Source organism: Dasypus novemcinctus, chromosome 27, assembly GCF_030445035.2.
Source record: "Dasypus novemcinctus isolate mDasNov1 chromosome 27, mDasNov1.1.hap2, whole genome shotgun sequence".
Lineage (NCBI taxonomy): Eukaryota > Metazoa > Chordata > Mammalia > Cingulata > Dasypodidae > Dasypus > Dasypus novemcinctus.
Window position 1 is genome coordinate 50,907,447 of NC_080699.1, and position 72,089 is coordinate 50,979,535.

Sequence of the window (72,089 nt, forward strand, 5' to 3'; positions counted from 1 at the left end):
TTCATACATCTCAGTGTCCTCTTCCTCTGTTAACTGTTTACATGTTGATGTTCCACAAGGTTCAATCTTCTTCTCACTTTCCTTCTCATTCACCATAGTCTATTTCAGTGGCCACACCCAAACCTATTGTTTCAAGCAGGATGCCAAGGACTCTTAACTTTTCATATCCAGCCCAGATCTCGTTCCTGAGTCACACATGTGAATTTCACACTAGTCTTTCATAGATCCCTCAAACTAAGGTTGTTACCCCACTCTACGGCATTTTCTTTTTCAGTATGAATGTCACCACCCCCTGCCCAATTCTCTAAGACAGAAACTGGATGATTTCCTTTATATTTCCCACTCTATCATTCTTAAATACAATTAATCTGAAGATGTGTCAATACTACTTCCTAAATATATCTTCTCAATTCCACCCCAGTTCCCCATTTCTCACTGTAGACTTAGTCCATTATTGCATCACTGATAGCCTGGATTATTGTCACAAGCTTCCAAATATTTTTTCCACTTCTGGTCCAGCCTCCTTCAAATTTATCTTCTACACTGTGGCTATGACATGTATAAAATGCAAAATATTTCTTATCTAAAACCATTCAATTATTTATATAATTTGCATAATAAAAATGAAATCCATCCAGCATTTTAGAACAGAAATCTCCAAACTGGCCATGATCCACCTCTACAACTCATCTGTGAACCACCCAACAGAATTCTCTTACACTAAAGGTCAGCATATTCTAAAGTGTTCCAAGGAGCACTTCTTCCAGATATTAATAAAATTCTGGTCTAATAAGTTTGTGAACATGGGGAAATGGACTTAAAAACAGTGATGGACAGAGAGTGTAAACTACAATGTAAACTATAATACACATTAATGGCAATGCTCCAAAATGTGTTCATCAATTGTAACAAATATACCATACTAATGGAGGATGTTGTTAATGTGGGAAAATGTGGAAAGGGTTGGAAGTGGGACATATCAGAATCCCCCCTATAATTTTTGTAACATTTATGTAGTCTAAGTATCTTTTTTTAAATTTAAAAGTATATTTAAAAAAATAAACACAGTAATGGGCATTGGGGATATCCAAATAAGGAACAGAGAAGATAAAGTTTGAGTACTGAACTCCTGTTTTTCATCGAATAGCTACTAACATCTGAAGGCATTCAGTTTAGGAAATGTTACTGAAAGCATTTGGAAAAACCTAAAGTTCCAACAATATGCTCTACTCTCCTATTTCTTCACCTCTGCCTGGTGAGCCACCCATTCATTCAGTCATTCATTTGTTCATACACTCCAAAACAATCATTGGAAATCAACTAGTATATTCTCTACATTCAGGGGGAGAACATGCTCTCGGTGAGCCAAACTTTGTAGACATATGATTAAAACAGTCAGGGTAAGTGCTCTGAATTTTGGAGCATAGTGCAAGGACCTGAGTTTGGGAGATCAATCAACAGCAAGCTTTCCCCCTCCTCCTTGACAGGGCTATCCCTCAGATAGGAATCCATTTTTTTTTTTTTAACTTTAGGTATTAAATTGAATCTTAGGTGTTAAATGAGCATATATTTACAGGTGTCATATCTTTCCCTTAGGTTGATCCTTTTATTGTTATGAAATCTCCCTCTCTGTTTGTAGAGGTATAGGTAAAGTATATGTACATGTCATGAAAGTTAAGTTAGTATCAAATGAAATATGATTTTATTATTTAGGATGTTGCATTTTTAACCCCATGGAAAACACAGGAAAAGGAAATGACAGTATATCCATATGGGAAAAGGAAAGCAATCAATGTGGTACAATTCAAACATCCAATACATATAATAATAGGAAAAAAGGGCTGTGTTTAAAATGAATTGTTACATTAGGAAAAACTTTCTGGATAGAGTTAAGAAATTTATAATAATAATAATTTGTAAGAGTGGCAGAGTAAACCAGGCTGAAGGGACAGAAGTGATTGTGAGATTATCCTAGATAGATATTTTTCATTATGTTCATGTACCTAATCAAGAAAACTAATATATTTTAATAAAATGCAGATTTCTGGTTCTCCACACCAAATCACAGATAAAAATATCTGGGTATAAGTTGTAGAAAATAGTATTTTAAATCTGTTTCCTACAAGATTTTCATGTACAATAAAGATCGACACTTTCTGTTGGGAGACTATAATGAATTCAATAATTGAAAGGTGCAGAATCCCTGACATAAGTCATATATATTGGCTTCTTCATTTTCCACTGACCACTAAAATATTACATACTTGGACCACAGCTTAACCTCCTGCCAAAATGTCTTTATCAAGTGATACTTTATAATTATACTTTTGTTTTTTATTTACCAAGAAAGGGTTCTTATTTGCTAAAAAAAATTTCTTTTTTATTATTGTTCTTTTTTATTCATTGTCTCTAATAACAGTTATATGTTATTTAATTACCCCTGTAAAAGCTACTACTTTCAGCATTCTTGCATCAGGAAAACTTTTTCTTAAGAATGGTATGTTTTCTTCCCTGTGAAAAACAAATACGTAATTGCTTTTTGGCCTGAGAAACTATTTAACAAAAATGAGAAAAGCAGGGCTACCATGATGGAAGGGGCCGAGGGTCAGAACTGTGTACTCTCAGTTTGCTCCGTGACTCCTGTGTTAATTTCCTACCTGCTCTAACAGATTCCATATAATGGGTTGGCTTAGCAACAGGGATTTACAGACTCAAGGTTTCGGAGGCTAGAAGGCTTGCTTCCTCCCAGAGTCAGTACTTAGAACTCACCAGCAATCTTGGTGCTCCCTGGCTTTTCTGTCATGTGCTGATGCAGATGGCTGCATCTTCTTTCTCTTCTGGGTTCCCTTGTCTTCCAGCTTTGGCTGCTCCCACAGCTTCCTTTCCACATCCAATTTCCTTTGCTTATAAGGACTTCAGCCACACTGGATTAAGGCTCATATATTCAAAGGTCCTATTTACAAAAGTGTTCACATCCACAGAACAGGGGTTGGAACCTGAACATACCTTTTGTGGGGGACATTATGCAATCCCCAACACCAATGATACCCTCTGACCACTCACCTTTCCAATGGGATGCATAAAGCAATTCAAAAAATCATTAAGTGAAAAATCACTTTAGAAATCAGTATTTCAAATGTCCACAATTCTCGCTTTGCTCTGAAAACTAAGAAATTCAGTCAAATTTAATACAATATTGTATTAACTCTCTTTGTGAGAATGTTTACTTTTGTCTTCTTTATGGCTTTAAATTCTTTAGTACTTTAGTTTCAAGACAATTTCTTAATTATTTCTATAAACATGTATTTTGTTCCTATACTAAAAAATGATTATGGAAAGATGGGGTAGAAATAGCCTGAATACATATGCATTATTATTATCTTTATTAAAATCTTGTGAACTCAAATGGCTTCCATTACTTTACAATGATTCTTCTGGGAAGATGGCAGATTAGCAAGAGAGAGGACTCTCTTTTCTTCCAGAAAAATAGCTACAGGACAGGCAGAAATGGCCTGGAAAGAAACTTCTAGGGTTCAGGACCCCAGCGGAAGGCTGGACACCACCCAGCAGAGAGAGGGGCAATGGAAAAGAACTATGATGTCAAAACTGTGAGTACATGCTGCAGCTGCCAGTATCTACCCCCCACCATAAGACACTTTGAATTCTCAGGCCTCAGGGCCACTGGCTACAAAGGGGGACCCACCTCCCAGGAGAAGTGAGGAGAGAGCACCACAGCCTAAGGATGACTCTGCTTTTGACTGACACCTTTGTTCTGCTGTGCCCTTGAGCTCCGGCCATTGTTTTCCTGGGGAGCCAGCAGGGGACTAAAGAGATCCAGGACTGAGGGGATCTGACCCTCTCAATGGCTGTCTCTATTGACCAGGACTGATTTGTTAGAATTAGGAGGCTCTTAGCCTCCAGGCAGGATTCTCTATCACAAGTGATCTGGTCTGATGCATGCAAACACACTCTGACCAGGCTTTGAACTGAAGGGCTGACAAAGAGTGCCATCTGCTGGTGGACCAAGGAAAAGCATGTGGGGAACACAGACATAAATAAGCAAGAGAGGCATTTTCTGGTCTTTACAGTCTCCCTCCCCAAGGCGCTAGGAAGCAGGTCTGCAACACATTACTCTGCTCAGGGCCCAGATCTGAGCAAATAACAGGGACAATCCTAAAGACCCAGAACAATTTGAAACAAGAATCAAGGACACCAGTAACACACAGCCTCCTGCCACTAAATCCCTATGAAAGGAAAGTGAGCATCTGAGTAAAATCACCATCCAAATCAGATGCCTAGACATCAGCAAAAGTTACAAGTCACTCTGAGAAAAGAGAAGAAATGTCCCAAGAAAAGGAATGTATCAAAGTCCCCAGAAGAGACACAGGATTTCAGACAACTAACCAAGGAGATGCACACAAACTTCCAAAATCAAATTAATGAACTGAAAGATGATATGGATCAAAAAATAAAAGATATCAAGAAGACACCAAGTGAGCACAAAGAAGAATTTGAAAACCTGAATAGAAAAGTAACAGAACTCATGGGAATGAAAGACACAATAGTGGGATAAAAAACAAATTAGAGGGCAGCAGTTGTAGCTCAAGTGGTTGAGGATCTACTTCCCATGTACAAGGTCCCAGGTTTGATCCCTGGCACCTTCTAAAAACAACAAATGAAAAAATAAGCTCTCACTGTGGAGCAGATGTAGCTCAGGGGTTGGGCACCTGCTTACACTACACAAGGTCCTGGGTTCAATTGCCAGTACCTCCTAAATAGGAAACAATCAAAAACAAACAAAAAAAACATTAGAAGCATACAACAGCAAGTTTGAAATGATAGAAGAAACAATAAGTGATGCAGAAGACAGAACAGCAGAAATGGAAGAGAGAAGAGAACAGAAAGAGAAAAGAATGTGAAAAATTGAGCAAGGGCTCAGGGAGTTGAGTGATAGCAGAAAACACAACCACATGCATGTCATGTGAGCTCCAGAAGGGGAAGAGAAGGGAAAGGGGCAGAAAGAGTATCTGGGGCAATAAGAGCTGAAAATTTCCCAACCCTCATGAAAGTAATGACCTTGCATGTTCAGGAAGCAGAGTGCACCCCAATCAGAATAAATGTGAATAGACCTACTCCAATAGGCCTATTCATATTCATAGTAGATCTAATAGGACTACTCCAACTGCCAAATGTCAAAGATAAAGAGAAAATTCTGACAGCAGCAAGGGAGAAGCAAACTATCACATACAATAGATGCCCAGAAAGATTTATTGTGGATTTCTTACCATCAGAACTTGGAGAAGAGAAGACAGTGGCATGATATAAATAGGATACTAAAGAGAAAAACTGCCAGCTGAGAATTCTTTAGCCAGCAAAATTGGCCTTCAAATATCAAGGTGGTTTAAAATGCAAAGAAAACAGAAATTAAGAGAATTCATAAAAATGATTCCATTTTGCAGGAAATATTAAAGGAAGCCTTACAACCTGACAGAAAAAGACAGGAGACAGAGGCTTGGAGGAGATTATAGAATAAAGAATAGCAGAAAGGATAATCAAAAGAGCAAAAATACAGACAGAAATAAGATAGGACATATGAAAACCAAAGAATAAAGTGATAGAAGTAAATAATGCATTTACTGTAATATCATTGAATGTGAATGGATTAAACTCCCCAATCAAAAGATATAGGCTGGGAAACAGACATGGCTCAACTGTAGAGCATCTGTCTACCACAGGGAGGGTCCAGGGTTCAATCCCAAGGGCCTCCTGGCCTGTGTGGTAAGCTGGCCCATGCGCAGTGCTGCCGTACTCAAGGAGTGCCCTGCCATGCAGTGATGCCCCCACATAGGGGTGCCCCATGTGCAAGGAGTGCACCCCACAAGGAGAGCCGCCCCATGTGAAAAAATTGCAGCTCACCCAGGAGTGGTGCCGCACACAGAGAGCTGACTCAGCAAGAGGATGCAACAAAAAAAGAGACAGTTTCCCAGTGCCACCAGATAATGCAAGCAGACGCAGAAGAATGCACAGGAAATGGACGCAGAGAGCAGACAATAGAGGGGGAAGGGGATAGAAATAAAATCCTAAAAAAAAAGGTATTGGCTGACACAATGGATGGAAAAACATGAGCCATCCATGTGCTGCCTACAAGAGACTCACCTTAGATCCAGGGATTAAAAACTGCCTGAAAGTGAAATCTTTGAAAAAGATACTCTATGCAAACACTAACCAAAAAAGATCATGTCCTCTACACAAGTAAAAGAAAAAACTTGCACATTTTGATGAATGATTCTGCAGTTCTTTGGGATTAGAGGGTTCTATGACAAAGGAAATGAGGCCACTGCCTCTTGTGGTTTAGAAAAGCCTAAGAGAGAGAAGGAGGAGGAAGAGGAGGAGGGGGAGGAGGAACTGGAGGGAGGAGGGGAGAAATGGGACATAAAGAATGGCAGGGGAGGTTCATGTGGTTAGGGAGGACCCTGCAAAGGCACTAATAGAAGAGGGGAAGCTTAAGGGAGCTAGGAGAAAAACCCTCTGACCAGGTTCTGTACTAGAGCAGGGAAAAAAAATGATTTAATTTGTTCTAGTAATGAAGATGAGCAAGAGACTTGCTCAATTGCAAAAATCCATTTTCCTCCTAATTCACTCTTGAGTATGTCTGTGTTGATAATACTGGTTTAACTTAACACCCTAGCTTTTAGCCATTTTTAGAACTAGAGAAACCTATTCCTTGAACAGGAACCAGTCGGGATTTTTGTGACTCCTTTCCAATGTAGGCACACCTTGTCCTTTTGGATGGCATGGAACCCTACCTTCAGCAGGTGACAACACAGAACTATGCAAGTGAGATATACAGTAGAAAGTGTTCCTTTCAAGCACCAAAGAGCATTATGATTATGAGAGTTTCTTTTTCCTCCACTTCACATTAGCTATATATTTTTTTGTTAGGTGTAAGTGACATAAAATTAACAATTTTAACAGTACATTCTGTGGCATTTAGTAATTCATTATGCTGTGCATCAAATTTATCTAATTTCAGAACATTTTTATCCACTCCGAAGGAATGGACCGAAAAAGAGTTACTCCACCTTCCCCACGCCCCTCAAACCCTGCCAACCATTAATCATCGTTCTGTCTCTCTTTATTTGCATAGTATGGTGGGGGTGGGGGGTGCAGGAACCTCATATTTTTTAATGTAACATTTTTTGTCATCAAGGTAGCTTTAAAAAAGGCAATTATATAAAACTTTTTTTAAAAGTTTCCATTTATATGATAGTTTTTTGACATTACAGGAATAACGTGTTTGGGGTGATTACACAAGTCCTAAAAGATGAATTATTGACAGTTTCTCCCAAGTATTGCTCTAAAATATTCCAAGTGTTGATTCACTTATAACCATAGCATTTCATAGATTTTAATTTCCCTTTAAGATTTTCTGCTTTAAAATTCCTGTGTATCTTGAGAAACTACAACAATTCTGCCCATTTTAACTATTTTTATTATCTTGGGTCCTGGAATCATGACCTGTTGTAAAGGAGTCGGTAACCATCTGCTTACAATGAAACTCCCGGCTCACCCCAGGAGCACACCTCCTGCTGCCCTTCATTGCGCTGCACCCTGAGCTTCAGTCTTCTATGACCTAGAAGAACGTTTAACTCACAACAGGGGGCGCCGGCAGCTCTTCCCAGGAGGCGTCCCCACTCCTGGCCAGGGGGGCGCCGCGTGGTCGCCAGGCGCAGGTGGGGTCTCGGAGGTGGGGAGACGCTCCGCCCGGAGGACGCAGGTAGGGGTCCCCGAAGCCGCGTGGGACGGGAGCGCGCAGGCGCCCCAAGTACGCGCGGGTCCGCCTCGGGCCGTGGCGGGGGCGGGGCTCCTGGCAAGGGCGTGGCCGGGCGCTCAGCCCCGCTGCCGGCCGCGCAGCCGCTTTCCCCACCGCTCAGCCCCGCCCCTGGCTGCTCAGCCCCGCCCCTGAGGCCCCGCCCCCTGAAGCCCCGCCCAGCACGCGGCGCGGCGGCGGCACCTTTCGGAGTCTCCGGTGTTCGTTTCTGGCCTGACCTGGTGCTCAGGGCCAGGCTGAGGCGCCGAACGGCGGTCCCCGTGTGTGGGCCTTCCCCATATGCGGGGGACCCCGTGTGCGGGGAGGGGCGTGTCTGGCCCGCGGGCGGGCGGGCAGCGAGCGCCGGGCGCGGAACCCTCAGGCGGGGCGCGCGGCCCCTCCTCAACCGCCGCCTGCGCGCGGCTCTAGGCGGTACGTGTGCGGGCCCCACCTGACGGCGCGGGGCGGGCGGCGGGGAGCGCCCGCGGGCCTGTGGCGGGGCGGGCGCGGGGCTGCGGGGGCCGCCGGCAGCGCGGAAAAGCGGGCGAGCGGCGTCCCCGCCCTGCGCAGCGGGAGCGCCCCGCCCGCGCGGCCGCCGAAGCTCCTGCTCGCTGGACGGTTGTGCGCGGCGCCCCCGCCGGTCCTGCGCTCTCTCTGCGGTTTGGGGCCCAGGGGGGTGGGGGGCTGCGTGGGCGAGGGCCTCGGGGCCTGCTTCAGTCTTAGCATTTTTCCAGACGCGGACAACTTGTTTATTCTGTGAGAATTAGTTGAATGAAATTACCTAGTGTACCACCTTCTCTTATCCAAGCTCTGGTTGATAGATATTTGTATTTTTTTCCAGTTTTGGTGTCCATGAACTTGCTGTGGGAATCATGGTACAGCAAGTTGTCTTGGATAGATACCTCAGAGTGGAACTAGGAACACTGATGTAAGTTTATATTTTTAAGAAACTGAGAAAATGTTTCCCAAAGTGGCAGCACCGTTTGGCATTCTCACTGGAAATATAATAAGGGCTCCAGGTTTTCCACATCTTTTTTAACAGTTGGTGTTATCTTTCTTGATTTTAGCCATTTTACTATGTCTATATAAGTCATAGCAGATTTTAATTTGTGTTTCCCTAGTGATGAAAAGAATGTTTCTTCTCTGGTGAAAGTGTTATTTACATAGTTTCCCATTTTTAAGTGCTGTTTGTCATTTTTTTAAACAAATCATTTTTATTGATACATATCAACAAACAAAGCATACAGTTCACGGCACAATCAGTGGTGTTTGGCACCATCACATAGTTGTGCATTCATCACCTCAATCTTATTAGAGCATTTTTAAATTTCAATAATAAAAGAAGTAAATCCGTCACTTCTCCATCTGTGCTTCCCCTACGGTTCACAGCTCCCATTTTTGGCTATTCTTCCAGAAATACTTTTTTTCCCCTTATAAATTGACTTATATTTACATTTTATATAAATGGAATCATACAATATGTTATACAATATATTTAGTTCACAGTAATGCTGTATTTATGGTATTGTTCTTTTGTGTTTGGCTTGCTTCACTCAATATAATTGTTCTCCAGGTTCATTGACATTGTCAAGTGTTTTTTTACTTCATTTCTTCTTCTTTTTTAAAGATTTATTTTTTATTTATTTCTTCCCCCTTCCCCACCCCAACACCAGTTGTCTGCTCTCTGTGTCCATTCACTGTATGTTCTTCTTGTGTGTGCTTATATTTTTGTCAGCGACACCCGGAATCTGTGTCTTGTTTTGTTGCGTCATCTTGCTGTGTGGGCTCTCCGTGTGTGTGGTGCCATTCCTGGGCAGGCTGTGCTTTTTTCACACTGGGTGGCTCTCCTTATGGGGTGCACTCCTTGCGCATGGGGTTCCCCTATGCGGGGGTCACCCCTGCATGGCATGGCACTTCTTGCAAAAATCAGCACTGTGCGTGGGCCAGCTCATCACATGCATCAGGAGGCCCTGGGTTTGAACCTTGGACCTCCCATGAAGTAGGCGGACACCCTATCTGTTGGGCCAAATCCATTTGACCATTTCTTCTTAAGAGCTACATAATATTCCATCGTGGGAATAAAGCACTGTTTGTTTATCCATTTGTTAGTTGATGGACATCTGGGTTGTTTCCAGCTTTTGACATCATGACTAGCACTGCTATGAACATAGGTGTGCAGATGTGTATTTGTTTCACTGCTTTCATTTCTAGGTGTAGACCCAATAGTGATAGTGCTGGGTCACTGGCAAATCTATATTCAACTTCTTTAGGAACTGCCCAACAATCCTCCACAGTGGCTGTACCATTTGCACTCCCACCAATTGTGAGTAAGAGTTCCTATCTCTCCACATCCTCTCCAACATTTGTAGTTCTCTGACTTTTTAATAGTGGCCATTCTGATAGGTGTGAAATGATATCTCTTAGTTATGATTTATATTTCCCTAATCATTACTCATATTGAACATTTTTTCGTGTGTTTTCTTGCCATTTGTATTTCTTCTTTGGACAAATGTCTATTCATGTCTTTTGCCCATTTTTAAATTCAGTCTTTTTTTTTATTATTATTATTGAGTTGTAACATCTTTTTACATATCATGGATATTAAACCCTTATTGGCCATGTGATTTCCAAGCATTTCCTCCCACTGAGGCAGCTGCTTTTTCACCCATTTGACAAAGTCCTGTGAGGTGCACACATGTTTAATTCTGAGGAGGTCCCATTTATCTATTTTTTCTTTTTTTTCATGTGCTTTGGGTGTAAGGTCCAAAAAATCACCATGTAGCACAAGGTCTTTAAGATGTTTCCCTACATTTTCTTCAAGCAGTTTTATGGTCCTCACTTTTATATTTAGGTCTCTGATTCATTTTGAGTTGATTCTTGTATAGGATGTAAGATAGGGGTTCCATTCCATTCTTTTGGTTATAGATATCCAGATCTCCCAGCATCATTTATTGAAGGGACTTTTTCCCCATTAACATGGACTTGATAGGTGTCTGAAACACTAGTTGACCATGGAGGTAAGGGTTTATTTCTGGACTCTCAATTCTATTATACTGATCGAAGAGTCTCTCTTTATGCCAGTGCCATGCTGTTTTGACCACTGTAGCTTTGTAATATGTTTCAGGGTCTGGCAGTGAAATTCCTCCCATGTTGCTCTTTTTTAGAATGCTTTTGGTTACTTGGGTGCATTTTCCCTTCCAAATGAATGTGGTAATTGCCTTTTCTATTTCTGTCAAGTAGGCCGTTGGAATTTTGATTGGTATTACATGTGAGTCTATAAATCAGTTTAGGTTGGATTGACATCTTCACGGTATTTAGTCTTCGAGTATGTGAACACGGAGTGTCATTCCATTTGTTTAGGTCATTTTACATTTCTTTTACCACTGTTTTGTAGTTTTCTGCGTATAGGTCCTGTACTTCTTTGACTAAGTTGATCCCTACATATTGAGTCTTTTTGTTGCTATTATAAATGGAATCTTCCCCCGATTTCTCCTCAGATTGTGCAGTACTACTGTACAAGAACACTGATTTCTGCATGTGGATCTTGTATTCTGCCACTTTGCTGAACTCATTTATTAGCTCATGTAGCTTTGTTATAGACATTTCAGAATTTTCTAAATATAGGATCATGTCATCTGCAAATAGTGCAAGTTTTATGTCCCCTCTTCCTATTTGGATGCCTTTATTTATTTATTTTTCTTCTCTAATTGCTCTAGCTAGAACTTGTAGTACCATGTTGAATAGCAATGGTGATAGTGGGCATCCTTGTCTTGTTCCTGATCTTAGATGGAAAGCTTTCAACATTTCCCCACTGAGTACCATGTTGGCTGTGGGTTTTTCACATATGCCTTTTATCGTATTGTGGCATTTTCCTTTTATTCATACCTTTTGAAGTGTTTTTTACTAAGAAAGAATGCTGGATTCTGTCAAATACCTTTTCTGTGTGTATTGTGATCATCATGTGTTTTTTCCCTTCAATTTTTTTAATGTGGTGTATTATGTTGATAGTTTTTTTTATGTTGAGCTAGTGTTGCATACCAGGAACAAATCCCCCTTGGTCGTGATGTGTTAAGTCTTCGATAATGCTGCTGGATTCAATTTGTCAATATTTTGTTGAGAATTTTTGCATCTCTGTGTTCATCGAAGAGATGCGTCTGTACTTTTCTTTCCTTGTAGTGTCTTTATCTGGCTTTGGTGTTATGGTGATGTTGGCTTCATAAAAAGAGTGGGGTAATTTTCCCTCCTCTTCATCATGTTGGAAGAGTTTAAACAGGATTGTTGTTAATTCTTTTTGAAATGCTTCGTAGAATTCATCTCTGAAGTCATCTGGTCCTGAGATTTTCCTTGTTGGGAGGTGTTTGATGATGGATCCAGTCTCTTTAATTGTGGTTGGTTTGTTAATTCTTGTATTTCTTGTAGTGTCAGTGTAGGTTGGTTGTGCCTTTCTAGGAATTTACCCATTTCTAGGTTGTCATTGTTGGCATACAGTTTCTCATAATATCGTCTTTTGATTCTTTTTATTTCTGTGGGGTCAGTCATTACTTCCCTCCTTTCATTTCTGATTGTATTTATTTGCCTGTTTTTCTCCTTTGCTAATCTTGCTAGCGATTTGTCAGTTTTACAGATCTTCTCAAAGAACCAGCTTTTGGTTTTGATTTTCTCAATTTTCTTTTTGTTGTTCTCAATTTCATTTATTTCTGCTCTAATCTTTATTATTTCTTTCCTTCTGCTTGCTTTGAGGATTGGTTTGCTGTTCTTTTTCCAATTTGTCTAGGTGTTCAGTTAAGTCTTTGAGTTTAGCTCTTTCTACTTTTTAAATATAGGCTTTTAGGGTTATAAATTTCCCTCTCAAGACTGGCTTTGCTGTACCCCTTAAGTTTTGGTAATTTGTGTTCTCATTTTCATTTGTCTCAATACATTTACTGATTTCACTTGCAATTTCTTCTTTGATCCACTGATCATTTAAGAGTGTGTTGTTTAGACTCCACACAGTTGCAAAGTTACCTTTTTCCTGTCTTTTTTTTTTTTAAAGATTTATTTATTTATTTAATTCCCCCCCCTCCCCTGGTTGTCTGTTCTTGGTGTCTATTTGCTGCATCTTGTTTCTTTGTCTGCTTCTGTTGTCGTCAGCGGCACGGGAAGTGTGGGCGGTGCCATTCCTGGGCAGGCTGCTCTTTCTTTTCATGCTGGGCGGCTTTTCCTCACGGGCACACTCCTTGCGCGTGGGGCTCCCCCACGCGGGGGACACCCTTGCGTGGCACGGCACTCCTTGCGCGCATCAGCACTGCGCATGGCCAGCTCCACACGGGTCAAGGAGGCCCGGGGTTTGAACCGCGGACCTCCCATGTGGTAGACGGACGCCCTAACCACTGGGCCAAAGTCCGTTTCCCTTTCCTGTCTATTCTTGATTTCCAATTTCATTCCATTATGATCTAAGAAGGTGCTTTGTATAACTTCAGTCTTTTCATATGTATTGAGACCTGCAGTGTGCCCTACATGTGGTGTATCCTGGTGAAGGATCCATGGGCATGTGAGAAGAATGTATAACCTGCTGCGTTTGGATACAGCATTCTTTGTGTCTTTTAGGTCTAACTCATTTATTATTCTTTAAGTTCTCTGTTTCCTTGTTGATCTTCTGTCCAGTTGTTCTGTCTCACAATGTGAGTGGTGTATTACAGCCTCCAGTGATTATTGTTGAGATGCCTGTTTCTCCCTTCAGTTTTGACAGCGTTTGTCTTATGTATTTTGGGGCACCCTTGTTAGGTGCATAAATATATCTTCCTGGTGGGTTGTCCTTTTTATTAATATATAATAGCCTTCTCTGACTTGTAACTTTTTTTCACTTCAAGTCTGTTTTGTCCAATAAGAGTATAGCTGTCCCTGCTCTTTTTTGGTTACTATTTGCATGGAGTATCTTTTTCCAACCTTTTACTTATAGCTGGTTTGTATCCATGAGTCAAAGGTGGGTCTCTTGTAAGCAGCATATGGATGGCTCATGTGTTTATTATCCATTACACCTCCACTGAGGCTCAGGGCCCAGTTGACACACAAACTGTCCAGAGATTCAAGTCTTATGGATGTACACCTACCAATTCCAGCATCAACTATAGGTTCAAATAAAAGAGATAGAAGAGACATGTGTAGAGAAGTCACATTTGAGTCCAACTCTGTCACACTCAGGAGCACAAACTCCAAAGGAGAATCCAATGGCCAGGCCTCAATCTCTGGAGCTATCTGCCCTGACCTTATGAGCTGGGTGTCTCTGGATCTCTCAGGTGTCCCACTATTCGTGGTAGCATCTGCTTTGGCAGTCTATGAGATCCTGTGGATATTTTTATCAGTGTAACTCTCTGATGGCCTCTTGGCTTACTTTGAAGTCTCTTAGCCATATCGACTCATGTATCTTTACATTTTCCCCATTTAGTTCAATGTCCTTTTCCAGTTGCATCATCAGCTGGTGCTTGATAGTAATCCCTCAGTGTCAGGGAGTCTCATTCCTGGGAGTCATGTCCCACATTGGGGGAGAAGGTAATGCATTTATATGCTGAGTTTGGCTTAGGGAGAGGCCACATTTGAGTAACATGAAGGCTCTCAGGAAGTAACTCTTAGGTATCCTACATCACTAGGCTAAGTTGCAAATTTAAGAGCAAAAAGCACATAAGCATAGTCATCAATCTCAAGGGTTTATCAATGGATCATCCTTTTTCACTAGTCATTGCTCCTTGGGGGATTGTTGCTGTAGCATTAGAGAATGGGGCAGAGCTCCCAAGGATAGGACTTCAGTATTCTTTCAGTTATTGTGTGAATCTCTACCCACTGTGGCAATGCCCCATGAACATTTGAACATATTTATATACCTTGTATATATCCCCAGGTGAACTTCCTCCCATATATCCCCCATCACAGACACCCCACACCAATGATCCTCCCCTACCATAATTGTAACCCTTCTGTGATCTAAAACTTCTTCAAAAATTAAGCCAAGAATATTTTCAAATTCACTTAATAGGGAAATGAAGTCATAAAAAAAGGTTTAAACATAAATAAAATACATAATTTAAGAAAACTAATACTAAAATAAGGTTAAAAAGGGTATTTAAAAAATGAAAAATACTTAAAAAATTGTTTAAGTTTTGCCTTTCATCACTGTAATATGTTTTCCTCTATGTAATATGTCTTCCATTACTTCCCCAGTATTTTACCTTTTTCATTTTGTCTTCAAAGAAGTCTTAGGTCACAGTAAAGTCACATATAGAATATACGGGACTCCCATATATACCCAACATCCTCCCCTTTTTCCCCTTTCCTTGTTAAGAACCTTTTTTACACATGGATGGTACATTTGTTAGAACTGATGTACAAATATTAAAACATAGCTGCAAACTATGGTCAGTGGTTTCTATTATGGTTTACATTTTAGACCAGATACTTTTATACATTTCTGATGAAATTTAACACTTCCTTTGCCCCCTAAATACCTACTCTTCCATTGATCCCTTTCCTCCCTCACCCTCCCCTCAGAACCCACTGTGACCACCAGGCTTCACTCCTTGAAGGACAACATTCATTATTCTTGCAACAATGCTGATGGCTTGACATAGTAATCTGTCGTCCCTTATTAGGAACCACCCATACTCTCCAGAGACTCCCTCCCCTGTGTTTGAGAACATATCAAGACTCCCCTGTATGGGAGTTCAACTCCTTTCCACTCATTATGTGGTTCTACCTCCACTGATCCAACACATTATGCCAACATCATCACTTGCACCTTCTCTAGAAGACTGCCCCAGGTATGCCCTGTCCCAAATGTACCCCCATCCAACACCCTAAACCAGTAGCCCTTCCTTGTCATATTGCCAAAACAATTTTCTCAGCATCGTAGTTTCAACCACATACCTGCCAATCCCCAGTGTTCACCTATTACCTTCCGCAACCCTTCCTCCATTTCCATGGACCAACCAAACCATCCTCCATACCTTAACTCCCTGTTAAGCTTGCACCACCCAACCCAATAGTATACCTACACCCCTGTCATATCCCTTCACTGCACAAGTACTCACACCTTATAGATTTCACCCCTATGGGCATTGGGTCACAACCTTCTTCTCCCTTTCTATTTCCTGTAAACCTATCTTCTAGACTCTAGCTCCCTGAGTTGGCTCACTTAGCTTAATTCTTGTCAAAGAGGTCATGTAATATTTGTCTTTCAATGCCTGGCTTGCTTCACTCAACATAAGGCCCTTCAGATTCATTCATGTTATCCCATGTGTTGTACTGTATTCCTTCTTACAGTTGAATAATATTCCATTGTATGTATAGACTATATTTTGATTATCCATTCATCTCTTAATGGGCATTTATGTTGATTCCAGTTTTGGCAATAGTGAATAATGCTGCTGTGAACACTGTTGTGCATAATCGGTTCTTTTTTTTTTTTTTTTTTTTTTTTTTTTGTTTTTTGTTTTTTGTTTTTTTTTTTATAATTTTTTTATTTTTTATTGACTTTGTAATAATATTACATTAAAAATATATATGTGAGGTCCCATTCAACCCCACCCCCCCACCCCCCTCTCTCCCCCCCCCCCCCAACAACACTCGTTCCCATCATCATGACACATCCATTGGATTTGGTAAGTACATCTTTGGGCACCTCTGCACCTCATATACATTGGTTCACATCATGGCCCATACTCTCCTCTATTCCATCATGTAGGCCCTGTGAGGATTTACAATGTCCGGTGATTACCTCTGAAGCACCATCCAGGGCAGCTCCATGTCCCGAAGACGCCTCCACCTCTCATCTCTTCCTGCCTTTCCCCATACCCTTTGTCCATTATGTCCACTTTTCCCAATCCAATGCCACCTCTTCTATGTGGACACTGGATTGGTTGTGTCCATTGCACCTTTATGTCAAGAGGAGGCTCAGATTCCACCTGGATGCTGGATGCAATCCTCCCATTTTCAGTTGTAATCACTCTAGGCTCCATGGTGTGGTGGTTGTCCTTCTTCACCTCCATCTTAGCTGAGTATGGTAAGTCCAATAAATCAGATTGTAGGTGCTGGAGTCTGTTGAGGCTCAGGATCTGGCTATCACATTGTCAGTCCAGAGATTCAAATCCCCTAAATATATCTTAAACCCCAACATTAACTGCACCTCCAGCACATTAGCATGAAAGTCTTATGAAGGGAGATCCCATCTGAGTCCAGATTCATCACACATAAACACCATTTCCAAAGAGGGGCCATCTGCCCTGGTAGTTAACCCCATCGGCCATGACCATAACTCCCATGGGTCTCTTTAGCCCTCAAAGGAACCAATATCTGGGGGTTGTATCTGCTTTATCTGTCTCTTTGACTCTGCTCAGTTGTGCATGAGAGCAAACCTTCTGCCAGCCTCCAGACTCTTTTTTAGAAACTCGTAGCCATATAAACTCATTTCTCCTTTCCATTTCCCCCTTACTTTAGGTCAAACAGCATTTTAAAGTCATGGTATTTTATGTAGACATGGATATTCTGCTGATCCGCATTGAACCTTCCGTATAAGGTCATTTTCCAGTTGCATCATCAGTTGGTAGTTGATAGTGGTCCCTCGTTGCCAGGGAGGCTCATCCCCGGGTGTCATGTCCCACGCTGGGGGGAAGGCATTGCATTTACATGCTGAGTTTGGCTTCGAGACTGGCCACATTTGAGTAACATGAAGGCTGACAGAAGCATAATCGGTTCTTGTCCTCGTTTTCAGTTCTTCTGAGTATATACCCAGCAGTGGAATTGATGGATCATATGGCAGAACTACAGTTAGTTTTTTGAGGAAATCCCAAACTGTCACCCACAATGGCTGGGCCATTCTACATTCCCACCAGCAGTAGATGAGGGTGTCCATTACTCCACATCCTCTCCAACACCTTAGTCCTCTGATTTTTTTAATGTGCACCAGTCTAATGGAAATAAGATAGTATCTCATTGTAGTTTTGATTTGCATTTCCCTAATAGCTAGCAATGTTGAGCATCTTTTCATATGCTTTTTAGCCTTTTGTATTTCTTCTTTGGAGAAATGTCTGTTCAAATCACTTGTCCATTTTTTAAGTTGGTTGTTTGTCCTTTTATTTTTAGGTACAGGATTTCTTTACATATGCTGGATATTAGGCTCCTATCAGATATTTGGTTACCAAATACTTTCTACCGTTGTTGAGGCTGTCTTTTCACTTTTATCACAAACTCCTTTCAGGTGCAAATGGTTTTAATTTTGAGGAGGCCCCATTTATCTATTTTTTTCTTTTGCTTCTCATGCTTTGGGTTTGAAGTTCATGAAGACATTTCCTATTACAAGGTCTTATAGAAGCTTCCCTACTTACCTTCCAAGGTCTTTATGGTCTTGGCTCTTATAATTAGATCTTTGATCCATCTTTAGTTTTTGTATAAGGTGTGAGATAGATATTCTTTTGGATATTCATATCCAGATTGAAGCACCATTTGTTGAAGAGGCCATTCGCTCCCAGTTGAGTGGGCTTGGTGGCTTTACTGAGGATCAAATGACTGTATATGCCATGATCTATATCAGAACTCTCAGTTCAGTTCCATTAGTTATTAAGTCTGTTCTTTTGCCAGTACCATGCAGTTTTGACCACTGTAGCTTTGTAGTATGCTTTAAAGTCAAGTAGTGTGATTCCTCGAATTTCATTGTACTTTGACAATATGTCTTTGAATATGCAGGGACTGTTGCCCTTCCAAATAAATTACATAGTAAGTATTTCTGATTCATTAAAAAATGCTGTGTTGGTTTTTATTGGGATTGCATATAAATCTGTAGATTAGTTTGGGTAGGATAGACATCTCAATGATATTTAGTCTTCTTATCCATGAGCAGGGAATATTCTTCCATTTATTTAAGTCTTCTTTGATTTCCTTTAGTCAGTTCTTTGTAGTTGTCTGCATATGTCATTTACTTCTTTAGTTAAATTATTCCTGGGTATTTGATTTTTTAGTTTCTATTGTAAGTGGTATTTTTTTCTTGATTTCCTCATCAGATTGCTTGTTATTGGTGTAGAGGAATGCAACTGATTTTTTCCTATTGCTCTTATAACCTTTGACTTTACTGAACTCATAATTTCTAGAAGCTTTGCTTCTGAGGGCTTTCTATGTATAGGATCATGTCGTCTGTAAATAGTTAAAAACTTTTACTTCTTCCTTTCCAATTTTGATGCCTTTTACATCTTTTTCTGGCCTCAGTGCTCATGCAAGTACTTGTAACACAATGTTAAATAAGAGCAGTGACAGTGGGCATCCTTCTCTTGTGTCCAATCTTAGATGGAAAGCTTTTAGGATTTCACCATTATCTATGATTTAGCTGTGGGTTTTTCCTGTATAGCTTATATTATGTTGAGGAAGTTTCCTTCTATTCCTATCTTTTGGAGTGTTTTAATCAGGAAAGGGTGTGTTTTGTCCAATGCTTTTCCTACATCTGTAGAGATGATCATGTGTTTTTTTTCTTTGATATCTTTATGTGGTGTATTTTATTGATTGATTTTCTTATGTTTAATGTTCCTTGTATACCCAGGATGAAAGCCATTTAGTCTTGGTATGTAATTTGCTTGATGTGCTGTTGAATATGATTAGCAAGTACTTTGTTGAAGATTTTAGCATCCAGGTTCATTAGAGAGATTGGTGTGTAATTTTCCTTTCTTGTAGCATCTTTGTTTGGGTTTGGTATTAGGGTAATGTTGGCATCCTAGACTAAGGTAGGTGATGTTCCTTCTATTTTTTCACAGAGTTTAAGCAGGATTGGTGTTAGTTCTTTCTGGAATGTTTGGTAGAATTCACATGTGAAACTGTCAGGTCCTGGGCTCTTCTTAGTTTGGAGGTTTTTGATGACTGATTCTATCCTTTACCTGTGATTGGTCTGTTGAGTTCATTTTTCTTCTTTCACCAGTGTAGGCTACTTGTGTGTTTCTAGGAATTTGCTCATTTCCTCTAAATTATTCTTTTTGCATATAATTTTTCAAAGTATCCTCTTATGATACACTTTGTTTCTGTGGGGTCAGTGGTGATTTCCCTTTCCTCATTTCTTATTTTATGTATTTGCATCTTCTTTTGTTTTCTTTGTTAGTGTAGCTAAGGGTTTGTCAATTTTATTGATCTCTAAGAACCAGGTTTTGGTTTTATTTTTTGTAATCCTTTCTTATTTTCAATTTCATTTAGTTCTGCATTAATCTTTGTTATGTTCTCCATTGTAATTCCTTTGGGGTTAGCTTGTTCTTTTTCTAGTTCCTCCAGGTGTGCAGTTAGGTGTTTGATTTTAGCACTTCTTTTTAATATCAGCATTTATGGGTATGAGCTTTCCTCTCAGTACAATTTTTGCTGCATCCCATAGATTATGCTATGTTGTGTTATTTCATTCATTTCAAGGTAGCTACTGATTTCTTTACAATTTTCTCTTCGATCCACTGATTGTCTAAGAGTGTATTGTTTAACTTCCATGTCTTTGTGCCTAATCTGCTTCTGTGCCCCTTGCTGATTTCCAGCTTCAAGTGTCATTGTGGTCAGATAAGTTACTTTGTATAATTTAAATCTTTCTGAATTCATTGAGAGCTTCTGTGGCCTAGCATGTGGTCTATCCTGGAGAATGATCCATGTGCTCTTAGAAAGATTGTATATCGCACAGTATTTGAGTATAATGTTATGTGTATGTCAATTAGGTCTAGATCCTCTAATGTATTATTTAGGGTCTTTGCTTCTTTATTGATTCTCATTGAGATGTTCTGCCTAATGGTGATAATGGCGTATTAAAGTTCCCCAGAGTAATTGTAGGGGCATATATTTCCCCACTTACTTATTTCCCTTGTTTGTCTCATGTATTTTGAGGTTCCCTGGTTCAGTGCATAAATGTTTATGATTGTTCTTTCTTCTTGATAGATTTCTTTTTTAATATATAGTGTCATTTTTTTTTGTCTCTTATAACAGTTTTGCATGCAAAGTGTATTTTGTATGGTTTTTGTATAGCTACTGTCACCCTCTTCTGATTATTGTTTGCATGTAAAATTGTTTTCCATCCATTTACTTACTATCTCCTTGCATCCCTGGGTCCTTGATGAGTTTATTGTAGGCAGCATATGGATGGTTCATATTTACTTATCCATTCCACCAATCTATGTGTCTTGACTGAAGACTTTAAACCTTTAACATTCAATGTTATTACTGTCAGGGAGTTGCTTATATTAGCCATATTTTTTAGACTTATATATGCCATAAGTTTTTATTTCTCTTCTTATCTTTTTATTCTTATACCCTCCTCCACCTCTCTTCTTTTTTCCATTTTATCCTAAAGAACTCCCTTTAGTTTTTTTTCAAAGATTTATTTTTTATTTTATTTCTCTACCCTTTCCCCCCAACCACCCCGTTGTCTGCTCTCTGTGTCCATTTGCTGCGTGTTCTTCTTTGTCCACTTCTGCTGTTGTCAACAGCATGGGAATCTGTGTTTCTTTTTGCTGCGTCATCTTGTTGTGTCAGCTCTCCGTGTGTGTGGTGCCATTCCTGGGCAGGCTGCACACTCTTTTGCACTGGGTGGCTCTCCTTACGGGGCACACTACTTGCACCTAGGGCTCCCCTACGTGGGGGGCACTCCAGTGTGGCACAGCACTCCTTGTGCACATCAGCACTGCATGTGGGCCAGCTCCACATGGGTCAAGGAGGCCTGGGGTTTGAATCGCAGACCTCCCATGTGGTAGATGAGCTCCCTATCCACTGGGCCAAGTCCACTTCCCTCCCTTTAGTATTTCTTGAATGGCAGGTTTCTTATTGACAATGCTGTTAATTTCTCTTCATCTGTTAATACATTTCAGTTTCCTTCATTTTTTGAATGCCATATTTGCTGGATAGAGATTTTTTGGCAGGAAGTTTTTTCTTTTAGCACCTTAATTCTGTCATACCACTGCCTTCTTGTCTGTATGGTTTCAGATGGGAAATCAGCACTTAGTCTTTTTGCACTTCCCTTGTATGTGATGGATCTCTTTTGCTACTTTCAGTATTCTCTCTTTGTCATGAGCATTGGACAATTTGACAAGTATATGTCTAGGGTAGAGCTGTTCGGATTTATACTTTTTGGGTTGTTTTGTACTTCTTGGACATGTACATCCCTCTCCCTCAGTAGGGTTGGGAAGTTTTCAGCCATCATTTCCTCCAGCACTGCTTCTGTCCTCTTTTTTCCTTCTCTTTTCCCTCTGGCATGCCTATAGTGCATATGTTTCTGCGATTCAAATCCTTAAGTCCCTGCTGGATTTTTTCTATCTTTTTATCCCTCTGTTTTGCTATCTGATTTCAGATGTACTGCCTTCCTCATCACTGCTTCTTTCCTCTGTCTGTTCATATGTTTTGTGCTTTCAGTGTATTTTTGATTTCCTGCACTGTGCCATTAATCACCATCATATCCATTATCCTTTTATGTATGTATATTTTCAGTTTCTTCAGTATGTTCTCCCAGTGTCTTTTTTTAAGATTTATTTTTCTCCCCTTCCTCCCCTCCCCCCAGTTGTCTCTTCTCTGTGTCCATTTGCTGTGTGTTTTCCTGTGTCTGCTTGTATTCTTGTCAGTGGCATGGGCAATCTGTGTCTTTTTGTTGCATCATCTTGCCACATCACCTCTCTGTGTGTGTGGCGATGCCCTGGGCATGCTATACTTTTTCATGCTGGACAATTCTCCTTAACGGGCACACTCCTTGCACATGGGGCTCCTCTACACAGGGGACATCCCTGCATGGCATAGCACTCATTGTGCACATCAGCACTGCACGTGGGCCAGCTCATCCCATGGGTCAGGAGGCCCTGGGTTTGAAATTTGGACCTCCTATGTGGTAGGCAGACACTCTATCCATTAAGCCAAATCCACTTCCCCCTGTGTCTTTTTAATATCCTCAATCTCTTCCTTCACTTCATTAAGTTGACTCATGATATTTGGACATCTTCGATTAGTTCCATGTTCTGTATTTCCTCCTTTTTTTCAATTTGTTCATTAGACTGGGCCATGTCTTCCTGTTTCTTAGTATGGGTCATAATTTTTTGTTGGTGTCTAAGCATCTGTTTATCTTGATGGGTTTATTCAGTTGGTTAGCTTCTCTTTCTGCTCTAGTGTTTTATTTTATTTTTGTGTGTTGTAGTTTTTAACTTTGACTCTTCCTTTCTCTTATTGTATTTCCTTGTCCGTGTTGTCTTGAAAAAAATATGACCAGAGGAAAGGAAAGAGATAAGAAGAGGAAAAGAATAATAATAACAATAATAATAATAAAAGGTAGACTTTATAAGAGTTATACAAGACCTAGGAAAATAAATACTCCACATGAGTAAAAAATCTTAAGAAGGACAATGGAATAAGGTTTAAAAAGTGGAATAAAAAAAATGAAGTGAGAAAAATAGAGAAAAATAATGAATTAAAAACCTGGAATGATGAGTAGAGAGGTGAAAAGAAAAGAAAAATGTAAAAAAAATAAGGAAAGAAAACAGAAAAACAGAGTGAGAAAAAGAAATAAAAATTTTTAAAAACTGAAGACCAAGCAAAATAAGCAAGGTGCATGAAAAAGAACAGAAAACAGAAGATAGATAAATGAAGGAAAGAAAATTATGTAGGTAGAAAAAAATCATTAAAAGTATAAAATTGGGGGGACAAATAGAGGGGAAACTCCGCAGAAGAAATGAAACAGCAGCAGCAACAGCAACAAGCCTTCTCTTTAGGCCCCTAAGGAGCTTCTCAGGCTGCTGGTGTCCATCATTCACCCTGCAGCCTATCTTCTGCAGGCAGGTGATGTACCCAGGCTTAGTGATTAAAATTTAAAAAGTTAAAATAAAAAAGGGGGCCTTTTTTTAAAGCAAGAAATAACAGGTCCAAGAGCACCTAAATCAAAAAGAGTGCCTGTACGTTCCTTGTCATAAACTACAAGCTGATGCCTGATAACCAGTTGGGTCACCTTAGACCAGGGGCCTCATATATGCAAGACAGGACTCCTTCCACTGAGCTAAATTGTCTCCTTAGATTAATGGGTCTTTAGAGAGCTAGGTGCCACCTTCTCCAGGTGTTTGTAGACTTCTGTACCTGCTAGAGTTCTGCTGATTAGGTGGTTGTGCCCAGCCCCTCTCTAGTCTAATGGCTTTTTCTCCTCAGGAGGGCATCTGAGTGTGACAGCCTGCTTGAGGGGATCCCACCTCCCCTCTCCCAGGCAGGTCTGGGTCTCTTCCAAGATTCAAAGGGGCCTGAGCTGGCCAAACTAACCACAAAGAAACCACTGTCCAGTATCTGCCAGACCCCTCTTCCTCCCAGGGAACACCCTGTCCCAGTCCCTTGGCAGTAGCAAGCCAGGGGCCATGTGGCTCCTTGCAGGGATTGTGGGGTACATGTGTGATTTCCAGCCACAGGGGTGAGCAACTCCTGGTTTTCTTCTTTATCTTTCTTGTACCTTCCAGATGACTCAGAGCACCTTCCTATTATTTTATCCAGGGCCCCTCCTTTAGATAGGTACCTGCCTTCTGGGTGCTTTTTTTTGTAGGCATGTCAGTCTCTACCTACCTTCTTCATCACTTTTCCTGGCAGTCCTCAAGTTTGTTTTTTTGGTGGAAGCAGGCTTGGTCCAATGAATAGAGCATCCTCCTATCACATGGGAGGTCGGTGGTTCAAACCCTGGGCCTCCTTGCCCCGTGTGCATCTGGCCCATGCACAGTGCTGATGCATGCAGGGAGTGTTGTGTCATGCAGGGGTGTCTCCCAAGTAGGGGAGCCCCATGTGCAGGGAGTGTGCCCTGTAGGTAGAATTGCCCAGCTTGAAGGAAAGCACAATCTGCCCAAGAATGGCACCACACACATGGAGAGCTGACATAACAAGATGATGCAACAAAAAAGAAACACAGATTCCCAATGCTGCTGATAAGGATAGAAGCGGACACAGAAGAACACACAGAGAATGGACACAGAGCAGACAATGGGGGGGGGGGAAGGAAGAGGAGAGAAATAAAAATAAATCTTTAAATTTAAAGAAGTTGTTTTTTGATGTTTGGTCCTCTAGAATATCCTCCCAGTTGTCTCTGTTCCCTTAAAAAAAATGCTAGACCCATAGGAAAGGAAAGAGAGAAGAAGAATAATAGTAATAATAATGCAAAAAAGGTAAAGAGGAACTGTGTAAGAGCTAGGAAACTAATGAATATAAGTAAAAAACCATAAAAGAATACAAAGGAATAAGAATAAAAAGTGTTGGAATAGAAAAAATTATACAAGAATGAAAATAGAAAAAAAATAGAATGAATTAAAATGCCAAGCACATCAGAAGAACGTAGAAGGAAAGAAAAAGGAAAAAGAGAAAATGAAAAAATGAAGAACAAAGAAGAACTGGTAGAATGAAAGAAAAGCAACAGAAGTCAGAAGGCAGAAAAACAAAAGGAAGAGAAATAAAATAGATTGGAAAAATAAGTTTAAAAAAAAGGAACAAAGAAAGGGAAAAGAACAAATAAAACAAAAGAGTAACAAAGAAGCCACTCTGGAAGAGCAGCCTCCCCTTTTAGGCCCCCAGAGACCTCATAGGCTGCTGGTGTTCATCAGTCAGTCACCTACAGCCTGCCTTCCACACGTGATGCATCCAGTTTTACCAAGTAAAATAAAGGAAAAAGAAAAATCCAAGAAACCCTTAAAAAAACAATAGAATCTCAGCCTATGTCCCTATCATGAGGTGCTCATGGTGTGCCTGCTCTCTCTGGATCCCTTCACTCAGGAGGTACCAGGTCTCCAACCAGGCACCTACATGCAAGGCAGGGGCTTCCCTCTTGTGCTGCAGCAGCTCTGTGAGCTAAACAGGCTTTTGAAAGCTTGTTTGTTTCTTCCTGGCTCTGTTTCCTTTAAGAGTTGGACTTTCTAACAGTTTTCAGGGGCTGGGCTTGTTGGGTACCTGTCCCTGCCCCTCCTTGATCAAGTTCCTGTCTCCCAGGGTGGCTGGGTGTGACAGCCTGCCTGAGCAGATTCCCTCTCTGCTCTCCCCAGGGCCACCCCAGCACTGTCTGGTGTCCTCCCTGAGATTCAAAGGGGGCTGAGGTTTCCAAATCCACAGAAGGGAAACCATTCCCCACCCTGCACCAGACCCCCTTCCTCCAGGGAATGTTCCCTCCCCCTCAGCTGGCCTTTTGAAAGCCAGGGGATCCATGGAGGCTGTTTGCCTTGATGGCAGGGCTTGCCTCATGGTTTTCCCTTGGGCTCTTTATTTCTTTGTCCAGCTCCCTCCTGAATGATGCCTGCAGCCTCCTGCTCCTTGGATTCCCAAAACAGCTCACTCAAATTAGGCCCCTGCCCCCTCTCTGCCATTTTTTTTCAAAAGAGCTGAGCAGTGCCCACTTCCATCGACACCATTTTCCAGATTAGTGTATCTACAAATTTTTAATGTGCTCAATGAGTGAAAGGAAAACATGAGAATGATGTCTCCCAAGTAGAGAATATTAATAAAGGGCTAGAAAGTATAAATTTAGTGGAAATAGAAATTCGAGAGTTGAAAAGTAGAATGATATGAGAACTTCTCTAGAGGTGGTCAACAACAGGTGTTTCCCTGACTAAAGATCTAAACAACTCCCTCAGCAGCCTGGAGTGTGCACCTTCCTATTTCAGTCCTTCCTCTCCCAGATCATGTGCACTCCAAAAGATGTAGCAGTGAGACCTAGTTTTCTTATTAATTTTACTGGTCACTAGTGATGTTGAATGAATTTTCATACCCTTGCTCATGCTTAACTCACTGCAGATCTTGTGATTTAGGGTATAAAGAGGAGGGGACTTGGTCAATTATTGTGTTTTCAGAGACCTCTGCTTCGTTCTGAGAACCAAAAACTGCACCCAGCCTGAATGAAAATCCATCAATGGAGAAACAGCTCTGTGCTCAGAGATATTCTGCATCCTGGCCTCTGAGTCCCCATGAGATTTACAGGAAAATATTGCCCTCCATTAACAGGGAGAATTACAACTCAAATTTCTGCGAACCCCAATATCCCTCAGAGAATCCCACATATTCCTACCCAAGTCAACCAGATCTCAATGAAAGCCCTCCTCATGTTATATAAATTAGTCTGTCCCAGTCTCACAAGGGAGAAAGGTGATTGTTTTCTCTATTAAAGACACTTATTGAAGCCATTTAAATTGGAGAATTGGTTTTTCCATTTTTGCAAACAAAAATGGCTGCTGGGATTTTTATAACTATTATATTGAATCTGTAGTTCCCTGTGGGTAGTATTGATATTAGAACAATACAGTCTTATCATCGTTCAACAATGGATGTGTTGCCATATGTTTAGGTCTTCTTTAGTTTCATTCAGTTTAGTGTTCATGTGTTTTATCCTTTCATTAAATTCATTTTAGCTATTTTATTTGTTAGCAGCTAATTGGACTTTTTTTTTTTGCTGTGCTGTATAAATGAAACTGACTTGTGCATTTATCTCCTGTTCAAGTTTGCTTAATGCCTTTATTGTTGCATTAGTATTGTTGTGGCTTCTTTAGAATTATGTATTTAAAGGAGTATGTCATCTATAGGGATAGCTTTCCTTCTTCCATTCCAATATGAATGATTTTATTTCTTTTTCTTACCCAATTGTTCTGGCTAGAACTTCTAGTACAGTGTTGAAAAGCAGTGATGAAAGTGTGTTAACTTATCTTGTTCATGAACTCTTGGGAAAGATCTTCAGTATTTCACTATTGAGTGTAATGTTAGCTGTGGGTTTTTTAAATGCAAGATAGAATGACTTCCACAAATGACCATCCACACAGTGAGCAGCAGAAAGCCCCCAGATTATAGGCATCCTGTGAATGCATTTCTGAAATCCTGGAATGTGAGTTATTTGTAGGATACCTATGTTTTTGTGGTTTTGAAGAACTTAATTCTTGGTAATGTCCATATGTTCAAGGTTTAATAATAAGATCATGATAGACTATGCCTGAAATATTTTGATGTGTTCTTAAACTTTAAAAATTCAATAAACCCTATTAAATGATTTTTTCTTTCTACAGGTTATTTATAAAATAGTATTTTAACTGGAGTAAGAACAAGTGTTAGTGAGAATCCTTGAGAACCATGTGTGTGTCTGATGATAGGTATCAAGCCATATGGTGGTAATATTGTAGTCCAGATATAAATGATGCTGAACCTATTTGATTATGAATCTAAAGCAATAAAAAATTTTCAAAATTTGCTGAATATGAACCATGATTGCTAACACCAAATGTATATGAAAATAGATTGATTTAAAACTAAATAGGAAATAACTGTAGTCATAAAGTATAAGAAACTAAAATCTAATGATTGTAGGAATACAATACATTAAATATACAAAAACAAGATAATTCAGAAATGAAATATAGTATAACTTATTGAAATAACATACATATTGCTTTTGAATATATGTAGACTTTTATAGATCATTGATTTTGAAAATCTACAGACATATAGAGAATGGCTAGATTTTGGCAATGTGGTAATTTTCTCAAGAGAGGAGTAGATGTAAAAGGAACATTCAGTAGTCAGATGGAGAAAGAAAATAGACAAGAAAAGGTGCGGTAGAGGCAATGAACTGAGTGAAGACCCTTCTTGGAAGAGTGGTGGAAGTATAAAGTCTGAAAATATCAGGAAGAAAGCTTTCATACTTTAAAATATTTCATAAAGCAAGTAGAAAGAGAAACAGAGCTGTCTTGTTAGAAAGCTCTTTTCAGTCTCACTTCTGTCTATAAAATTTTTTTAATATTATGAAAACCAAGAGAAAAAACATTATTTTCAAGTATCAAAGTAATATAGGGAGAAAAGGAGTAGGTGCAGAGTAATCCACAATGAATGAATGAAAGCCCCTTGTGATCTATATTATCTACTGAAATATACTTTCTGAAAAGTAGAGAACAGGCATTAAGAAAATGAAATAATACATGATAAGATATCATAAATTAAAAAACTCAAAAAGTGAATGAGAAGAAATAAGAAAAATGGAAATACAACTCAAAATTGAAGTATAATCTCTAAGAAATAGGGTGACATAATAATGCTTAAGTAGATAGAAAAAGTGAAAAGCTGAAAGGGCTGAAAAATTAAATGGAGAATGTTAAAGATTAAAGAAAAAGAGTCAAAAGTTGAGAAATGGTTCAGATGATCCACTAGCTGAACCCTGGGTGCCTGAAGCAGGAAGTGGGTGGGGCTATCCCCTGTCTGGAGGCCTTGGGGGGGTGCCCTGTGGTCTGGGTGGGGCCTGCACATGGGCAGTGCTGGAAGCTGCCCCATCCCTCCCTCCCATGATGCTCAGCTCCAGGCTGCAGGCGTTGGCAGGTGGTGTCCAGTCTCCTTCAGCCTGGCTTTTGGTGATCGCTGTGGCTCCTCAGGTGCTATGTTGCCTTGAGCTCTGTACCCTGGGGCATTTGTGGGAGGTATTACTCCTGTGCACTGGGGAGGGTGCAGACCTGTGCTGAGTCTCATCCTTTAATACTGGACCTCCTGCTGCTGAAGCAGGAGGTGGTGCAATGGTCTGGGTGGACCTGGGGGACTCCAGATCACTGATTTGTCAATTAAAGTAAGTCCATGAACTGGATTTCCACAAAGCTGTTAAACAGATGGATGAGCTCCAGGATGACTGTGTGCTCCCCCTTGTTGAGGGCAGTCCTGGTTTATATCCATTGTCCTGCCTTTTCATGTTACCCCCTCTCACTAAGAGTATCCTGATATGACTTTATGTTACATGGTCAGGCTATTAGGTCTATTGTGGACATTTCTTTAAGAAAGTTGACTTAACAACTGAATAACTTAAGTTAAAAAACTTGTAAGACATAGGGTGTACAATGAGACACAGGCATATATATACTTGTGTCCAGATGGTCTATCCAGCAAGGAGGTGTGTGAAATTGGTAAGTGGGTGTCTAGGCGGAGGTAGGACTGAGGGAACAGGGGCTGGATGAGAGGGAGGCTTACCTTCCATTGTGTAGCTTTTTTCAACATTTGATTTTTATTAAAGTGTTTTTCCTACAAAATACACAATAATAAGATTCTGGGAAGGGATCATTATAGGCATTTGAAATATGTCCTGTTATGTGAATTTTCCTTCTAGGAGACCCCTAGTCAGCTGGACAATCCCAGGCAATGGGACAAAATTTTTTTTTATGTTCATGAGAAATATTGGTATGTGGTTTTCCATTCTTTTAATATCTTTTTCTGGTTTTGCCATTGGGGTAATGTTGGTCTCATCTCATGAGTTAGGAAATGTTCCCTTTGCATTGTTTCTGAAAGAGATTGTGGGGAATTGGTTTCATTTTTCCTTAAACGTTTGGTACAATTTGCTATTGAACTCTCTGAACCAGGTCCTTTGTTTTTTGGAATGTTATTAATTATTGATTCAAATTTTAATGCCTATAGGGCTAGTCTGATGATCTATTCTTGTGTGTTTTGATAATTTGCATCTCTCAAGAACTTTTTAGTCATTACATCTAAGTTATCAAATTATTGGACATAAGGATGTTCATAGTCTTGTTTGATTATCCTTTTAATGTCTGTGGAAGCAGTAGTGATGGCCCCTCTTCCATTCCTGGTATTGGTAATTTTTATCTTCTCTATTTTATGTTTCGTTAGCCTCACTAGAGATTTATCAGTTTGATTAGATCATTTCAAACAACAAACTAAGGCTTTAGTTTGGGCATATGTTTTCATTTCTATGTGATTAATGTGCAGGAGTGCACTTGTTGGGCCATATGATAAGTTTGTGTTTAGTTTTATAAGAAATTGCTAACTAGTTTTCAGAATGACTGTACCATTTTACGTTCCCTTATGCAATGTATGAGTGATTCAGTTTTTCTGCATCCTCACCAGCATTTGGTATTGTCACCTTATGTTTTAGTTGTTTTAATAGTGTGTAGTTACAAATAATGATGGTATAGTTTGCATTTCCCTAATGGCTAATTATATCCAGCATCTCTTTCTGTACTTATTCCCCATCCATTCATCTACTACAGTGAAATGTTTGCACATACATAGTGCCCATATTCTAATCAGATTTTTTAAAAAATAATTTCCCCTCCCCCCTTGTTGGCTTGCTTGCTGTGTCCATTCTCTGCACATTCTTCTTTGTTTTTTTTTTTTGCTTGTCTCCCTCCTTTATTGGGTGACCTGGCTGAGTTGGCTCTCTGCAGTGCCTGTGGGCCAGGCAGTGATCTGCAGCCTGTGGGCAAGCCTGCCTTCACAAGGAGGCCCTGGGATGTGAATCCAGGGCCTCCCATATGATAGACGGGAGCCCAAGTGATTGAGCCACAGCTGCTTCCCAGGATTTTTTCATGGTTGAATTTGAGAATTTTGGAAATTCTTTTGATTTATTCTAGATATCTTGTATGTTTTTTTGTGGGTTTTTTTGGTATTAGGCCCAGGGGTTGAACCCAGGACCTCATTAGTGGGAAGCCAGTCCTCTACCACCAAGCCACATGGACTCTCCTGAAATTTTTTTGTTTGCTTTTTTGTTTTAGTTTATTTTAGAAGTACTTGGATCTGAACCCACAACCTTTTGTGGGAAGCAGGCATTTAAGTGCTTGAGCCACATCCACTCCCAATATTGTAGATATCAGTTTCAGATAGTCTAGGTATGTGTTCTTTCTTTGTCATAGTTAAGTTTGCAAATATTATTCCCTGTCTGTAGTTTGCCTTTATAGTTTCTTTTTTTCAGATCTGTAGTTTTAAAATTTGGTGAAGAGCCATGTATCATTTTTATTTTTTATGGATCTCATTCAATGCACTCTCTCTTCAGAATCTGTTTCCATATTTTCAAATATCAACTAGTTTCAATGACACCCCAGTCTTTCCCTTGCCTAACATCACAACTCCATTATACTTCTGCTTCAATGTCACAATTTAAAAAAACATTTTGTTTTCATTATTTTTAAAGGAGCTTTAGTTGCCATAGATGGTCCTTAAAAAATATAGGGGGTTCCCATATACCCTACTCTTTCCCCCTAACACCCTTTTCCCCATGAACATTATCCTTCATTAATGTGGTCCATTTGTTTCAGGGATGAACACATATTGAAGCATTGCTGTTAAGCATGGTCTGTAGTTTGCATTATGTTTCACACTTTGCACAGCACATTTTTATAAGTTTTGAGAAAATGTGTAATGACTTGTATCTGTTATTGCAGTATCATGCAAAATTATTCCGGTGTTTGAAAAATGCCCCATGTTACACCTATTCTTCCCTCTCCCTTCCCTCAGAACTTCTTGTGTCCACTGTTTTTATATCAATGTTACAAGTTCTTCCATTATGAGAATAATAATAGTCTACTTAATCCATAGTTGCATTCCTCCTATTTGTTCATTCTTCTGTCTTTTAGAGTTGGGACTGTGTCACTTTCTTACCCCACAGTAATCCAGCAACAGCTACTTCAAATACATGTAGAACCCAACCACCTGGTTTCCCTAACTGCTACTGCTCTGTCTAATCCACCATATCACTTGCCTGGACTACTGTGATAGCTCCCTAACTGGTCTGCCTTTTGACCTACTTGCCACTGTGGTCCATTCTTACCTAGCAGCCAGAGTGATCCTGTTAAAATCTAAGGCAAGCCTTGGTCCTTGTTTTTCTTTACTGAAACCCCCACGCCTTCCCAGCTTACAGTAAAATGCAAGGGTATTATAGTGGACTAAAAGAACCTCCACAATGTGTGCCCCAAGTTTTAAAAGCAGTTTTATTGAGATATAGTTACATACCATATAATCTATCCTAAGTGTACTTTAGTAAAATTACAGATTTGTGCATTCCTCACTGCAATCAGGTTTAGGACATTTTCATCTCTCCTAGAGGGAAAGCCCTATACTCCTTAGAAGGCACCTCTCAATCCCTCTATCATTCCCCAGCCCTACATATAAATTTATTTATAAATTTACATTTTATATTAATGAAAATCATGGAATATGTGGTACTTTGCATCTAGTTTCTTTCACTTAGCATAATGCTTTCTTAAATTACAATTTTTTTAAATGATGGAAGTTGTATGTTTACAGAAAATTCATGTAAAAAATACAATGTTCCTATGTATCCTTCTACTGTTTACTCTTTGCATTAGTGTGTCAGCTTTGTGAGGATTGATGAAAGAATATAAGATATTACTGATAACTATAATCCTTAGTTTACATTAGGTGTATTTTTTCCATCTACCTTCCTATCATTAACAATGTGTAATAGTGTCATCCATTTGTTATAATTCATGAAAGAGCAATCTTATATTTGTTAACCTCAGTCCATCATCCATAACAGGTTCACTTAGTTAAACAATCCCATCTTTAGACTTCTAGCTTTCCTTCTAATAACGTACATGACCTTAAACAAAGTCTCTTAACCACAGTCACAAACATATAATTCACAGTAAGGTCCTGCCATCACCACTATCCTTCTCAAACATTTACAATCAACCTAAATAGAAATTCTGTACAATTTAAATATCAGCTTTCCATTCTCTACCCTATTCTATCCCTTGGTAACTTACATTCTAGATTCTAAATCTGTGAGTTTGCTCCTTATACTTATTTCATATCAGTGAGATCATACAATATTTGTCCTTTTGTGTCTGGCTTATTTTACCAAATGTAATTTCCTGATGGTTCATCCATGTTGACGCATGCATCAGGACTTCATTCTTTCTTAGAGCTGAATAATGTTCAATCATATGTATTCACCACATTTTGTTTATCCATTCATCTCCTGGTAGTTATTTGGCTTCTACCTTTTTTTTTTTTAAGACTTATTTATTTATTCCCCCACCCCCACCCCAATTGTCTGTTCTGTGTCTATTTGCTGCATCTTGTTTCTTTGTCCACTTCTGTTGTCAGCGGCACGGGAATCTGTGTCTCTTTTTGCTGCATCATCTTGTGTCAGCTCTCCCTGTGTGTGGCACCATTCCTGGGCAGGCTGCACTTTCACGCTGGGCAGCTCTTCTTATGGGGTGCACTCCTTGCTTGTGGGGCTCCCCTATGTGGGGGACACCCCTGTGTGGCACGGGATTCCTTGCACACATCAGCACTGCGCATGAACCAGCTCCACACGGGTCTAGGAGGCCTGGGGTTTGAACCGTGGACCTCCTATGTGGTAGAGGGATGCCCTAACCACTGGGCCAAGTCTGTTTCCCTACCTTTTCTTTATTGTGCTCTGAACATTGGCATACAAATACCTGTCTGAATCCTTGCTTTCAGTTCTTTTGGATATACATCCAGAAGTGGGATTGCCAGTTCATATGGTAATTTTAGTTTAACTTTTTGAGTCACTGCCAAGCTGTTTTCCACAGCCAATGCATTAATTTATATTCCTACCAACGGTGTACAAGGTTTCCTATTTCTATGCATCCTTACCAGCACTTTGCTATTTTCCAATTTTAAAAATAATAGCCTTTTGAATGGGTGTGAAGGATAGCTCATCATACTTTGATGTGCCTTTCCCTAATGGCTAATGGACTTGAACATCTTTTCATATGCTTATTTACCATTGGTATATCTTCTTTGTGGAAATGTCTATTTAAATACTTTGCACATTTTTAATGGGTTTATTGCCATGCCCCCCTCCTTTGGAGGTAATGCAGTGATCAAGCTCTGTCTTCCTTCTCCACTTGTCACTGGCTATTTCCTTGATGTGGAAATAGCCCCTCGCCACTTGGCTGCTTCCTCCTCCTCCTTTGATCTGCAGCTCCAGTCTTGTCTTCTCTGACTTAGGTAACTTTTTTTTTTTTGAGATACCAGGACTGGGCATTGAACCTGGGACCTTGTATGTGGGAAGCTGGCACTGAACCACTGAGCCACATAGGCTCCCTTGAGTAGGCTTATTCATTTGTTTTTTTTTGTTTTTAGGAGGCACCAGGAACCAAACCTGGGACATCCTATGTGGACAGCAGGTTGAACTTCATCCACTCGCAGCATCTTTCTTACCTGCTCTGTTATCCTACCACTGACCCCTCTTGTTCAGCTTGTATTTGCTGATTCATCTCTTGCTCACTGGATTGTAAATCACTCCCTTAAGGTTTACGTTCATCTCTCCCTGCCCTGTGCCTAGCACAGAGTCACATAAACAGTCACCATGCACTCACTTTATTTAATAGAGTGTAAAGAGTGGAGGCGATGGCCCTTTCCACCATCTCTATGATGACTCTTCTGGCTGGGGAGGTGGTTTCAGACCATCATATTTGCAGCCCTTGGATGTAGTTGAGGCTCACCATGGGCTTTGAGGGTGGCCCAACTTGGATGGAATTGTGACTCTTGTGAAGTCATTTCCACATGGTTTACCTTAAGTCAGACTTCCCTGTATTTAGATCCTGACATGTACTTGGTGGGTCACTTCAGGGAAAGTACTTTGAGATCTTTGTACCTATCCCTCATCTGTAAAATGGTGATTAAAAAAACATACCTAATTTTTAGACATTGTTTTATAATTGAAATCTAATTTTAGCTTGCCTGACTCCCCAAATAGTCTCCTTCCAGCCCTGTTCCCCAGAAAGGAGAGTGATGGGCTCTGTGTCCCATGCTTTAAAATTAAAAAAAAAAAAATTTATTAAAGTATACCACTCATACATAAGCATACATAGACATTAAGTGTATAATAATAGTTGTGAATTTACAAAATAAATATATATAACATCATACAGGACTCTCATACCTCACCCTATCACCAATGCCTTGAATTGTTAAACATTTTTAACTAATGATTAAAGAGCATTGTCACAATATTACTGCTAACCAAAGTATTTTCCCCCAACCCACCCTATTATCTTTATATCATTTATAAATGATCATTCATAAATAATAAGTATGGTAACAATTGTGAAGTTAGAAAGCAAACATATGTAACATCATTTAGGGGTCCCATACATCACCCCTCCACCAACACCTTGCATTTTCATGAGATGTTTCTTACAAATTATGAAAGATTATTGTCAAAATCTTATTGTCCTTATCTTACATTTTGTGTATTTTTCCCTCAACCCACCCTATTATTATTTTTGAAGTATATTTTTATGGCAGAAGTTGTAAACTTATAACACAATCTTGCACATGTACAGAATTTCCAAACAACACCCCTCTATCTGAACATTTGTTACAGACAAGATAATATCATCTGATTGTTACCATGACCATAGTGTACATTTGGTACACATTTTCCATACTGCCCCATTATCAACACAGTACATCTTTGGCATAGATGCAGTAATATATTATTACTGCTAACCAGAGTCCATAGGTCACTCCAGTTGTATTTTCCCCATGCTTCTCCACATTCCCACCACCTTGCAGTAGTGATGTACATTTGCTTTGCTAACACAGTTTGTACCTGTACCATCTTGCATCTGTACCATCAAACAGTTCTCATCTACTTCTTGGTTTACCATACTATTCAGTTCCTAGATTATTCTTTAGCATTCTGTCAATTGGCATTTCATATCTAGACTACCATTTTCAGCCACATCCCCATTTATAAACTAGCTTTTACTCACTATGTGTTACCATCCACTCTATACATTTCCACACTTTCCTGGCAAAGCTAATTAAAATTTCCATGTACATTAACCATCAGTAGTCCATCTCAGTCCTCCTCTTATCTCCTTTAAGAATCCACCATGTACCACCAAGTCTTGAAGATACTTTCCTACAATTTCTTCTAGAAGTTTTATGATTCTTGCTTTTATTTTTAGGTTTTTGGTACATTTTGAGTTAATTTGGGATAAGGTGTGAGATAGGGGTCCTCTTTCCTTCTTTTGGCTATGGATATTGAGTTCTTTCAGCACCTTTTGTTGAATGGACTATTTTTTTTACCCAAGCTGTGTGGGGTTGACGGGCTAGTAAAAAATGGCTTGACCATACATGTGAGGGTCTGTTTCTGAACCATCAAATTGATTCCATTGGTCTATGTGTCTGTCTTTATGGCAGTACCATGCTTTTTTTAAACCACTATAACAAGGAAGTATGATTTAAAGTCTGGAGGTGAGAGTTTGCTTTTCCTTTTTAAGATGTTTCTGGCTATTCAGGATTCCTTACCCTTCCAAATAAATTTGATAATTGTGTTTTCAATTTAAAAAATTCTGGTAGAATTTTCATCAGGCTTACATTGAATCTGTGTATCAGTTTGAGTAGAATTGACTTCTTAATGATATTTAGCCTTCCAATGCATGAGCACGGAATATTCTTCCAGTTATTTACAACTTAAAATTTTTTTTTAACATTGAGTTGCAGTTTTATGAATACAAGTGCCTTATATCATTGGTTAAGATTTTTCTTGACTTTTTGAGTTTTATTTGTCATATTTTATTTTCACCATTCTTTTCCTCTTTTAGTTACTTTTATTGATATAATCTTCATTTCTAGACTCCCTTCCAGGCCTCTCTCTCCTGTCTTTTCTTGTCAGGGTCTAGCATATCCTTTAGTATTTCTTGAAAATCTTGTCTCCTTTTTAGAAATTGTCTCAGTTTCTGTTTATCTGTGAATATTCTAATCTCACCCTCAGTTTTGAAAGACAGTCTTGCTGGATATAAGATCCTTGGCTGGAAGTTTTTCTGTTGTATCTTAAATATATCAGGCCACTGTTTTATTGCCTCCCTGGTTTCTGAAGAGAAATCAGCACTTAATCTTATTGGGTATCCTTTATGTTCTGTATTGCTTTTCTCTTGTTGGTCCCAGAATTCTCTTTGTCTTTGGCATCAGATATTCTGGTTAGTATGTGTCTCAGAGTTGGTTGATTCAGTTTTTTTGGATGGGAGTACATTGTGCTTCTTGGACATGGATATATATGTCCTTCAATAGGGTTGGGAAATTTTCTACCATTATTTCTTCAAATATTCCTTCTGCCCCTTTTCCCTTCTTTTCTCCTTTGGGTTACCCATGACATGTATGTTTGCACATCTTTTGCTGTCATTTAGTTCCCTGATTCCTTGTTCAATTTTTTCCATTCCTCATCTGTTCTTTTGTATGTTCACTTTCAGAGGCCATTTCTTCCAGCTTACCAATCCTTTCTTCTGCCTCCTCAAATCTGCTTTTTATGATTCCAGTGTTTTTGAATTTCATTTATTGCACCTTTCACTCTGAGATCTAATTTGCTATGTATGCTTTCAAATTCTTCTTTGTGCTCCTCCAATGTCTTCTTAATATCCTTAATCTCTTTAACCATCTCATTGAATTTATTAAGGAGATTTGTTTGAACTTCTATGATTAGTTGTCTCAACTCTTTTTGCTATTTGGAACATTATCTTGTTCCTTTAACTGGACCATATCTTCCTGTTCCATGGTGTGGATTATAATTTTTTGTTGTTGTCTTGGCATCTGGAGTAGTAGAGTATTTATTCTGGGTGTAGTTTTTCTCTTTAGGTTATGGCTTCCTGCCCTATCTCCTTTGCTGGTTGTGCAGTAGGAGTCAAGGATGCAGTTGGTGCTCTAAGCTGTGGATGCTTAAGCTGCCCTCATTACCCAGGGACCTATGAAGCTTCTCTCAACTTTCTCCTTTGGCAGGGGTAGGGACAGAATCACAACTGTGTGGAGTATTTCAAGTCATGCAGGCCTAGACTGTAGCTGCCCAGAGAGACTGATGAAGCTTCATGCCTCTTTCACCCCTGCCTGGGCAGGGATGTAGCTGCAGGCGTGGGCAGCAATCTATGCATTGCAGGTCCAAGATGACCACAGTTGTCCTGGTATACTTCCAATTATCCAGTCCATGTCAGCTAAAGGTTCCTGCAGTTACCTGGATAGGCTATTGGCTGATTGTTTTTCCCCCTGGAGAATAGATGAGATTTTTCTAGTTCTTTTGATGTTATGTTGTATAGTTTGCGATGATATCTTGGTTGCATATGCTTATTATATAGTTAGATACTTCTGAAAGATTGTTTTGGCGAGTTGGTGCCTTGCTATTCCATATGAATTTGAGGATCAACTTTTTCCATTCCTAAAAAAAGATTGTGGAGATTTTGTTAGGTATTGCATTTATTTATTTTTTCTTCATTTTTTTGTCTTTATTTTTAATGTTACATAAAAAAATATGAGGTCCTCATATACCCTCCAACCCCCTTACCCCACTTCTCCCCCCCATAACAACAACCTCCTCCATCATCATGAGACATTCATTGCACTTGGTGAATACATCTCTGAACACCGCTGCACCTCATGGTCAGTGGTCCACATCATAGCCCACATGCCCCCACAATCCACCCAGTGGGCCATGGGAGGACATACATTGTCTGGTAACTGTCCCTGCAGCACCACCCAGGACAACTCCAACCCCTGAAAATGCCCCCACATCACATCTCTTCCTCCCACTCCCTACCCCCAGCAGCCACCATGGCCACTTTCTCCACACCAATGCCACATTTTTTTCAATTACTAATCACAATAGTTCATGAATAGAATATCAGTAAGTCCACTCTAATCCATACTCTATTCCTCCATCCTGTTTACCTTGGAATGGTTGTGTCCACTCCACATCTATACGAAGAGGGGGCTTAGATTCCACATGGATGCTGGATGCAATTCTGCTTTCAGTTGTAGGCACTCTTGGCTCCCTTGTGTGGTGGTTGACCTTCTTCACCTCCATGTTAGCTGAGTGGGGTAAGTCCAATAAATCAGAGTGTAGGAGTTGCAAGTCTGTTGAGGCTCAGGGCCTGGCTATCCCATGGACAGTCCAGAGATTCAGGTCCCCTGGGTATACACTAAACCCCAGCACCAACTACAGTTCTGGTAAAAGTAACAGGAGAGGCTTGTGGACAAAGATCAGATCTGAGTCCAGCTCCATCACACAGAAACACAAACTCCAAAGTAGGGCCAACTGACATGGCACTGAACTCCATCTGCTGTGACCATAGAACGTGTTGGTCCCTGTAGCCCTCAGAAGAACCAATACCTGGGGTTGCATCTACTTTATCTGTCTCTGGGACTCTGCTGAGGTGTGCATAAGGGCTACCCCTCTGATGACCTCCCGGCTCTTTTTGGAGACTCATAGCCATATAAACTTATGTGTCCTTTCCATTTCCCCCTTTTATTCAGGTCAAAAAGCATTTTTAACCCCTGATATTATATGTAGACTGAGATATTCTGCTGGTCCGAGTTGACCCTTTTATTTAAGGTCATTTTCTAGTTACCTCATCAGCTGGTCCTTGGTAGTAATCCCTTGGTGGAAGAAGTTATCTTGCCGGTTTGCATACAGGGCAACACTTACTGCAATGATGGAAGGCAAAACATCAAAAATAAAGCTTTTGCATTTTTAAATTTTAGATACCCCAATTTATTTTTACCTTAATTTTTCTAAATTAATATGTATTCTATATCTAACCTTTAAACTCATTGCTATATTCCATTTTACTATTAATGGAACCTGGCAATATATTGGTCTTCATTTTTGAAGAAGCTTTGGATCACAGAGAGGTTAACAATGGCAGGGGACGAATACTGGGGTGGGATGGTATTGACCAGGGACACATGGTTGGCAGGGAGTTCTCCAGGGCATTTATCCAGGGTACATAAGAATGTTTGGATATTTTCATAGTGGTTACAATTAAAAACAACAACTGAGGGAATACTGAGTTCCTAGTCAGGGGAGCTCTATCACAGTCCCTAAAGGAACAGCAACAATCCCCCAAGTGCAACAGCAAAGACCAAAAAAGAAGGAAGGTCCAACGATGAGCCCTTGATACAAATGACTATGCTTGTGAGCCTGTGCACCTGAAATAAGAACAAGGCCTCGAGCTGCAGGGTGCCTAAGAGTTACTTCCTGAGAGCCTCCATGTTGCTCAAATGTGGCCAGTCTCGAAGCCAAACTCAGCATGTAAATGTACTGCCTTCCCCCCATTTTGGGTATTGCATTTAATTTGTAGATCACTTCAGATAGTACTGATATTGTAACAATATTAAAGCAGAAACAAGGACACAGTATCTTGCCATTTATTTAGATCATCTTTAATTAATTAATTAAAATTAATTAGGTCATAATTTAGGTCACATTTAATTAAGTGCTATGTATTTTTCAGTGTATAGATCATTCGTCTATTTAAATTCATTATCAGGTATTTTATTCTTTTAGAGGCTATAGTGAATAGAATGTTTTAAAAGATATTTTTTATTTTTTCAAATGTACTTAGGTTACAGAAAATGTTACACAAAAAATATAAGGGATTTCCAAATGCTCCATTCCACACAACTCCCACCCTTCCCCACATTAACAACTTTCATTAATATGGTACATTCATTGCAATTGATGAACATATTTGGAGCATTGCCATGAAGCATGGATTATAGTTTACATTCTTTCTACTCGCTCTCATTCAATTCGTTAGGATATATAGTGGCCTGTATCTGTTTTTGCAGTGTCAGTAGAGACAATTCCATGTTCCAAAAATGCCCCCATATTATACCTCTTTTACCCTTTCTCTGCCTTCAGCACTTCCAGCAGCCACTGTCTCCACATCAATGATATAATTTCTTCCATTACTGGAACACCAGTAAGTCTATAGTAGAATATTAGTAAGTCCACTCTCATCCATATTTTATTCCCCAATCCTGAGGATTCTGGGATGGGGATACCTACTCCACCTCTAATTGAGAGGAGGATTCAATCCCATATGGCTGATGGATGGGACTCTCTTGCTTGCCATTGTAGACTCAGTTCCTTGGTATGGTGGTTGCCCATCCCCACCTCCTTGTTAGTTATCCTGGGTCACACCAGTGAACTGCAGAGTAGGTGTTGCAGCTACTGGAATTGATGTTTAATGCCCATTTCAGAGTGTTCTTTCCTGGTATAGAAAACTGATTTTTTTAGTGTTTATCTTATACCCTGCAACTTTTCTGAATTTATTTCCTCTAGTAGATTTCTTGTGGATTTTTTGGGATTTTCAATATGAACGATCGTATCATCTGAGAATAGTGGTAGTTTTTGATTTCTGATTTGAATGCCTTTCTCTTTTTTTGCCTAATAACCCTCGCTAGAACTTCCAGTTTAATTTTGAATAGAAGTGGTAACTGTGGACATCCTTGTCTTGTTCCTGACCTCAGGCTTCATTCTTTCATTGCAAGCTTTCATTGTTTCTCACACTGACTATGATGTTAGCTGTGAGTTTTTTGTATTTACTTGTTGTGGTTGTTTACCTTCCATTCCTATTTTTCTGAGCAATTTTATTATGAACTCATGGTAGATTTCATCAGAAGACTTCTCTGTGCTATTGAAGTGATCATAGATTGTTCCCTCCATTGTTTTAATGTGGTGTTACTATAGTGAGTGATTTTCTTAGGTTGGCCCACTACTGCATTCTGGGGATAAGTCACCCTTGGCCATGGAGTATAATCCTTATAATATATGTAGTTTGATTTGATTTGCCAGTGTTTTGTTGGGAGTTTTTGCTTCTACATTCATATGGAAGTTGTTCTTTGTTTTCTTTTGATGTGTCTATCTGGTTTGGGTATCAGAAAATAGTAGCCTTATGGAATGAGTTGGGAAGAATTCCTACCTCTTCAGTTTTTTGGAAGAGTTTGGGAAGGATTGGTGTTAATTCTTGTTTGAACGTTTGGTACAATTCTCCCTGAAGCCATCTGGACTTTGACCTTTCCTCGATGGGAGGTTTTTGATTATTTATTCAATCTCTTTGCTTTTATAGGCCTGTTAAGATCTTTTATATCTTCTTGAGTCAGAGCAGGTTATTTTTATGTTTTAGGAATTTGTTCATGTCTTCTGAATTATCTAGTTTATTGACATATGCATGTTCATAGTATTCTCTTATAACCCTTTTATTTCTGCCAGATGAGTGTTAATGTTCCCACTTTCATTCCTTAAATAGTTATTTGCATCTTCTCTCATTTCTCTTTGTTTGTCTGGATAAAGGCTTGTCAATTTTATTAATCTTTTTAAAGAACAAAATTTTGGTTTCATTGATCTCAGTTGTTTTTCTGTGCTTTATCTCCCTTGTCTCCTTTCTAATCTTTGTTATTTCCTTCTTCCTACTAATGTTAGGTTTAGTTTTCTCTTCTTTCCTCAAGATATGAAGTTTGGTAATTGATTAAATATCATTCTTCCTTAATGTAAGAATTTATAGTTATAAGTTTCACAATGAGTAGTGCCTTGCTCCTGCCCATAGTTTTTTGGACATTTTAAAAAAATTTTTTCTCTGAATTTTCTGGTTTTCTTTGTAGGTGGATTTCAGAAAATTATCCCATTGGCTATTTTAAAATGGGTCATATAGTTTTGACTTAATTGTACAATTCCAGTTTCTGTTATTTTTATATAAATCCGTTGGGGTAGGAAAGGATTTTGTGTGATTTCTATCTTTTAATTTTTATTGTCTTGTGCCCTAACAGATAGATGGTCTAGCCTGGAAAATGATCCATGGACACTTTAGAAGAATGTGTAATCTGTATATGTTAGGTGCAGTTTGTTTATAGTATTGTTCACATCCTCAGTTTCCATTCTGAAACTGTCCTGATGATTGACTCATTCTTTTTTTTTAAAGATTTATTTCTCTCCCATTCCCCTCCATTGTCTGTTCTCTGTGTCCATTAGTTATGTGTTCTTTTTGTGTCTACTTGTATTCTTCTAAGGTGGCACCAGGAATCCATGTCTCTTTTGGTTGCATCATCTTGCTGCATCAGGTCTCCCTTGTGTGTAGTAGCACTCCTGGGTGGGCTGTGTTTTACATGTGGGGTGGCTCTCCTTGAGGGGTGCACTCCTTGTGCATGGGGCACTGCTACACGAGGGACACCCCTGTGTGGCATGTCACTCCTTGCCCATGGCAGCACTGTGCATGGGCCAGCTCACAACATGGGCCTGGAGGCCCTGGTTATGGAACCCTGGAACTCCTATATGGTAGGCAGATGCTCTATCAGTTAAGGCACATCCGCTTCCCTGATTGATTCTTGAAACTGGTGTTTTGAAGTCTCCAACTATTATTGTATAACTATTTCTTCTTTTAGTTTTGCCAATGTAGTTTCATGTATTTTGTGGCTCTCTGCATATGTGTTGCTTGTTGCTATACCTTCTGGTGGATTGACCGTTTTCTTAATATATAGTATCCTCCATTTTCTTTTGTTGTAATTTTGGACTACAAGACTATTTTATTCAATAGTAGTTTAGCCACCCCTGCTCTCTTCTAGTTACTCTTAATATGTAATATTTTTTTCTTCTCAAAACTTTCAAACTATTTGTTTCTTTGGATCTAAAATGAGTGTCTTTAAAATAACATAGGTGTTTGAAGTATTTTTTTTAATATATATTTTTACTTATTTCTCTCTCCCCACCCCCTAGTTGTCTACTCTCTATGTTCATTCACTGTGTGTTCTCCTGTGTCTGCTTCTATTCTTGTCAGTGATACTGGGAATCTGTGTCTCTTTTGTTGTTGCTGCATCATCTTGATGCATCAGCTCTTGGTGTGTGCAGTGCCACTCCTGGGCAGGCTGGACTTTCTTTCGTGCTGGGTGGCTCTCCTTACAGGGTGCACTTCTTGCACATGGGGCTCCCCTACACAGGGGACACCCCCGTGTAGCACGGCACTCCTTGTGTGCATCAGCACTGCACGTGGGCCAGTTCCACATGGGTCAAGGAGGTCCTGGGTTTGAACCATGGACCTCCCATGTGGCAGGCAGATTCTCTATCCATTGAGCCAAGTCCACTTCTCTGAAGTATTTTTAAAATACATTCTGCCAATATGTGTATTTTGATTGGTGAATTTAATCTATTTCTTTATTTTTTATTTTTAAAAAGATACTTAGATTACATAAATGATGTATAAAAAACATAGGGGATTTGTGTATGCCCCATTCCCTATACCTCCTAAATTTTCCAACATTAACATCCTTCATCAGTGTGGTCCATTTGTTACAATTGATGAACACATTTTGGACCATTGCCTCTAATCATGGATTATAGTTTACATTGTAATTTATATTCTCTCCCACACAATTTTATAGTTATGGGAAGATACATAATGGCCTGTATCTGTCATTGTAATGTCATTCAGGGCAATTCCCAAGTCCCAAGAATGCCCCCAAATTACATCTGTTTTTCCCTCTCCTTTCCCTCAGAACCTCTAATGGCAACTGCCTTCACATCAATGATATAAATCTTCCATTGCTAGAATCACAATAAGTCTATAGTAGATACCAGTAAGTCTACTTTAGTCTATAATTCATTCACCCAGTGCTGAGGATTCTGGGATGGTGATGCCCATTCCACATCTAATTGAGAGGGGCTTTGCTCCCATAGAGCAAGAAGCATGAGAATATCTTGCTTACAGTTGTAGACTCTTTATGTTTCTTGGGATGGTTGTTGTGCCATCAACCCATCATTATTTTGCCATCATTTCCTAGTTAGGTGTACTGGGTGAGTCCAATGAACTGTTGAGATTCAAAGCCCAGCTGGGACATGGACAGTCCAAAGATTTAAGTCTCTAATGTACACCTTAAAATCTATTTATTTTGAAGCAAGTACTTTGAAAAGCAGGATTTATTTAGGCATTTTAAAGTCATTTCTTATACATCTTGTACTTTTTCCCCCTTATTTCTGCCATTCCTGCCTTCTTTTGTATATAATTGATCTTTTGTAGTGAAACAGTTTTTTTCCCATTCTTATTTCTTTTTCTGTATATTTTTTAGATGTTTTATTTGTAGAGTTATGTTGGAGTTTATATTTAATGTCACAAATTGATAATAATCCTCTTTGAATTGATTTGAACTTACTTTCAGTTTCAAGAGTAATAAACTAAAGGGAAGCAGATTTGGCCCAATGGTTAGGGCATCTGCCTACCATATGGGAGGTCCAACGTTCAAATCCAGGGCCTCCTGACCTGTGTGATGAGCTGGCCTGCACACAGTGCTGATGCACACAAGGAGTGCTGTGCCATGCAGGGGTGTCTGCTGCATAGGGGAGCCCCATGGGCAAGGAGCACATCCTGAAAGGAGAGCTGCCCAGCATGAAAAAAGTGCATCCTGCCCAGGAATGTTGCCACACACACGGAGAGCTGACATAGCAAGATGATACAACAAAAAGAGACACAGATTCCAGGTGCCACTGACAAGAATACAAGCAAACACAGAACACACAGTGAGTGGACACAAAAAGACAACTGGGGGAGACAGTGAAGGGGAGAGAAATAAATTTAAAAAAAAATAAAAGAAGAGAAACTAAAAGTTAATTATTAGATATAATACTTTTAAACAAAATTAATTCAGAAATGAATTACATTTTAAGACATATAACTGAAAACACCTTTAAAACTAAATGATCCTGAAAATATATGCACATTTAAGGGTTATGACTAGATTTTGGCAAGATGATGGCAGTTGTTCCATTTTAGAAAAAGAACTTAATATTGGGTTAAAAGACAATAATCAGATGCAGAATGAAAAGGACTGGTACAATAGAGACAGTGAGAACAAAAGCCTATATTTAAGAGTGAGAGAAATATGGAACCAGGAAATACCCAGAATTAAGCTGCCATGTCTTTGAGCATTTCACAGAAACTACAGGAGAGACAGCTCTGTGAGGTTTGAAAAACTGTTCAGAATCATAATACTGCCTACAAATTCAAGGGAAAAAATCATATAAAATGACCAATAGAAAAAATATGTCAATTGACATACAAAGGTAATAAAGGGCAAAAAAAGAATAAATGCAGAGTAACAGCATACAGTGAAATGAAAAATCTTCATTTCGGTGCCCTTTATGGTGTAGTTTTTCAAAAAACAAGGTGTTAGGCATTAAGAAAATGAAGCAAGATATGAAGAGACATCAGATAATAAAAAATGAAGGGACAAATGTGAAAAGAATATGGAGAAAAAAAGGAAAAAATCACTTCAAAATGTAATGCAAGCTAGAAGAAATACAATGAATGATAATGCCTTATAAGAAATAGAAGTTGATGAGAGAAAAAATTATTCAAGAGAAAATAAAATTTTTTTTAAAGATTTGAGAAAAAGTGTCAAAAGTTAATGATAGGTACAGAAGAGCCAATACGTGAATAACTGGAGTGCATGAAAAGACAAAACCAAAGCAGAGACCTGAAATAAATTTAAAGGTATCATTTTTGTCTATAAATAGAAGGAATGCTTTGAGCGCTGCATGAGAATGAGTTTGACAATATATAGTCTAATAGAATTGATGGGCTTTACAGAAAAAGAAAAAATCATTTGTGCATTTAGCACAATAGATAGAAAATTAGATACTCATCAAGGTTTTTGAAGACAATACATTGTCAGAAGAAAATGGAGCCATTAATTTTATACCCAATAAAATTGATTTGCAAGTATAAAAGACAAGAAGTCCATGTTATACAATTAGACCCTGGCTGATATTGTTCCCACATTCCCTTCCAGCTGAGTGTACAGAGTTCAGTAAAGGTAGTGTTAAGACAGACATTGGCCTGAGGACAGATGCTAAGTATTACATTTACACTTGTTCCACTATGACTAAATAGGGTTGTAAGAGAGAGGGAGTGTCTTTGGTGAAAGCTACTAGGGAGACAGACATAGGATAATTCAGGAAGTTCTAACGCTCTTTAGGGTGCTTGATAAATATTAAGCAAACTTGTAGGAGATAAATATTGTTTAATATAATAATACCTAACATTAAAAGTAAAGTCTCTTTCTAAATCTCACTTTATATCTGTCAAACTAAAAACCAGACTTTCACTAAATCAGCTGATTAAAGAATGGGTATAAGGGGTTGAGTACTGAGGTGTCTCCATTTCAGGGAATTATGCCTTCTTTCAGTCTGCAAACACCATCTCCTCATGCGTGGTCTTCGTAGCTGTTGATACTAGGATCTGGAACACAAACAAAAGTTCCAGAATCTGGAAAGGCACAGAGATTAATGGAAGAGGAAGTTGTACACAGTGACCCTACTTGCCTTCTTGCCCAAATTAAGGAGCCATTGGATGGATGGCTAAACAACTTGGGCACTTTTATGGAAAGTATGTCTGTCTCCTGGGTAGAAGTTGTTAGGACATCCTTTACCTCCTGTGCCTATTTTTACCAGCTAGTTCGTAGCTCCACTTGTATGTTCATATAAAATGTTAATTGCAGTTACCTAGTGTTCCCCTCCATTTTGCTGAATTTCCTGAAATGCCAAAAAGAAAGCTAGAAAAGCAGTGGATTCCATATGCACTTGTTTCCCTTCCCCTTCTTCTAACCCACTCCACATTTCCTCTTCTTTCTCTTTATCTCTTTTTTCTTCCCAAATCTCTTTTCTTGAACCAGTACAGAATAATTTCTGGAACCAGACTTGTTCTGGAACAGTGTTGACAGCTGGGGGAGGGAGGGAAGAAAACATTTATGCATGTCTGAGTGACCCAGTGCAGGAAAACCGTATGGCCTGAGGAAAGTTCACAGGGAGGGGGGTGGTAGAGTTTGGGGGACAGGGCTGGCCCATCTCACTGGAGCTGTGTGTTCTGAGAGGAGCAGGGAGCTCTGGGCCTTGTGGTCCAGAGACTCTGTGGTGGAACTTGTTCATTCCAGAAGACCAGGTCAGCAGGAGTGTGAGAGCCAGTGTGTGGAACAAGCCAGGCAGTAGCCCCTTCACACAAGTCCTCCAGAAAGCCTGCCAGGCCTTGGGAAGTATTGAGGGGCAGCTGGACAGCAATCCCTCTCAAATGAGAGCAAGTTCAGGTTTTATTCCTAATCCTTGGATTTGGGTTCTGGGGGCAGAGTGGAGGCTAGAAGTGTGTTCAAGGATGTGCATCCCACTGCCCCTCTCCAGGACCCACACTCACACCCCCTACCCTGCCCCCACATTCATAAGCATACCACTGAGACTTGCACATAGACAGTCCCCAGTCCCTGCACACAGAGTCCATGCCACCTGATGGGAACACTGATGCTTATAAGAACTAGTTCTTTACCTGGAAACTCTCTTTAATCATACCCCAATCCTCATTTCTTCCAGGATATGGAAACAGAATGACTCTTCGGACAAAGCCAGGAAGAATGCTCTGATTTTCTTATGCAGATATTTCCTCAAGAGTGAATGCTTCCAGAATATGTGCTGTTTTTGCTTCCGCTCAGCATCATTCCCAATTACAGAAATGAAAACTCCATATTGGATCATGCTGTGTAGTGTTTGCTCAGGTACTTTGTTCCCTTGGTGCTTTAGAAGAGCAGATGGGAAATGGTGGTCAAGTCAAAGGCCCCATAAGCAAGTGGAGGGACATCTGTGGCAGAGCACAAGCTTTGCTTGAACATAAATCTCTCAAGCCCATTTTGCTTTGTGATTACAAAATTCTTAATCAGTGGAGGAAAAAAGTTGCTGAGGTAAAGATGCCTACCATGGAGTTTATAATCTGCTGCCTTTGGTGGATGCCCTTTTAAAGAAGGGGTCAGTTTGAAGAGGACCCCACTTGACACTTTTCTCTACTTGGAAATTGTGTATATCAAATATATTATACATAATTAGATTTCCTTATCTGAAGTCAGTGGAAAGAAAAAGAAACAAAAAAGGTAATATTTATATCTTAGACAAAGAATAGTGACTTCACCTCAGCATTAGATGGGCCACCTCATCTTCTTGGTCTTTGGGAAGCTCCACTATCATTTATTCCTTGGGGAGGTCAGAGGTCACAGAGTATCTGTGAGCACATTGGTGTTTAACATGAATTACTCAAGGAGTATTCTGGCCTTAGGCAGGAGGGTAGAGTGGAGTTTGTGGATTAACAAGTACAGTATGAGCTGCTGCTGGGCCATCCTTCTTACTGTAAGAAGAATAGCAAAGACAATAGAAGAAAAGAATTGTAGTTAATGGCAACCTAAAGTAACTTGTAATAATCAGCCTACAAATAGTTCTAAAATTCAATGATAGATTCCCATGGTGCCTCCCATTTGTTCTGTATCTCACCAAAATTTCCAAAATTGGCAGTGTCTTCTTGACATCTTCCAGATAATTTCAACCTCCGTGGAGTCACAAATGCTGACCCTGCCAATACCATATGTTCTATAGGAATTTCCCTAATGAATAATGACTTTGAATATCTTTTCATGTACTTATTGGTATTTGATATATCCTCTGGAGAATTATCTGTTCAAGTCCTTTGCCCATTTTTAATTGGGTTGTTTTTCTTTTTGTTGTTGAGTTGTAGGTTTTCTTTTATACATACTGGCTATTTAAACCCATACTGGAAATAAGATTTGCATCTATTTCTGTAGGTTCTTTTCACTTTCTTGATAACATCCTTTGACTGACAAAACTTTTGACTTCTGATGAAGTTCACTTCTGTTTTTTGTCATTCTTGCACATAGAATTCTGTACCTCAGTTTTCCCACCTGAGGAGGATAGTAAATCAACCATGACATTTGTCTATGAATGACTTAATGTATGTAAAGTGTGTAGTTTAGATGCTCAGGAAGTTTAAAGGTCCAATGTCTTGCCCGAGATCTCACAACTTAATATGACTCAGAGCTGGATTCACATCTGGGAGTGGAAACTCCAAGGTCAGTGCCCTATCCATGAAATGCAGCTGCTTTGCCAATAAATGACCACTTAATTTTAATCCTTGCTTAAATTTAAGTGTTTGTCAGAAATGGTATAGAGGGTTGTGAGCCGGTGCCCTTATGGGCAAAACTGATGATAAGGTGGAAGGGTGTAGCTGTGCAATGGATGGGCATGACGGTGGTGCAGTGAGGCTATTGGGATGGGTGGTGCTGGCCTGTGAGGGGGTAGGGTGGAGGTGGGTTTCACAGTGCATGGAACTGGGGTGAGGGTTGGGGGAGGGAACAGATGAGCTCTGGGGATTAGTTGTGTAGTGAATGGGTGTGACAGTGGTGCAGTGATGCTGTTGGGTTGGGTGGTGCTGGTTTGTGAGGGGTTGGAGAGGAGAGGGTGGGTTGGACTGTACATGGAACTGGGGGGAGAGTTGGGGGAGGGAGCAGGTGAACATGGGATTTGTGGGTATGAGGTTGAAATGACAACATTGAGAATATTATTTTGGCAAATATGGAAGGGAGAGTTATTGGTTTAGGTTGTTGGATGTACAGAGCATGCAGGACAGGGCCCACCTGAGGCAGGCTTCTAGGGCGTGTGTGAGTGTTCATCCCATCATAGTATGTGTTATCAGAGGGTGGAGACCCACATAATGAGAGGGAAGTTGTGGTCTCCTGGGGAGTCAGTCCTGCTGTGTTCTCAGAGTGGCAGGAGTCTCTTGAGATCATAGGCAGTGCCTTAAATGGGAGGACAGGCCAGTGTATGGAGCCCTCAGTGTTGTTTTAAGTAACTATGAATCTCATTCTTTAAGGAGTGAAGCATGATGCTTGCCCAGGTCCCAAGGGGAGGTGAGAGAGAAATAATATAGGTAGAACATAGGGCATTTTTGGGGTGATGGAATTGTTCCACATGGTCTTACAGTGATGGATACAGGCCTTGTTAAATGTCATCAAAATTTATAAAACTGTAGGGTCCAAATTATAAGCCATAATGTAAATCTTTGACCATGGTTAGCAGCAATGCTTCAATATTTGTACCTCAGTTGTAACAAATGTACCATCCACATGTAAAATGTTATTGATAGGGGAAACAGGTAAAGGGGGAGGATATTGGGTATATGGGAATACCCTATATTCTCCACATGGCTTTTCTAGAACCTAAAGACTCTCTGAAGATACAATGAAGAAAATAAGACACAAGGGAATAACACAGTACATACAAGACAACAGATCTTATAGTGATGGAAGGCATAATGAAAAGGTTTTTAAATTTTTTTTCGATTTTTAAAAATTTTTTATTTTTGTTATTTTTTAAACTATCATTTCATTTTCTTATTAATTGTGTTTGGTTATTTCATTGGCTTCATTTTTTGAAGAAATGTTGGATCTAAGAAAGGTTCCAACTGTGGCAGGGGAGGATCATTGGTGTGGGGTGTCGATGATGGGGGATTCATGGGAAGAGGTTCACCTGGGGCATGTATGTGAGGCATGAGGTCAGATGTTCATGGGGCATTGTCACAGTGGGTGAAGAATCACACAATAACCAAGAGAACATTAAATGTCCAGTTCTGCCACATTCCCTAATGGGACAGCAAGAATCCCCTGAGTATAGGGGCAGTGACTAGTAAAAGAGGATGGGCCATTGATGGACCCTTGATATTGATGACTGTACTTATGAACCTTTACTTCTGAAATTGAAACCGAGCTTAGTGTTATAGGCTGCCTAAAAGTTACCTCCTGAGAGCCTCCTCGTTGCTCAAGTGTGGCATCTCTCTAAGCCAAACTCAATATATAAATGCACTATCTTCCCCCTGGCATGGGACATAATGCCCAGGGATGAGGCTCTTTTACACCAAGGGATTACTACTAAGCACCAAGTAGCAGTGCACCTGGAAAAAGACATTGACCAAAAGGGGGAAAGAGTAAAGAAAATGAGTTTATATGGTTAAGAGACTTCAAAGTGAGTGGGGAGATCATTCTAGAGGTTACATTTATGTTCTAGGGATCTGATTGACTGCCACAGTAAATATTTGCCTCAAATAGCTGGGTTCCTGAGAGCTCTGGAGACATCCAGACACTATAGGCTGGGTTGACATCTGAGGAGTTTGGCACCCCACCATTGGGTCCTACTTTGGAATTTATGCTCCCCAGTGTGACAGAGTTGGACTCAGTTGTGCTTTCCAAACACATGGCTCTTCTGCCAATTGTATTTGAACCTATAGTTAGTAATAGAATTGATAGGTTTATGTTCAAGAGACTTATAGTTTTGGGCTTTCTATGTGCCAGTTGGGCTCTGAAACTCAAAGAGATTTGCAACACCTACTCTCCTGTTCATTGGACTCACCAAGGACATCTGACAAGGAGATGAGAATGAACAACCATTCCAAAGAACAGGCAAAGTCTGCAACTACAAGAAGATAGTCCCATCTGCCTGCCCCTTGGGATCTAAGCCTCCTCTCAGTTAGAGACAGACTGGGCATCACCATTCCAGAATCCTTGCAATTGGGGAATGAATGATGGACTACAGTAGGCTTACTGTAATTCTGTTACAGACTTATTGTGATTCTAGTAATGGGAGAACTTTTATCATTGATGAGGAAGCAGTGGCCACCAGAGGTTCTGAGGGGAGGGAGAGGGAAAAATGGGTGTAATAAAGGGCGTTTTCAGGACACTGGAATTGTGCTCAGTGATGTTGCAGTGTCAGGTACAGGCCTTTATATGTCTTGTCATAATTTATAAAATTGTATGGGAGAGAATTTAAACTATAATGTAAACTATAATCCCCACTTAGTGGCAGTGCTCCAATATGTGGTCATCAATTGTAACAAATGTACCACACTAATGAGAGATGTTGTTAATGTGGGCAAGTGTGGGAAGGGAAGGGAGTGGGGCATTTGGGAATTGGGAAAGAGAAAGGTTTTCCTGAGCCCTTTAACCTTCCCAGTGCCTTGGGCCTTCTCTTTGCCAGAGCTCTGAGTGAGGGGCTAGGTGTGGCAGATTAAAATAGTCATCTAGGCTGTGGAATTAAAAATCAGTTTGTCCTGTGGTTCCCCAATTTAAACCTTTTGATAGCCTTAAAATAAGGGTGGTTAATAATCCTATTAATGAATTTCAGGAAGCAAATGAAAAGTCCTTGAAAGCTATGGAAGATCTTTTCTAAATTATGATTGAAACAAATTAAACAATTGTAATATATTCCAGAACCTAGCATTCAGTATGCTTTTAAGATTATTCAGTTTTAGAATTTTATTAAACAAGAGAAGTTTTTAAAACTTTTGTAAAAGAAGGAAAAAGAACAGTCCTGGAACAAACTATAATGATTTCAATTTTATTTAACTTAGATGTAATCTCCCTACATTTATAGAATGCCAGTTAAATAAATATTATATTTATTAGGTCTTTAAGACAATGAAATTCTAAATTCATGTTTAATGGAATTAAGTTAAACAGAGGAAATGTAGATTTGCCCTCTTTTCAATGAATAAAGCAAGCTTCATTGGCTGCTAATTGTAATTTTTAAAAAAAGATTTATTTATTCCCCCACCTTTTTGTTTTTGCTCTCACATGTGCTTCCTGTGTCTTTTCATTAAGAGGCTCCAGGAACTGATCCCAGAACCTCTGATGTGGGAGAGAGGCATTCACTTTCACAAGCCGCCTCATCTCTCCAGTCTGCTGCATCTCTCAGTGTCTCTCCTCTGTGTCTCACTTTGTTGTGTCACCTTGCTGCACCAGCTGTGTGCAGCATGGGCTGTCAGCTCTCCATGTCAATGGACTTTCAGCTCTACAGTGCTCAGGCCAGTTTGTCTTTACCAGGAGGCCCTGGGAATTGAAGCTGGGGCCTCCTATATGGTAGATGGGAGCCTGGTCACTTGAGCTACATATGCCTCCCTAATTGTAATTTAATAAGCTTATTTTAATGTGAAGTATCCAGTCCATGTGGTTATGGTAAATTTATGGAGTTTGGAAAAGCATCTTCTAAACTGAAGTATTTAAGTGACTAATTCCAGGAAACCATTATTAATTAGAAAATGTACATTGATAGTAGTAATGAAGGGTAACTTCATAGCAGGGAAACCTATCAGAGGCCACCTCAATCTGCATGTTAAAGTGGTGGTATGGAAAGATAATCTTGATTGCTTTGGGAACCCTTAGTTTTCATAAAATACTGGAGAAAGTAGTTTCTCCTATACTGCTAAAGTAAAATACCTGTTCATTTACATAACTTGGCAAAAGTAATATCATTTAATATGTTACATATTACATTGGAAGTATTTAGAAAGTATATAAAGATTAACAATATAGAAGTCTATCTCTTTTAACCTCTATTGTGCATCCAGATCTGGCTGAAATACCCTGCATGTTGCCTGTCCATTTGAGTTGTTGGCCAAGTTGACCACGGACCTCTACAAAATAAAGGTATCTGTCAGATCTCTGGTTATGCTCCTGAAGTGGATGAAGAGTACATTGCAGCTTCAGGCTCCTGCAGCAGTCAGCAATGGATTGATAATGGCCAGATGGACAATGGACATTGCCTCCATAGTGGCTCTGTTTCATAGTGTCAAAGGGCACTGTGCACCAGGCATGTGAAACATTGGAGCCTTCCCTTCCTAGTCTCTCTCTAGGATCAACTGTACTGCAGCATGCTGGCTGTGTGAAGGACTTACCATGTGGAGCAACAATGATCAGAGTACTGTGAGTAGAACTTAAACACAATTGGCATTATGGCCTGCTCCCATGGGGAGATAACATGTATGGTATTGCAAACCTGGAGCTTAGATATATCAACTACAGCTCAAAGAGGAATCTGTACATTGATTCATGCATTGATAAGTATTAAGTACTTACCTACATACTGATGAATATGATATCTCTTCAATTCTAGATCATATGCAGAAGGCTTTTGAGCATGTTAAAAATCTTAAACTTAATTCATTTTATAAGTAGGTAAGGAATGTAGCTGTAAGATAAAGGAATGGCTCTCTTAAGTACCATCTTTATTTTCTTTGCCATGTGCTTGTCTTGCTGCCTATACTGTCTCTGTGAGTTTCTGTCTAGGGCAGTCCTTCTTCACACCTCTCCTAGCTGTCCTAAGCATAACCACTGCTGTAGGAATTGGGATTGAAGTTCATACCAAAACCTAGCAGGTCTACTACAGTCTCTCTCAGCATAAAAGAATTCAAGGAAGAATGCTGTTTCCATCAACTTTGGGAGGAAGCAGCCTCTGAAGGTACCTGTCCTTTCTCACTCTTGTGGTCTAGTATGTCATGACTGCACCCTTTTTTGGGTCTTTTTGCCACCATCTTCTTTATCTCTTTTTTGGGACCATGGATTTTCAAAATTCGATTAAGTTTATTTCTTATGAATCAATGCCTTATTAATCATGTGGGGATTTCATCCAGTTCCAACTAGGATGTGGACCCGTTTTTCCTCAAACACAATAGAATAGTGAGAGAGGTTCATGCCCTGTCAGGCAGGGACTACTGCCCTAACCAGCAGGAAGCAACTACAGAAGAATGACCTTGGCCCTTCAGCACCCCATTAAGAATAATGGCATGAACTCTCTGAGGGGGAGTTGAGACAGTTGAGTACAGGGAAGTGAAGAGATGAGCCACAACATGGCCAACAGACTATGTGGCCATGAGACCCTACTGAGTCCTTGACCTTGACTTTCAGGTTCCAGTTGGGACTCTACCCTGGGCTAAGGGGAGGCACTGCATATTCCAAAGAGTACTCAGCTTTGGCCCCCATTATTGGTGGGATAACCAATAGCAGCTTGGGCCCCTCCCACTAGCATTAGTAAGGGGAGGAAAAATTAATAGCTTTGAAGGTGACCCACAAGCCAGAACTCATTTTCTCTGCCTAGAGGAGCTGACACCAGTATTGGTGCTTATTTCCATCCTCTCCAGTTCTCAGCAAGTTCTCTTTTTTTTCCCATTTCTAAATAAAATCTTTTTCCTGGCCTAACTAAAAAAGAAAGAAAGAAAGAAAAAAGAGAGATTCCACAGTAGATGTTACAGCTCTGAATAGGGTTTAGTGACTTCCACAAATGACAGTCCACGTAGCAGCAGAATGTCCCCAGGGCACAGGAAGCCTGGATGTGCAATTCTGAAATCCCGGAATGTTATCCCATTAGTAGGAGACCAACATTTTCATGGTTTGAATCCACACAATTCCTAGTAATGTACATGTTTTCAAGATGCTCAGTAAGAGAATCAAGGTGTCTTGTGGCTGGCAGGATTTTTATGTGTAGATGGAAAAATTTAAAATATCAGTAAACAAAATTACATCTGTTCTTTCTTGCTAGACGTTATTTCTAAAATAAAGAGTTTAAATACAGTATGCGCAAAAGTTACTGATGAGTTTTTGGACCATGTGATATACATAAGTTATTTTGGCAGATCTTTTATATGCCTGATAATAGGAAAACCAATTGTTGGAAAAATTGTAGGTCCTATTAAAATGACTCTGAACCTATATGATTGGGAATCTATAGCACTAGAAATAAAAGTTTTAAAAAAATCTAAAAATAACTGCCACCACTAAAACCAAATTAAAAGACTAAATAAAAAAACTGAAATTCAAATGCCTCATATGAATGATAAGAGTCATTGGAAAGGCAGCACTAAAATACAATGAGAAATTAAAATTTAATTGTAAGAGTAAAATACTCAAATATAAGCTTAAGTTCAGAAAAAAAATGTATTTGAAGACATGTAATTGAAAACACCTTTAAAGATAATTGATTCTGAAAATATATACACATTTAAAGGTAGCACCTAGACAAGATGGCAGTTGTTCCCTTCCAAAATAAGAGTTTAAATAAGGGGCAATAATAATCAGATGGAGAAAGAAACTAGAGAAGGACAGGTGCAGTGGAGAAAAGGAGTATGAAGACCCATACTTAAGAGAATATGAGACTTCCGGCAAGATGGTGGCTGAGTGAGCTTGCCTTGCCATCTCTCCTGGGAAGAGGCAGCTGGGCACCACTGGAGGTTCTCCGGGACCAGGCTTTTTCAGGATTTTTTCAGGGCAGGAAGTGTCTGGACATCGATTTGGTGGGAAGGTAACGGAAAGGACTGGTCTATAAGATATAAATTGGGACTTTTCAGGAGGGGGAGGCAAGATGGCGGCTGAGTGAACTTCCCGGTTACTAGCTCCTGGGGGGAATCGGTTGGGAGGCGTCGGAGACTCTTTGGGACTGGCTGTTTCGGGATTTTTCCTGGTCCGGAGGTGTCTGGACATCGATTTGGAGGGAAGGTAACAGAGAGGATCCATCTGTGAAATATACACGGAGATCCCAGCTACGTGTGGAGGATTCCCTCCTTGGGTAGGCGGAGCCGAGGCAGCTAGCACCGCGCGGAGCCCCGGCGGGCGGCGGCCAGGGTAGCCAATTCCAGCCGAGCCTGGCTGAGCCGCGGCGGGCGGGGGGGCGGAGCCCGGCTGAGCTCGGCCGAGCCCAGCCGTGCCATGCCGGGCGGCGAGCGGGAGAGCCGCGCCGCGAGCGGGAGAGCCGAGCCGCGCTGCGCCGCGCCGCAAGCGGGAGAGCCGAGCCGCGCTGCGCCGCGCCGGGCGGTGGGCGGGAAAGCCGAGCCCGGCCGAGCCCAGCCGAGCCCAGCCGAGCCGCGGCGGGTGGCGGGCGGGGGACCGGAGCCCAGCTGAGCCCAGCCGAGCCTGGCGGTGGGGTTTCTGTTCTTTGTTTTTTTTTTATTTTTTATTTTTTGTTGTTGTTGTTGTTCTTGTTGTTTTTTTTTTTTTTTAATCCTCTCTTTCTTGTCCCCAATATTCTTCTTATACTATTTTACCTTAACAATACAATAGGTCCTACAGGAAATACCTCACATTTGCTGGGTTTCCTCACCCTCCACTGCCGCATTGCTCTGTGAATAGATTTAGCCTATCTACACTATCCCCTTTCCCCTACAACTTGATATCCTCCACCATCTGCTATCTCTCCTATATTCCATCTCCCTTTCTTTGATCCACAAAGTGTCTAACTCTTAATTTCTAATACCTTTGTTTAGTTTTCCATCTGGTATTCGTCCCTGAAACTATTACCTTTCTTTTCTCTTTCCCTCTCTCATGAAAACAATAGCCTCTTAGTACGTACCACATTCCTCCCATATTCAGTCGTCTACCTCATTATAGGTACTTTCCTACTACTATAACTCTACACAATTTACATGATCTAACCTCCATCCTCCCAGAACTCATATTGTTGCTTTGTAAACATATATCACCAATACTACTTCACACTTTTTCCTTCCTTACACAATTGACTTTCCCCAGCACTAATACTTTCCTTTAAAGTGAGCTTAACTAGCAATAAGAAATTGGAATAAGAAGAACAAAGTGACAAAGAGAAGATATAACACTTACGCAAAAACAACAGCTAATTAATCTCCAAGACTAGACAAAGAAGCTAAGGAACTGATTAAACCCGTCAAGAAAAAATGTTGACAAGACAGCAACAAAAATCTACAAACCAAACCAGTAATCAGGAAAACATGGCTGAATCCAATCAACAAACTGAAAATCAGGAAGGGGGGCAGGACTTCGCACAAGCAATGAACGATCTCAGAACATTTATCACCGACAAATTTGATGAAGTAATGAAAGAGGTTAACAGCGTGAAGACAACACTCGGAGGGGAAATTGCAGACATGCGCAAAAAAATAACAGATATGATGGAAATGAACACCACAATTCAAGAAATCAAAAATACACTTGCAGCAAATATCAGCAGACTAGAAGAGGCAGAGCAGAGAATTAGTGATGTGGAAGACAGTGCATTGGAAATCAAACAGATAGTAGAAGTGGTCAATAAAAAGGTAGAAAAAATCCAGATAGGACTTAGGGACCTGAATGATAACGCAAAACGCTCAAACATACGTATTATAGGCATTCCAGAAGGAGAAGAGAAGGGAAAGGGGTCAGAAGGAGTGTTGCAGGAAATAATGAATGAAAACTTCCCAAATCTACTGAAAGAGACAGATGTACATATCCAAGAAGCACAGCGCACTCCACTGGTCATAAACCCCAACAGGCCCACCCCAAGACATATACTTGTCAAATTATCCAATGCTCAAGACAAAGAAAAAATTCTAAAAGCAGCAAGAGAAAAGAAAACCATCACATACAAGGGAAACTCCATAAGATTAAGTGCTGATTTCTCATCTGAAACGATGGAGGCAAGAAGGCAGTGGTATGATATAGTCAAGGTACTAAAGGAAAAAAATTTCCAACCAAGAATACTCTATCCAGCTAAACTAGCATTCAAAAATGATGGAGAGTTCAAAATATTCACAGATAAACAGAAACTGAAAGAGTATATCAACAAGAAACCTCCCCTTCAAGAAATTCTTAAGGGAATTCTGCAGGAAGAAAGGAAAAAACAGGACAGTCAGAGATGGAGGAGAGTGTAAAAGCAACAAGAAAGACAAAAATAGAAGGGGAAAATAAAATAATACAAACAAAATATAACAAACACAAATCCAACCAAAATATGGCTACCATAAATAACTCTCTAAACGTAATAACACTGAATGTCAATGGATTAAACTCACCTATCAAAAGATTCAGACTGGGACACTGGATAAGGAAATATGACCCATCTATATGCTGCCTACAAGAGACACATCTTAGACCCAGAGACTCATGGAGGTTGAAAGTGAATGGCTGGAAAACAATCATACAAGCAAACAACAACCAAAAAAAGGCAGGAGTAGCTATATTAATATCAGACAAAATAGACTTTAAATGCGAAACAATTGTGAGAGACAAAGAAGGATACTATATTTTAGTGAAAGGGACAATTTGTCAAGAAGATCGAACAATCATAAATATTTATGCTCCTAACAAGGGCGCCTCTAAATATGTGAGGCAAACGCTGGAAAAACTAAGTGAAAGAATAGATGCATCTACAATTATAGTGGGGGATTTTAATACACCACTATCAACTCTGGACAGAACATCTCAAAAGAGAATCACTAAAGAAACAAAACATTTGAACAGTATATTAGAAGAGCTGGATCTAATAGACATATATAGATCATTACACCCAAACACAGCAGGATATACATTTTTCTCAAGTGCACATGGAACATTCTCCAAGATTGACCATATGCTAGGCCACAAAGAAAGGCTTAATGAATTCAGAAAGATCGAAATCATACAAAACAATATCTCTGACCACAGTGGAGTCAAGCTGGAAATTTGCAAGGGACAGATACCCAGACTTCACACGACAATTTGGAAATTAAACAGCACACTCTTAGAAAAACAGTGGGTCAAAGAGGAAATCTCAAAAGAAATCAATGACTACCTTGAAACAAATGATAATGATAACACAACATACCAAAATTTATGGGATGCAGCAAAAGCGGTACTGAGAGGGAAATTTATAGCCATAAATTCATATATCAAAAAAGAAGAAAGAGCAGAAATTGAAGAATTAACTGCACATTTGAAGGAATTAGAAAAACAACAACAAAGTAACCCAACAGGAAGAAGAAGGAAGGAAATAACAAAGATAAGAGCAGAACTAAATGAAATAGAAAATAAGAAAGCACTTGAAAAAATAAACAAGACCAAGAGCTGGTTTTTTGAGAAGATCAACAAAATTGACAAACCTTTAGCGAGACTAACAAAGAAAAAAAGAGAAAAGATGCAAATACACAAAATAAGAAATGAGAAAGGTGAAATCACCACTGACCCCACAGAAATAAAGACTATCATAAGAGGATACTTTGAAAAACTATATTCCAACAAAAATGACAATTTAGAGGAAATGGACAAATTCCTAGAAATACATAAGCAGCCCATACTGACGAAAGAAGAAATTGATGATCTTAACAAACCAATCACAAGCAAAGAGATAGAATCAGTCATTAAAAATCTCCCAACTAAGAAGAGCCCAGGGCCAGACGGCTTCACAGGTGAATTCTACAAAACATTCCGGAAAGAACTAACACCAATCCTGTTGAAACTATTCCAAAAAATCGAAACAGAAGGAACACTGCCTAATTCCTTCTATGATGCCAACATTACCCTAGTACCAAAGCCAAACAAAGACACCACAAGAAAGGAAAATTACAGACCAATTTCTCTAATGAACCTAGACGCAAAAATACTTAACAAAATATTTGCTAATCGTATTCAACAACACATTAAACGAATTATACACCATGACCAAGTGGGATTTATTCCAGGTATGCAAGGATGGTTCAACATAAGAAAATCAATCAATGTAATACACCATATAAACAGATTGAGAGAAAAAAACCACATGATTATATCTATAGATGCAGAACAGGCATTTGACAAAATACAGCACCCCTTCCTGATAAAAACACTCCAAGAGATCGGAATACAAGGAAACTTTTTGAACATGATAAAGAGTATATATGAAAAACCTAAAGCCAACATTGTTTACAATGGCGAAATCCTGAAATCCTTCCCTCTAAAATCAGGAACAAGACAAGGATGCCCATTGTCTCCGCTCCTATTTAACATTGTCTTGGAAGTACTGGCTCGAGCACTGAGACAAGAACCAGATATAAAAGGCATTCAAATTGGAAGGGAAGAAGTCAAAATTTCATTATTTGCAGATGACATGATCCTATATATAGAAAACCCTGAGAGATCTACAACAAAGCTCCTAGAACTCATAAATGAGTTTAGCAAAGTCGCAGGTTATAAGATCAATGCACAAAAATCAGTAGCATTTCTATACAACAATAATGAGCAAGATCAGGAGGAAATCAAGAAACAAATACCATTCACAATAGTAAATAAAAAAATCAAATACTTAGGAATAAATTTAACTAAAGATGTAAAAAACTTATACATCGAGAACTATACAAGATTGTTCAAGGAAATCAAAGAAGACCTAAATAAATGGAAGAATATTCCCTGTTCATGGATAGGAAGACTGAATATTATTAAGATGTCTATCCTACCAAAACTGATCTACACATTCAATGCAATCCCAATAAAAATCAACACAGCCTTCTTTAAGGAACTAGAAAAACTAACTATGAAATTTATTTGGAATAAAAAGAGGCCCCGAATAGCCAAAGACATATTGAAAAAGAAAAACGAAATAGGAGGAATCACACTTCCTGACTTCCAAACATACTACAAAGCTATAGTAGTGAAAACAGCATGGTACTGGCATAAGGAGAGACACACAGACCAATGGAATCGAATTGAAAGTTCAGATATAGAACCTCATGTATATAGCCATATAATATTCGATAAAGCCACCAAACCCTCTCAACTGGGAGAGAATGGCCTATTCAACAAATGGTGCCTGGAGAACTGGATAGCTATATGTAGAAGAATGAAAGAGGATTACCATCTCACACCTTATACAAAGATCAACTCAAGATGGATCAAAGACCTAAATATAAGAGCCAAGACCATAAAGACCTTGGAAAGCAGTGTAGGGAAACATCTACAGGACCTTGTAATAGGAAATGGCTTCATGAATATCACACCAAAAGCACGAGCAGCAAAAGAACAAATAGATAAATGGGACTACCTCAAAATTAAAGCCTTCTGCACCTCAAAGGTTTTTGTCAAGAAAGTAAAAAGGGAACCCACACAATGGGAGAAAATATTTGGCAACCATATATCTGATAAGAGACTTATAACTTGCATATATAAAGAACTCATAGATCTCGAAAACAAAAAGATAAACAACCCATTTAAAAAATGGGAAAAAGATTTAAACAGACACTTCTCCAAAGAAGAAATACAAATGGCTAAAAAGCACATGAAAAAATGCTCCAAATCCCTAGCTATCAGGGAAATGCAAATCAAAACTACAATGAGATACCATCTTACTCCCATAAGATTGGCAGCCATGAAAAAAACAGTAGAATACAAATGCTGGAGAGGATGTGAAGAAAGGGGAACACTCATCCATTGCTGGTGGGAATGCAGAAGGATCCAACCATTCTGGAGGACAGTTTGGCAGTTTCTCAAAAAATTATCCATAGATTTGCCATATGACCCAGCAATACCACTGCTGGGTATATACCCATCAGATCTGAAAACAAGGACACAAACCGATATATGTACACCAATGTTCATAGCAGCATTGTTCACCATCGCCAAAAGTTGGAATCAATCCAAAAGTCCATCAACAGATGAGTGGATCAATAAAATGTGGTATATACACACAATGGAATACTACTCAGCTGTAAGAACCAATACACTACAATCGCACATGATAACATGGATGAACCTTGAGAATCTTATGTTGAGTGAAGCAACCCAGGCATTGAAGGACAAATACTATATGACCTCAATGATATGAAATAAGTTAACTGCCTCAGAGAGCTAGAGTCTGGAAAAGTGGCTTACTGGAAATCAGGGGGTGGAGGAAGGATGTGAGTTAATGTCTGTAGGGGTGTAATCTGTGATGAGCTGGGGGTAAGTATGAGCACAAAGAAGGGACAAAATGGGGGCAAGGGGTTACCTTCGGGTGGGGTTTTCTGGGTTTGAGGGGGGCTGGGGATGGGAAGAGGGGTAATATGGTCCAAGAAATAGGTGGGAGGGAGGGGCAACATACAAACATGGGAGAGTGCCAGAAGTTCATTGAGAACTAAATGTTGAGTAAAACGTATCAAAGTATAAGTAGGAGGGTTACCTGGTTAGGACACTCAGGGGGTATGGTCTGATGTGGGAGGACTCCGGAGGGAATAGCTGAAGGCTCATTTTGCCAAGGTGGGTTCTACCATTGGGTGGGGTGGACCCATATCCTGGGGAAGACTAATGCCGTCGAATAGAGAGAACTGTATCTCTCGTGAGAAAGGACGGCTCCCAGGGCATTAGATTGGCAGGTGTTGTGGGCCCTAAGGGGAGGGGAAAATGGACGTGCAATGGATGGAACAAAGGTAAATAAGGGGGCAAAAGAGGAGTTATGTGAGAGTACACGAGGATGAATATAAAACAGCTAATATTACACCAAAAACATATAGGGGATGACAGACTAATAATGAAAACCATAAGACAAAACATAGGATAACTAAAAAATTTAGAAAACTGTACAACCTAAAGTATGGACCACATAGTAAGCACAAATGTTACCTTGTTTGAAAACTATAGTTTCGGAATCTGTACATCAGTTTCAGGAAATATGATATGAATAAGTTAAAAGATTATTGCTGTGGAAGGGAAAAGGTTTTATGGTGGATCTGGGGAAATACTGTATATTGTATATATGAATTTTGGTGATCTAAGACTCTTCTGAAGCTGACATTATGTTGGGATTCACTTTACGGGAAGTTTTGGATCACAGAGTGGTTCAACAATGGCAGCGGAGGAATACTGATATGGGATGTTATTGACAGGATATATATGGTTGACAGGGAGTTATACAGGGCATATGCCCAGGGTATATGGTAATATCTATATATACTCATAGTGGAAACAATTAAAAACAACAGCTGGGGGGGTACTGGGCTCCTGGCCGGGGGGTCTCTGTTGTGGGCCCTGGGAGAGCAGCGGCAATCCTCCAGGTGCAACGGCAAGAACCAGGAAGGAAGGAGGGCCCAACAGTGGGCTCTTGATACTAATGGCTACACTTTTGAGCCTATGCATCTGCAATAAGAACAAGGCCTAGAGTAGCATTGTGCCTGGGGGTTTCCTCCTGACAGCCTTCATGTTACTCAAATGTGGCCACTCTCACAGCCAAACTCAGCGTGTAGATGTGATGCATTCCCCCCAGCGTGGGACGCGACACCCGGGGATGAGCCTCCCTGGCACCGAGGGATCACTACCACATACCAGCTGAAGAAGCAACTAGAAAATGACCTTGAATTAAAGATTCAATGCGGAACAGCAGAATATACCTATCTACATATAATAACATGACTTCGGGAAGCGGTTTGACCTAATGTAAGGGGGAAATGGAAAAGAGAAATGAGATTATAAGGCTGTGAGTCTCTAAAAAAGAGTCTGGAGGTTGTCAGAAGGAATACCCATATGTACAACTGAACAGAGTCTAAGAGACAGATAAGGTAGATACAACCCCAGGTATTGGTTCTTTTGAGGGATAAAGAGACCCACGGACATGGAGCTGCCCTGGATGGTGCTTCAGAGGTAATCACTGGACATTGTAAATCCTCACAGGGCCTACATGATGGAATAGAGGAGAGTATGGGCCATGATGTGAACCAATGTATATGAGGTGCAGAGGTGCCCAAAGATGTACTTACCAAATCCAATGGATGTGTCATGATGATGGGAACGAGTGTTGTTGGGGGGGGGGAGAGGGGGGGGTGGGGGGGTGGGGTTGAATGGGACCTCACATATATATTTTTAATGTAATATTATTACAAAGTCAATAAAAAATAAAAAAATTAATAAAAAAAGAAGCTTGCAACATTGCCAAAAAAAAAAATAAATAAATAAATGTAACTTGTTAAAACAGTAAAAGTATGGAAAATATGTACCTTGTAAAAACTAATCATCAGAAAGAAGGTGTGGCACTTTGTGATTATTTTATGAATCCCCAAAAGAGAAAGATTATGTTTGTAAACTAATCTGTTCCTCTGCATGTGATAGCTTTTGATTGCATTAAATACAGTTGAGGGGCCTTTGATTAGATTATCTTTTAAGATTGCTGTGGGGCTTTTTATTGGACTATATCAGTGAAGCATGACTCAGGTTGAATCCCTTACTGGATCTGATATAAACAGATGCAGAGAGATGGAGGAGGAAAAAAAGGGAACCTGCATATTTGATTTTAAAGTGCCTACAAGCATAAAGTCCCCAAAAGGCTAGGCCCATGGAGCAGCTCAAGAGGAGACCAGCCCTGCTATATGCCTGATAGCTTACAGCTGATCTTTGGAAAAGAGTGCGACAGCTGAGATTGATATAGGAGGCCTGGAAAGAGACAAGCTCTCTGCCTGCCTGCAGCTGAAATTGGGGTGAAAGCAGAGCAGCTGAGCCTGAAAGAGGAAGGACTGGAGGGGAAGGCAGAGGCCAGGCAGAGATCACCTGCCAACTTGTTTCATCACATGGCAGCTGACTTGGGTGAGAAAGCATCTCTTATGGTGCCTTGAATTGGTCTTTTCACAACCTTGGAACTGTAAGCTTTTACCCCAAATGAATACCCTTTATAAAAGCCAACACATTTATTGTACTTTGCATCAGCATCCTTTTGGCAAACTAAAACACATGGTGTAGCAGTTTGGTATGGTTTATGAATTCCAAAAATAAATACTGGATTATGTTTGTCAAAAAAAAAAAAAAAAAAAAAGAGACCCACGGGTTCTATGGTCATGGCAGAAGGGGTTCCCTGCCATGACAGATGGCCCTTCTTTGGAGCTGGTGTTTCTGCATGATGGAAATGGACTCAGAGGGGATCTCTTTTCACAAGACTTGCATGCTACTTTATTGGAATTGTAGTTGGTGCTGGGTTTAAGATATATGTAGGGGATTTGAATCTCTGGACTGATAATATGACACCCAGGCCCAGAGCCTCAACAGACTTCAGCTCCTACACTTTGACTTATTGGACTTACTCCACTCAGCTAACATGGAGTTGAAGAAGGTCAACCACCACATCATGGAGCCTAGAGTGTCTACAACTAGAAGCGGGAAGAGTGCATCCAGTACCCATGTGGAATCTAAGCCCTCACTTGACATAGGTGTGCAATGGACACAACCAATCCAATGTCCACAGAGAAAATGTGGAATGGGTGTGGGAACGGTAGCCATGGGGGCTGCTGGGTGTGGGGAACGGGAGGAAGAGATGAGATGTGGAGGCGTTTTCGGGACGTGGAGTTGTCCTGGATAGTGCTTCACGGACAATTACGGGACACTGTAGATCCCCCCAGGGCCCACTGGATGGAACGTGAGAGAGTCTGGGCTATGATGTGGACCATTGACTATGGGGTGCAGTGATGTTCAGAGATGAACTTAACAGGTGCTATGGATGTATCACGATGATGGGAGAGAGTGTTGCTGTGGGGGGAGTGGGGGGCGGGGGCGGTGGGGTTGAATGGGACCTCATATATTTTTTTAATGTAATTAAAAAATAATAATAATAATAAATAAATATTAAAAAAAAAGAGAATATGAAAATATCTTGTTGGGGAAGGGGTAAATAGGGTTTGATGTTGACCATATGGGAGTCCCCTATATTGTATATGTGACTTTACTGTGATCTAAATTTTTTTGAAGACAAAATTTTTAAAAAAAGGGTGTAGACACTGAGGAAGGAATGGAAGAGATTGCCTTGCCACTCTACATACAGGGCAACAGCTATTACAGTGATGAAAGGCAAAACATCAAAACCAAAGTTTTATGATATTTTTCATTTTTTAGTACCCCTGTTTTTTACTTTATTTCAGTTTTTCTAAATTAATATGAATTTTGTTTCTAATCTTGAAACCTATTACTATTTCATTTTCGTAGTGATCAAATTCGGCAATATATTATGCTTCATTTTTGAAGAAGTTTTTAATCACAGGGTGTTCAACTATGGCAGGGGAGGAACACTGGTGTGGGGTGTCATTGATGGGGGCACATGGTTGGGAGGGAGTTCTCCTGGGCATGTATATAGGGTATATAAAAATGTTTGGATATCCATTGTGTATTGTCATAGTAGGTAGAGTTTCAAACAACTGAGGGAGTGCTGAGTTCCCAGCTAGGGGAGCTCTGTCACATTCCCCAGCAGAATAGCAACAGTCCCCCTAGTGCACAGGCAAAAAATAGTGAAGAAGGATGGTCCAATGATGGGCTCTTGGTACTGATGACTATGTTTATGAGCCTCTGCGCTTGAAATTCCAGCTAGGTCTAGAGCTGCAGGGTGCATAAGAGTTACTCCTGAGAGCCTCCATGTTGCTTAAATGTGGCCTCTTTCTAAGCCAAACTCAGCATGTAAATGTGTTACCTTGCCCCCAGTGTGGGACATGACTCCCAGAGATGAACCTTCCTTGCACTGAGGAATTACTCCCAAGCAGCAGCTGGTGATGCAGCTAGAAAAAGGCCTTGAGTAAAAGGGGGAAATGGTAAAGACAAATGAGTTTATATGACTAAGAGACTTCAAAATGAGTCGGGAGGTCATCAGAGGGGTCATGCTTATGCACACCAGCAGGATCCCAGAGACAGCTAAAATAGATAACCCCAGGTAGTGGTGCTCCTGAGGGATACAGAGGCACACATGTTCTACAGTCATGGCAGATGGCTCTCATGTTCAATGCCTTGCCAGTGGGCCCTACTTTGGAATTTGAGCCCCCGAGTATGATGGAGTTGGGCTCACATGTGACCTCTCTACACATGCCTGATCTTTCACTTTTGCTGAACGTGGCATTGGTGTATACTCAGTAGGCTTGAATCTCTGGGCTGTCCATGTGCCAGCTGGGCCCTGAGTCTCAGCAGAGTTGTGGCACCTTACTCTCCGGTTCATTGGACTTACCTAAGTCAGCTAACAGGGAGGTGAGGATGGTGAACCACCACACCAGGGAACCAAGAGAGTCTACAACTGCAAGCAGGAGAATTGCATCCATCTAAGGGGATCTAAGCCCCCTCTCGATTTAGAGATGGAGTGTACATCACTATCCCAGGGTCCACAGGATGGTGGAATAAAATATGGATTAGAGTGGACTTACTGGTATTCTACTATAGAACTATTGTGACTCTAGCAATGGAAGAAATGTTATCATTGATGTGGAGACAGTGTACAGGGGAGTTGCTGAGTACAGGGAGAGGGAGGAAGCAGTGTGATATGGGGGCATTTTCAGGACTTGGAGTTGTCCTGAATGATATTGCAGGGACAGATGCAGGACATTATATATCCTGCCATATCCCATTGAATGGACTGGGGGAGAGTGTAATCTTCAATGTAAACTATAATCCAGGCAGTATAGCAGTGCTCCAAGATGTATTCACCAAATGCAGTGAATGTGTCCCTGATGAAAGAGGTTCATGTGGGAGGAGTGGGGTAGGATTGGGTGTGGCATAATCAGAACCTCTTTTTTAATTTTTAAATTTTTATTTGAGTTTTTTTAGGATACATAAATCACAATAAATGTTACATTAAAATATATTAAGTGGCTCCCATGTCTGAGGGACCATAGATATGGTGAGAATCATTAGAAAGAAACTTCTGGTTGTAAAGGTGCACAATTCAAAATGTGTGGAGTAACTGTGAAGGTTAGGCTAATGTGTCAACTCGGCCAGGTAATTGTGCCCAGTTGTTTGGCCAAGCAAGCACCGAGCTAATTGTAATACAAGGACATTTATGGACTTTAGTCACCAGTGACTTTACTGCATAGATGGCTGATTGCATCTCTGACAGTCAAGGAGATTGTCATTAGCAATGAGTAATGCTTTATCCAGTCAGCTGTATGCCTTAAAAGGGGAAGTGATTCCAGCATTCTGGGACAATTTCCTAGCTCATGTTTGGACAACCACTGTATCCCAGAAACTCATCAAGAACCTTCATTGGACTTGCATCAGAGCCCTTGGTTTGCAGCCTGCCTGTGGAACCTGGACTTGTGCATCCCCACGGTCATGTGAGAGACTCTTATAAAATCTCTTACTATTGACAGATATCTCCTATTGATTCTGTTTCCCTAGAGAACCCTGACTAATAGAGTAACTATGACTTTATCAAAAAGGTGTCAGAATATTGAATTGTTACATAGACTCACAGGTATTTTCAATCTAAAATATGGTATGTGTACTCTCAGATAATTCGATGTTAAGTGAAGGATTATTTCTAGAAACTGGTCAGAATTATGTTGAAGGAATACATTTGATTCCACTATTTTCAGAAACAGAAACATTTTAAGAGAAAATACATGTCCCAAAACTCCCAGAGCCATTTTCCCCACATTTTTATTATGTAATGCATTAATCTCATAAAATGTTGAAATTGAGACAAGTTCCCTACGTCAATTTTTCCCATGAAAACTCTGTAGAGAAGACAATAGTCAAGAAATATTCTATTCAAAGCTATCCCAGTTAATATTTTTTATTTAAGCAAAATATTTTAAAGGTGTAATATACTAATTTATGTTAAATTTTATTTCTTAAAGAGTTATTTTTGTCATGTCTGTGTTTAGTTTTCATATCTAAGGATGAAACTTTTGAAATGTTCTTTGATCTTATCTGCCACAGTGACTTGAGTTCATACTTCTGTGACTCTTCTTAGATTTAAGTCTTCATGGTCCTACCATAACTATTTTTACAAAGATAAAATAGAATGGTAGATCTAGTAACACGTGATCTGACTTCTAAAGTTTTAAAAATTGTAAATAGTTTTAAGTGGATTTATCTTTTACTGAATTCATTTTGCATACTACAAATGGTCCAATTATTTTTGGTCACAGTTGGCACTTAACAAGTATCTATAAGCTATTTGTATGATGGTTTTCTATGGTATAAGCTTTTATTCATATATAAATATATCTCTGGCTTTGGAGGAAGGTGTGAGTCAGGAGTGGGACCAAAGAAAATGCCTCAAGCAATTTAAACCACTGCTTGGTGTCATTTTGAAGTGACTTTGTACAAATCTAGCCTGTAGTCCTGGAACATGGACCAGAGTTTCATAGGAACAAAAGGGATAAATCCTTTGCCTTTAGTAAGTTTTAATAAGGAAATTTCCTTGGACACCAAGTACCTTTTAGTATATAATACTCACTGCTACTATAAATACCTATTTTTATATCACACTAACACAACAATTTACTAAGAATAACTTATTTCCTAGTAAATATTTTAAATAATTGGGAAAAATGGCTAGATATGAGTCTCTTAAAGGTCTGCATATATCTTTTTATTTTTACCCCATTAATATTGGATTTTTCTATGTAATTGTTTATGTGTATGTCTCACATGTGCCTGATTCACTTGGTATCATTAGAGGAGTGATGTGCACTTTTTTATATTTTAATTTTTACTCATGTTAGACATGTAGTGTCAAGGTACCCAAATCCACAAACATAGGTCATAAAATATTTAAAAATATATAAATTCCTTCCAGTGAATGATATACACATCAGTTGTTTATGTTTATTTGTAACTCTTCATACAATATGGGTTAAATACTTCAGTTTCTATTTGTGATTCTTTCCATTTCTGATTGTTCAAGAGCATTCATTTTGGTATATTTTCATCTGAGCTCTGTAAGCACTTACCTCATTCAAAAGCAAGCCTCTCACATGTCCTGAGAAGCACTGGAGAGAAACTTGAATGAAAAGGAAGACATGATTGTAAGTTTGGAATGCTGGGATAGTATTTAGGGCCTGGTCCTAAATTTATTGCATGACTGTGAGCAACTCTCAACCTGTAGGAGAGCCAGACATTTCACTTTTTGCTTGTAAAATATTATATATAATTATATGGGTGAAATGTAACTAGAGCTGAGTGAGGCAATAGGAGATAGAAAGTTAAAGCTCTAGTGGTTTCTCTCCATACATTGAAAGGATATTGAGAAATTAGGAATCAGGTTAGCTCTTAAATGGTGTGGGATGTAGTGATGTCACATGGAATCTATAGTCCATCTCTTGCAGTATCCATGAAGACACCTCCAGTTCTAATAGGAGAAATTGGATTATAAAGGCAGACAGGTTGGGGAGCTTTCCTCCTTCTCTGACTTCTGTGTGAACCCATGAGGCAAGTGTCACCAGGCAGTCTGCCACAGAACAGGTAGCAGAGTGTGCAGCTAGGGCTGGAGAGAAGAGTGAGCACCTGTCAGTGTGCAGCCTTCTCAGTAGGGATGGGCTGCTGAGAGTTCAGGAATTCTTTCCAGGATTAGAAATGGAAAAAAACAGATATAGGTGTTGTTTTGTCCTGTCACTAAAATACTTTAAAAATTTTTAACTTGGGTGGTGGAACTTCTGCATAGATGACAGTT

At 39.8% G+C, this 72,089-nt stretch overlaps 1 long non-coding RNA gene across 1 annotated transcript; it reads left to right on the forward strand.

The window, feature by feature from the left end:
* The first annotated feature begins 8,662 nt into the window (after positions 1-8,662).
* LOC139437727 (uncharacterized) lies at positions 8,663-54,720 on the forward strand. Its single transcript, XR_011647600.1, has 3 exons — positions 8,663-8,738; positions 48,687-48,868; positions 54,550-54,720. It is a non-coding gene; the product is annotated as an uncharacterized lncRNA (long non-coding RNA).
* The last annotated feature ends 17,369 nt before the right edge of the window (positions 54,721-72,089 follow it).